Raw genomic sequence first — 72,089 nt, 5'->3', positions numbered from 1 at the left:
TTACATTGTTGGCATTTCTTCTGTACCACTCCTCTGCTAAACAAAGAAAGGAGCACTTGTTCCTTCAGGAGATGGCATCTGGTTTTAGTTTAAGCAAGTGGGGAGAATTGGTTTAAAGTTGGGGATGCAAAGGGAGCCCACAGTGAGGGAACTGGAAAACCCTGTATATGCAAACCAGTTCCAGTACTATTTTCTTTTAACCAGAAACAACTGTCACAGAGCCCCACACCTGGGTGCAAAGTATCTGATAGAATCAGGGATTATGGATAGCCAAATGCGGCCTATCTGCTCTTGGCAAAAGAATAGATTAAGTTTGCCCTCTGGTGGGGAATCAGTAATATAGCATGAAGAAGACTGGAAAAACACTGCATTGTATGAAATATATGTTAAATGAAGATACAGATTTGGAATGAAAAAAACACCTAAGAGATCTTCTAGTCCAATAACCTCATTTTTTGAAGTTGAGAAAACAGAGATCCATAGAAGTTTAATGTGATTTGGCCAAAGTCATGTGTATCCTGGAACATACATTATCCAATATCCCAGAATGATGCGTTTTATTTTTTAAATATTTCTGATCAGACAACCAGCTTCCCTAAACCCAAGTAAAAACTGCTGATAATGTGAGTCACCTCAAATTGTCCTTAATCACATCTCATTCGTATGAGATTTAAAATGTATTGATTTAAAATCAATCAAAACAATAAAAAGCAGTATATTAAATTGCTAACAGTTTGAAGTCAACTAAAGATAACATATTTTATAATTAATAATAATGTGTCATTTATATAGAATGTTATGGTTGGCATATATTCTTTATAGAAATAATAATTTCATTTTATCCCCTGGCATCTGAGACAAACAAAAATTAAGAGACTCATTAGGGCTCAAAGTAATAGGTGTCTAAGGCTGGATATTCAATTTATTGTTGCGGACCAAAAATATACCCAACAAAAATCCACAAATGTGATTGAAGATGAATTTTTTTAAACTCTTCCCACATATGCATATTTCGCTGCATATGAAGTTTAATGTATATTCCTGGGAAGGTTTAATTTTGTCATCTTGAAATATAACAATTGAAACATTTCAGCCCTCGATCTGACTTCCATGATCAAGCAAATGAACATACAGAGCCGATTTGGTTTGTGTACAGGAAGATTAACACAAACCACACAGGTTGAATTGTGTGGTTTCTTCCAAGCCTGGAACGCAGTCATCAATCAGCTTTGAACATCTGTTCTAATGTAAAGGTCCCCTCCCCACCCCCAACACCTTTCCCATACCTTCAGTAGAAGAAAACATGGAACATACTTCTGTAGAAAAATGAAAGTATTGTTAGGTCCTACTGAAAGACTGACTTTTACAAGATGGGGTATGATCCCACAGATCAAAAATATCTATTTAAACACTTGAAAACAGCCTTTGGAGAACTTGGTCTGTTCTGAAATGGTTATTTTCCAGGCAATAACTTAGTTCTCAGACTTTGGAAATAAGTAAGCAATAATTATGAAGAGAGAAATTCAGGGGGTGGGCAGTAGAGGGATACACTGAAATATGTCCCTTCTTCCCCCTCTCACTCCCTCCCCAATTAAGTCCTTTTTACCCTGTACTCTCAGAAAATCCCTTCTCTACATGTGGCCAGCCTGCTGTGAACCATTAGGGGGCTGCCATTCCAAATAATCAGGATAACACTTAGCCCTAATACCCCACCGACTATCAAGAAAGATGGACTTAAAAAGAGCAACACTAGCCCTCCTGGTCTTGACCTTAACTCTTACCTCCTGAAGGTCAATTCAATTCAACAACAATTTATAAAAAGTCTCATGTTCCAGTGACCATTCTAGGTACTGGAAATCCAAAAGCAAGCACAAAACATTCTTGCCCCTCTAAATGAGTTCAAGTTTTTTAGATCATTCTTGGGGAAGGGAGAGATACAACATGTACAGAGATGTGTTTATAAAAGATGTGTACACCATCAGTAGAGAGTAAGTTGCAAGATAGGCAGTAACAATTGCAAAATTCCAGAAAAGCCTTTTGGATGAGCTAAGTTTGGAAGGGAGTTAGGTGTCACATGAGAGTAGAGGTGAGAAGGAGGGCATGGTAAGCTTAAGATGGAACCTTTTAATATTCTAGGCTTGCAAACATAATTTACATTTAATCCAAGGTGATCCTCAGACATAACTTTAGAGAAAAGGGTTAGATTTGTGAGGTTAGAAAGGACCTTAGAAGACTGTCCTTCATCTTGTCTCAAATGAGGACTTGGTTTAAAATCAATAAAGCGTGGGGAAGTTAAGTGGTGCAGTGGATAGAGCACCATCCCTGGAATTAGAAGGACCTGACTATGTAGCTTACAAATGTAGTTTACAAGTTTCTTTCATAACAAAAATTTCATAGACTGGGTAGTGCCAATATAATAATAATATAACAATTTATTCTGTAGGGTCTAATTTTTGAATTCTTTAGTCTTTTTTTCCATAAAGTAAAATTTAATTCAGTTACACACATATTATTAATCATCTGCTAAATACAAGAATACTTAAAGTCAACAGGGTATATTAGATCAAGGACTGAACTTAGCAGACCTAAATTCATATCCTTCTTCTGATACTACCAAAAAATAGAGGAACTTTAGTGTTAGAATCAAAGATCCTTGTTGTATTGATATTTGTAAAAGAAACTGCGATAAACAGCTATGGGACTGAAAGGATGGTAAAATTAAAAGGCAGAATATAAAAGCTGGTTCACCTCATTATGCCCTGGATTTTCTCTTCCATTCCTACACTTCAACTTCCAAATACTGTAGGTGACTAGAGAGACTGCTAGGAACATAATTTGAGATTTGGTAAATACAATGTATTGTAAGGAGCCATATATAAGAATGGAAGGGTTGAGGCACTTCATATCTAGCTGCTCAGTAAATAGTGAGGAGATGAGCATAAAGCAAATCAAAAGAAATAATATCTGGACTTGCCTATTATTAATCACGACTATTTTAATAGATTCTTTAACACTGCAATTAAGTTCATATAATTTTATTTCCTAAAATTCCATATTGGACTTTGAAGCTAAATAAAAGAAGAGGTTAGGAATGAGTTACGTAGTATTTTAATATTATAAAAACTATATTTTATATATATATGAAACAATTGTCTTTATTTGAATAAAGATGCATTTTCTTTATGCCTTCATACCAAGTGCCTTTTGCCTTGACTTTAGCAAGAAAATCAGATTAAATGAACATATTCTGAAAAACTGCTATTGAGGAAATTTTACTAAATCCAGTTAGCGATGAAAAGTAGTACACATTTCCTACCCTAAAGAAGCTTACAATCAAGGTAAGCAAATATGTAATATTATATTCATGATTTTCCTATTATAACTATACATTGTATCTTTCTCATCTATTTTTTATTTCTTTATTGAATCCCTAAGTTGATTTCAAAAGAAGGTGATCTGATCATTGTGCTTAGAACTTGAAATGATTTTAGCAAAAATGTGTGACTTACTTCCCATTATACCCTGAAATCTATGGAAAATGGTTGAATTGTTTCTTTGTCTGAACTTGCAGTTTCATTGGTGTAAACTACTCCCATTTCAGAAAACTTTCTGCTGATGCAGATTGGTTACACATCTGTAATTTATAGTCTTAGAGAGTAGCCCAAGTCATAGAGAGATTTTATTACTTTCCTGTGGCCCCACAGATAATTTGAGTCAGAGACAAAACTTGAACCCAGGTCTTTCTTGATTCCAAAGCTGGCTTTCTATCTAATTTACCATGCTTTCTCTCAGGTGGAATTAAGCTCTCAACAAATAATTTCTAGCCAGACATCCCTACACATCCTCTAACACATGCTCTGTCTCCAGAGAAGATTATTACAGGCTGCTGCTATGAGGTACTGTGTGTTAGCAAAGAGAAAAACTAAAATAATTACTGTTTTTGTCATACTCTTTGGAAATTCAGAGGAGGGGAGAAAGGAGACTGTTGATTGACAAGCTCTCTTCTCTTCCCCTTGCTTTATCCTAAGCTCCTGTGGAGAGAAAATGAGAAATGATTGAATATGATGAGCCAACACACAACTACATGCTTCTATATCATTAGACCACAGACTCTTCTTTTGCAGGACATTTGTCTTTTCCCAAACTCAGCACCCTTTGCTCATGTTGGCACATTCAAGGCTACATCCATGCCAAAGAATTTAAAGTTGAATTGCAAAATACTAGAAGATTCAAAGAGAGCCAGCAAGTCTGTAAACCATTTGCAAGATGAAAAATGAAAATAATAATAATAATAACTCAAGTGGTGAAATTTGACTTTAAGTAGAATTTTAGTAAGACCAGGTGTGCAGCTATGGGTTCCACTAAGAGCAATGTTTTGTTTTGACCCATTGTGAGTTAGATTTTTGATTTCTATATAGGAACATCTGTATTCTCATCAAGCATAGTAGCAATATTAATCAGGTTTTTTTAACATTTGCAATGACTTTATAGTCAGTATATTTCTGATTCTTCCTTAAAGCAGCCATGTTAATGACATGCTGATTAGAGTTACTAAATCAATTTTGTAAGTAATAAAAGTTAAGAAGAGAAAATTTTCATGTGCAGTCTCAGAACGAGAATTTAAGACTAGTTTATATATTTAGATGAGGCTCTCTGACTCCCATCTTGAAATGATCTTGTGAACATTGTCTTTTCAGGATTGTCTTCAAATATTTTCAAAGTGGAATTTAAGAGCAAAAAGTCAATAATTAGAGAGATCACATGATGTAGAAGAAAAAACTCTGGGAGGGATCAGGTCACCTAGGTTCTAGCTGTGTCTTTGTGACAAAGTCCTAACTTCTCTTTGGGCTTCATTTCTTAATCTATAAACTGAGAAGAGGGTAGGCAAGATACTTCTTAGATACCTTCTTATCTCTAACATTCTATAATTTGAGATGGAAAATCCAATTACTAGACAAGGGAAAAGCCAAAGCAAGAATACTTGTCAAATTTGTAGAAGATATAAAGGTGTGTTAGATAGATGATATATTGCATGACAAAATAAGAATCCAATATTTTCACAGATTGGTTAAATATTAAAGGATAAGAATTAACAGTGATAAATACAAAATTCAATACTTGGGTTCAAATTATCAACTTCACAAATAAGATGAAGGAGAAGTGACTACAGGGATTTGATCCAAGTGACCTAGTTATAATTTAGAAGGAATTCTTGGATAGATATAGCTTGAATTTGAGAGCTTCTGGGGTTCCTTTAAAATAAATCTTTTCTATTTTCAAATGATTAAATCTGGTTTATAAATTTATATGATTATAAATTCTTTGAGAGCAAGAAATATCATCTGATTTATTTGCATTCCCCCAAAATCCTAACACAGTACTTTTCAAATAATACAGATTTTTAAAAATCATTTTTGCTCCTTTAAAGAGTCTCATTAGAATGTACATACCCTTTGATCCAGCAATACCACCACTGGGTCTATACTCTGAAGAGATTATGAAAAAGGGTAAAAACATCACTTGTATAAAAATATTCATAGCAGCCCTGTTTGTGGTGACAAAGAATTGGAAATCAAGTAAATGTCCTTCAATTGGGGAATGGCTTAGCAAATTGTGGTATATGTATGTCATGGAACACTATTGTTCTATTAGAAACCAGGAGGAATGGGATTTCAGGGAAGCCTGGAGGGATTTGCACAAACTGATGCTGAGTGAGATGAGCAGAAGCAGAAAAACACTGTATACACCCTATCAGTAATATCGAGGCAATGATCAACCTTGATGGACTCACTCATTCTATCAGTGCAACAATCAGGGATAATTTGGGGCTGTCTGCAATGGAGAATACCATCTGTATCCAGAGAAAGAATTGTAGAGCTTGAACAAAGACCAAGGACTATTAACTTTAATTTAGAAAAAAAAAACTGATATCTTATTGTCTGATCTTGCTATCTCTTATACTTTATGGATCTTCCTTAAGGATATGATTTCTGTCTCTCATCACATTCAATTTGGATCAGTGTATACCATGGAAACAATGTAAAGACTGGCAAATTGTCTTCTGTGGGATGTGGGGGGAGGGAAGTAAGATTGGGGGAAAAATAGTAAAACTCAAAATAAATAAAATCTTAAAAAACAGAGTCTCTTTAGCTATCTCTTCTAGGAATTCTTGTTGGGCTTCTATCCAATCCACATTTTTCTTTGAGGCTTTCCTTGAGGACATTTTTAAGTCTTTGTCTTCTGAGTTTGTATTTTGAGTCCCCCTGTCACCACAGTAGCTTTTTATAGTCATTTTCTTTTTTGTTATTTGCTCATTTTTCCAGCCTATTTCTTGACTTTGGATTTTACGTTAGAATGGATTCTACTCACATCTGGGGATTGGGAGGGAGTGTGATGTCTGGTTTGAGTTTCCAGTTTTGGTTTGGTTTTTGATAGCCTTTTCCTGCTTTCAAAGCTCAGTAGGGACTGTAAGTTTTTAGTGCTTCCAAAGCAATGTGATCCAAGGAGAAGTCTTGTTATTGCCCTTCTCATCAGCAATCTGATCTTTATCCATGTATGGTCTTTGCTTCCTCATGACTGAAACTGTTCTTTTCTACCCCAGAACTGTGGACTAGTACTGGGTAATGGTCAAAGAGGTGCCAAATAGGGGGCGGCTACATGGTGCAGTGGATAGAGCACCGGCCTTGGAGTCAGGAGTACCTGGATTCAAATCTGACCTCAGACACTTAATAATAATTACCTAGCTGTGTGGCCTTGGGCAAGCCACTTAACCCCATTGCCTTGAAAAATCTTAAAAAAAAAATAGGTGCCAAATAGCCCCTGATCTTCCTTCTAGTGCTAGTACAAGATCCTTTGGGATCTCTTTATATGAGGTGTTCAATCCCTTTACCATGCCTGGGCCTAAATTGTTCTCATTGCTGCCATCTCCACAGCCCACTGTCAATGCTGCTTCTTCCTAGCAGAACTTCCAGTCATTGTCCACCCCTGTGTCTGTAGACTTCTACTTTTGTTTTCCTATGCTTCCCTAGGCTAAAACCATAACTCACTGATTTTTCTTGATTTTCCCAGGTAGAATTCAGTTTAGCATCTTTTTAAAAAGAATTTTGTAGAGTGTGTAGGGAGAATTCTTAAAAAATGATGACGTCCCTTGATCATCTTAGTATTATTTTCCAAAGAAAATATATTTCAATAAATATATATTAAATGAATGAATGAATACTTTGAAAGGAAGAATGAGCCCTAGAACATAGTAATGGATATAGAATAGAAAAAGTCTGCTCACTTCTAATATCTAGCATAGGCTATTCAATAATTCTAGAATAGGAATATTGCCTGGCTAAATGAAGCTGTAAGTGATAGGAAGAGCAAAGTGCTAGACATTGCCTGGGGTAGATTTGAGAAAATAAAAGTAAAAGTTTATCCTTCTACAATTACTTATTTGGCTTTCTTCCTTATGTATATCTGCCTCTCATCTTTTTTGAAATTTGATTGTGACAGAGGAAAGGAAAAACATTGAGAGATGCCTCTTTCAGTGAATTTTGTCACTGATTGTGCATAACACTTAGTGAGTTACTTTTCTTTAGTAAAACTGGGTAAAAATCTCAGATAAATAAGATTGTTGAAGGTAGCAGCAGAGCAGAACCATATTCAAATAATGCTCAATTATTTCTGATTCCAGTGGTTTGCTCCAATCTTGTTTGCCTCCTCATAGGGAATACACTAGTTTGTTCTCCTATTCAAAAGTAATAGTTTAGAATTTACTATAAAGCTTAAAACTCTAAAAATACTAAAAACCATTATTCCTTCTCCAACTAGAATATATTCTAGAATTGTAATTCTGAAAGAGAGAGCAGTATGGAAGTTCCTAATTTGATTCATTCCCTGTCATTCTTCTCTAAATACTGATGATCTGGTGATCCTGGTGATGGAGTAGGGTGACATATATGTCTCTAGGTTCTAAGGAATAAGAAGAACCATTTCAAGGTAATTCATGAAAGACTTTGGCTCAATGAATATTTGTTAAGTACATTCCACATTTAAGGCACGATAGTAATTTTTGGCAGAAATAAAGAGAGATATGATACAAACTTTACTGTCAAAGAACATCCAAAACACATGTATACAAACAAATATAATACAAGGGAAATTTAGATAAATACAAAGAAGTCTAGGTAATGTGCTATGAAAATTTGAGCAAGGAAGGATTCCAATTTTTCTCTTTGGATGGTATACCCTGAGGATGGGAATCAGAAATCACGGCATATTCACAAAGAAAGAGGCTCCTATATTTAGCCATAAGTAAAGTAACAAACTTAGTAGAGAGCTATGGAAGCATCAAATTGGAAAATAGCAGTTTTAAAAGAATGTAAAAATACATTTATAGCATTACATCATTTTAGAAAGAAATTTTAGGGTCAAATTGAGGATGATCTTGAAGGCCATGATTGAAAGTTTTCACTTTATTCCTTAGTCAATGGGTAGTCACTGTAAACTTTAGATTGCAAAACCACAGTTTGGGGCATCATCCAAGTGATGCATTGGTAAGGCTTCTCAACTTCTTGGAAGTTGAATAGAAAGATTGCTCAGAAATCACTGCGAGGGATGTATTGGAGAGGGAATAGATGAGTCAGAAAGTCTAGTTAGAGAATTTTTGTAACAATCTAAATGAGAAGAAATGTGAGACTGACAGGAGTGGATGGATCCAAGAAATGTAGAAGTAAAAACAACAGTGTAGCTCTTAGACTGTGGGGGGGGGAGAATTAAAGATATTTTAAACCATTGGATAATTTAAGAACATTAAGGGGTGAATCTGACACTTCTTTCCTAGCATATTATGTTACTGAAAAGACAATATCATCATTCAAATATACCCCTTGACAAGCAAAAAGCCCTCTTTAACATAATATCTGAAGGAGAAGGAAAAGGTGAACTATACAGGCTTGCACTTCATATTGGGTTTTGAGTAGCAATCAAGAAATGTTGTAAGCTGAATTGGGTAGGAAATTTGAAGTCAAGATAGGAAAACGATATGCTATGAAGATCTATTGAAAAACATCTTCAGACAGTGAGGCAGAAATGGGAGTGATTTTCAAAGAAAGCAGTCTAAGGAGAAGTAGCACCAATAGATGATGAGGTTGACATATGCTTTGCCAAAGTTAGCTCGGTGTTTGAGAAGCTCTGAAGAAAAATGTGAGAAAGGAGAGGTATTACACTGACTACCACACTGAGTTTATAGAATTATTCTGTTAACCTCATTGTTGTATGCCTGAGAAAGTTGGACAGTCTACCAGCACCATGCCAAGAAAATGAATTGTTTCCATTTGTGTTGTCTTAGGAAGATTCTGAAGATCACCTGACAGGAGAAGATACCAGACACTGAGGTCCTTTCTCAAACTAAACTGCCAAGCATTCAAACTCTCCTAAAGAGGTACAATTTTAATGGGTTGGTCATGATGTTGTAATGCCAAACAAATTCCTGCCTACAAGACTATTTTATTGAGAATTCACACAGGGCAAGTGGAGGTCAGAAGTGGCAAAATGATACTTTCAAGGTCTTTCTGAAGAACTCTGTTACCAATTGTGAGACATGAAAGGTACTAACAGAAGACTTCCCTGCATGACATTCCTATATCAAAGAAAGAGCTATGCTCTATGAACAAAACAGAATTCAGTAACTGAAAAGAAATGTGAGATACACTAATTTAGAGACATCACCACTCCAAATATTCATAGAGACTACCTGTGACCAATCTGTGTTAGAACCTTCCAATCTCATAATGATCTGATCAAACACAATCATAAGAATTGTGTTAACATAATGATGCCATTTTAGTTCTCTTTGAGAACAAAGGATAACCATCAATCAGATTTATTAATTGTATATCTTGGATACCAAATAAACTCCTCCTCCCCATTTACCCACTTTGTTTCTCTTTCTAGTATATTAGTTTTGTTTGTTCAGTATCTCTGAATAAATATTAAAGATAATAAAAAAAAAGTTTTAAAATTGAGGTCAGGTGGGGTGGCTAGGTGGCATAGTGGATAAAGCACCAGCCTTGGAGTCAGGAGTACATGGGTTCAAATCCAGTCTCAGACACTTAATAATTACCTAGTTGTGTGGCCTTAGGCAAGCCACTTAACCCCATTTGCCTTGCAAAAATCTAAAAAAAAATTGAGGTCAGGGATCTAAAGTAAAGCATAGGGATGTTTTTCTCAGTAGAGATGAGATAATGGTAATGGTTGGTTAAGTTATTTGGCTCATATTTTGCTTCTGTTTTCTCTACCAAGAAAAATAAGAACCTGAAATGCAGGATACTTCCCCTTATGCCATGGTGCTTCCCTAGAAGTGCAACATGCTGAGTATCTGTCAAATTTTTTAGAGAGCAAAAGTAGTCTCTCATGATTTGATATGGACAAATTAACTATTTTTAAGAGTTGATTGAACAGACTAAAAACTGGTGAGTTTAACTTATTCAAATAAGAAATATACACTTATTTACATTCCTTAAAACATTTTGGAATATAATATTAAAAGGATGGTTTGTGATTTTTAAGAAAGGGAAGCAGTGTCACTGAGAAACACTTTATCAAGAGCAAGTCTTGTAATATTAATCACATTTCTTGACTGATGAATTAGAGGAATGTTATCAGTATAGAATTTTTGACTATGGTCAAATCATTTAACAAAGTCTTATGATAACTTGGTATACAAAATATAATACAACTATATAAATAATAGTTCAATAAGGCAGATTCATAATAGGTTGAATGACTAAAATCAAGCAATTCTGTTTAACTGGTTGATGTATAACTGAAGGTTTCTAGTGGAATACCATAAAGATCTGGTTTTGGCTCTGTACATTTTTTTTCAAATCAGTTAAATTCAACAAATATTAGTGATTCAAATGAAAATGTATGTTGCCTGTTAATTCATCTGTGATAACATAGATTTATGAATGATATTAGTAGGAATAATTAACATTTTGCATATCAGTCATTATTCAAAAAGGAATTAAAAGTTAAAAAGATATTTGTGCTGAATCTTATAAGAATATATGTAAACTTGGACTTAAAATTAAATTTTGCAAGAATAAGATAAAGAATGCAAAGTATGTTTTATGTAGCCAAAAAAAGCTAAGTTAAATTAGACTTCATTAATAATGTCCATAATTATGAAGATGATCATCTTGTCATATCAAAATATATTCATTTCTTATAACCTTATTCATTTCTTGACATCAAATTTTAAGAAAGATATTGACAAAGTAGAATTCCTAAAGAGAAAGGCAATAGAACAGTGAGAGTACTGGAGCCCAAGAAACAATTGAAGAAGATGAGCTTTTTAGTGGAGAGAAAAGGAAACTTAAAGAAGACTTAAGCTGGGGTGGCTAGGTGGTGTAGTGGATAAAGCACCAGCCCTAGAGTCAGGAGTACCTGGGTCCAAATCCGGTCAGAGACACTCAATAATTACCTAGCTGTGTGGCCTTGGACAAGCCACTTAACCCCATTTGCCTTGCAAAAAAAAACTTAAAAAAAAAGACTTAAGCTGTCAAGGTATTTGACTTGGGTAACTCAAAATAGCACTATACTGAAGTCAAAAACCTGGGTTTCAAATCATGCTTACTACCTGAGTGACTTTAAATAAATCACTCAACCTCATTGAGCCTTGGTTTCCTCATCTTTAAAAATGAAACAATTAGACTTGAAGGCTACTGGTACTCCTCCCAACATGAACATTCTTATAGGGAAGATAGATTAGATTTGGTCTCCAGACTGAACAAATAGGAATAATAAATGGACTTTATAAAAAGACATATTTAAGGTTGAGAGGGAAAACTTCCTATTAAGGAGTCCTGTCAAAAAGAAGGATGGAATGATCCAAAAGACAGTTTTCCTATCACTCAAGGTCTCAGTGAAGAAGCTAGATAACTACTTTTGGTAATATTTTAAAAGAATCTTCTTTTCTTTTTATCCCTCTGAACTTTGGATTCTTTTTCTTTTCTGTTCTTTTTCAGGTATTAGCACGGCAAATAGAGTTAAGTGGCTTGCCCAGGGCCACACAGCTAGGTAATTATTAAATGTCTGAGGTCGGATTTGCACTCAGGTACTCCTGACTCCAGGGCTGCTGCTCTATCCACTGCCCCCCTAGCCACCCTCCTTTTATTTTCTTTTAAATATTTTTATATTTATTTGTTTTTCCAATTACTCCAATCACTTAGTTTTTCACCAATCTTTTTTTTGCAAAATTTTGAGTTTTACATTTTTCTCCCCCCCCTCCTCCCTCCCCCCTCCCTGACAGAAAGCAATCTAATATAGGTGCTACATGTATAATTATCCTGAACATAGATCCATGTTAATCATATTGTGAGAGAAGAATCAAATCCAAATGGAAGAAAAAATACATTACAGAGAGAAAAAAGACATAATATATAAGATAGCTTTTAAAAATTGAAGATAATAAGCTTTGGTCTTCATTCAAATTCCACAATTCCTCCTCTGGATATGGATGGTATTTTCCTTGATTCCTTTTTAAATTATGACTGACACATAAAATATCATCTATTCTTACTCCTATCATCTTCCAAGTTACATCTTCACAGATCAAGTTAGCAGGCAGCATATGTTTTTATTCAAGTCTTTTATATTTGTTGAATGTAACTGATTTGATAAAAAAAAATATATGTATAGATCCAAGGACAGAGCTTCATGGTACTCCACTAGAAACCTCCAGGTTGACATCAATCAGTTAATCCCAATTGCTTGATTCCAAATCATTCAGCCAATTCTGAATTCAATTCTTTTAATTTTGAATCTCTAGATCTTAGATAATAATACATACTCAGTAAATGCTTGTTTGTTTACTTGCTTAATTATTTAGGTACAGGGTCAAGGAAAAGGCCACCAAGGTGCCTTCAAACACAATATTCTGTACTTTAAGGAATGACATAAGATCTTGTGTAATCATATACTGAAAACTATGTAGTTCAACTTATAAATGATGCAAGAAGTTATAAAAGAAAGAGAGTAATGTGAGGTAGACTTATCAAAGAAGATTTCTTGGAAAAGATGGTACCAAAATCTACCAGGCAATTTATTTCAGAGTAGTAATTTGAATATAAATGTTTCCTGAAATGTATTCCAAATGCAAAATGTAATAATGGAACTAATTGTTAAGGATTTTGAGTATTAGATCCCAGTGCTAACATCTCAATTTTTTTTATTCTCTCATCCTAATTTATTTTTAATATCTTCCAGAGAAAACAACCTCTGCAGTCACATTTGAGCATTTTCTTTATTCTTCTCTCATGGAATTTTTCCCCCTTTTCCAAGCAATCCCATTTCCTGGAACAATTTCTCCCTGTTCTGAGCTTCAGAACTGCTTCTTATGCTAGTCACCGGGAAAGCATTGTGTCTATTCCAGCTGTGTTCCTAATTAACTAACTCAACCTCTTTCTGGCTATGTGACTCAGCATGGCTTCAAATTTTACAACCTGATTTTTTTTTTAAGGAGATGGATTATTTTGCACCACAATCAAATGTATGTTAAACAAAGTTCAATATCATATTCCACAATTATAAGTTAAACAAACAAAGCATTTCTTCGCAGCATAAACAAAGAACATACACTAGAGTAAGTAATTCTTGTCACTCTGGACACCTGGATCCCATTTCCAGTATTTGCTCACATTTTGTACAACTAACTTTGCCTCAGAATGGAAGAATTTATATTCTCTTCTTTCCCAGTTCATGATCTTTCCCAGTGTGGTGCATGTTTCTAAATGTACTCAAGAAACAGGAGCTTTTAGATCTTAATGCTCCTGGACAGTATTTCAAGGCTCTCTATTCATCATTTTTTGCTCTATTTGCTTTCCTACACCAGATAATCCCTGTTTCTCTAATATACAGACAGACCAGTGACCTCATCAATGTGTGTTTTTCCTTCACCCGTATAGATCACAGCCTCTCCAAATCTTTTCATTCTGTGATTAATCCCACAAGTATACCACAGAGGATGCACACTTTATAGCCTGAGGGCTTTCCAATCTTTTTCTTAATAATGTGAAGATGCTAAAGAAATATGTGGGCTGTTACCCATTATCCCTTGCTCCCACCACATGCATCTCCATCTTCTTTTTTCAGCCAAACCTTGATTTAATGACAAGCTTTAGTCTTGTTTTTTTTCTTCCTAATTTGACTTTAAGCAAGTCATTCAACCTCTTTGGATGTCTATCATATATGTCCAATGTGAGAATCAGTGAGAAAGGTCATCACTTATAAGGCCATTAAAGAAGATAAGATAGGATAAAGCATTTAATTTGAATTTAAAAGTGTGAGTATGGCAATTAAGTGCTGCAGTGGGTAGAACACTAGACCTGGAGTCAGGAGAACTCATCTTCCTGAGGTCTAAACTGACTTCAGACAATTAATAGCTGTATGACTCAGAACAAACCACTTAACCTATTTACCTCAGTTTCCTTATCTGTAAAATTAATTGGAGAAAGAAACAGCAAACCACTTCAATATCTTTGTTAAGAAAACCCCAAATGGATTCACAAAAAGTTGAGCATGACTGAAAAGCAAACAAATATACAAAGTAAAATTTTGAGTAGGATCTCAACAGGTAGAGTGGGATTGTAGATATTAGGGACTGGATTATAGATATTAAGGACTGGATAAGAAAATGTCTAGAGGCATATGCTGTATCCAGAGGAAAGTGAATAGTTCATATTGGCTGTATGGCACAGTATTGATGGGGGTTAGCTTTCTATAAGTCTGGTACCGCAATCTGACACCAGATTGTGAGGCTCTATGAATGCTTTGCAAATAAGGTTGAACTTCAGGCTAGTGATATGAAGAAGAAAGTCTATTCTGGCAACTAAGGTAAGGAGAGATTAGAAAAGAAATAGATTGGAAGTAGGAAGAAGTTATTGTAGTAACCCAGTCAGATAGCAAAGAAATCTCATTGTAGAATGGTGGCTATGGAAACAGAAAAGATGGGGCAGGTAGGATAGCTGTTATAGAGGGAACAGCAATCATCAAAAATAAAGCCAAATGAGTAAAAAAAGTCTTTCTAATTTGTTACCTGGTATGTCCTTGCAAACACTAAAATGACTCAGTGGTTCCTTCTTTATTTCATTGTTTTAACTTCCCCCCCCCAACTTGTTACATTTTAACTCTTGAGTTGCCTCTACCATTTATTAGTTTTCATTTTTCCTATGATTCTTGATGCTTTCTTATTATATTATTCTTCATATATTCAGTCTATCATATAAAAATAAGGCAAAAAGTTTAAAATATTTTCATGACCTATAGTACTTTCTTTGACCCAAACTTAGGTATTTGACATCAGTCAATGGTAGGATCAAGAAAGCCCTGATAGCTGCTCCAGATTTGCCCAAAAACTCATAAAAACTGATCACCTTCTAGAAAACAATAGAGTTACATCATATGTGCATTTTAAAATTTTTTATTTAAATAATTTTTAATTTATGAAATAAAACAAGCATTTTCATAACAGTAGAATGTATAATTGCTATTCTTTTAAACTATATAATGTTATTATATAAATTTCTTTTTTTCTTTCCCTTTCCCCTTCCCCTCCCCTTGAACCTAGAGATGACTACCATTAGACACAAATATATGTATGTTTCATATATGTATATATATATATATGTAAAATCATTCTATACATATTTTTGTTTTATCATTTCTTTCTCTGAATGCAGATATTGTGTTCCTTCATAGATTCTTTGTAGTTAATTTGGATATTTATAATCTTCAAAATTATCTTTAAAACAATATTACTATTACAACAATACACATTTAAATAAATCATTCCAATTCAACATATACCTGGGCAAAAAAAGTAGAGGGGGAAATATAGCAATTTAAATAATGAAGATAATTTACTCCATGCTTCTGCTAACTAACTTTCTCACTCAATAAATGTAAATCTCATAGTAGAATGAACAAGAGATAAGATATATGACTCTTTTATTCTTTTAGTGAACACCAATTCCTTTATGAAACTCATAATCTCACATTTTATTCTAGAATTTCCTCTTCATCAAATCCACAGATATTTTATTCATTCTGCCAAAGCAAGTAGAACTGAGAGGGATAGCTTTAGTTGGCCTTCTTAGATTTTTTGGAAAGCTAGTAGAAGGCCCCTGCTGTGTTCCGTATTACATCATTGTGTCCTCTCTTGCCCCAAGGTGAAGCAAGGAGAAAGTTATGTAATAGTATGATCACTTCTTAATTTAATTATTCCATATATGTGAAACCTCTTCATGATATTTTTTCTCTTCAATTTCTTGACAGCTAAATCTTTAATGTTTTTGTTTTCTCCTTTTTGAATACAAATTCAAGTAACCATCTGATTCCTGAGCCACAATATTGTGAAAAAATAAAATTTATAAAATTTATGATCAATTTTCCTTAGAAACCATCTTACTTTTATCAATTCTTTGATATAGTCATCTTTTAAAGAAACCCCAGCCCCTTTTAGATGTAACTATTTAAAGAATGCTTTATTTTAAATATAATACTATACTTTATGAGCAATTTAAGGGATTTCCATGGTAATTTTGACTAGAGTAATCATTGTCTTATATGTAAATTTAGAACCTAACCTCACATAGTGTATTAAACATAAATTTGCAAAGAACAAACTGATAGGGAACACAAGGATGCTCAGCAAATGTTTGCTGAATCAGTTGAATGAATAAGATTTTTAGACATTTAAATCTGTCTTGAAGTTACAGAAATTCTAACAACTCCCTAAAATTTTATGGAGATCAATTGAGTAAAAGTATATCTAAAAAGGAGTTTTTATTCTTATTCAAACTTTCATTTTAGTTGAGTGAAATTATATTTTACAAGGTTAAAAAAAACTGTTTCTACATCTTGTACTGTTCCATCTAACCACATCCTCAGGCAGTACCAAGGTTGAGATGAAATACAAATGGGAAGTAAGGGAGAAATTTCTGGTGGGATAGTATAGTATAGAAGTATTACCAAGATTAAGACAAATAGGAAATCAATGTTCATGAATATAAGTCTTAAAAACTAAAAATCTAGAAGTCAATGTCACCTAATGTAGGAGTCATGATTGGGAATCAGATTGTCAATTACAGTCAAATACCATGGTGCTTGGCACATGGCAGGCAGGTAATAAATGTTTATTGATTGATTAATTTACCTAAATAGATTGGGAGCAATACTACCATCCAAAGTAGAGACACAGAAAAACCAGTAGCACATTCAAATCCAGGAAGGCTAGTGAGCAGTGAATCAAGGTTCAAGAACAGAGAAACATGAGTGGACCATGATAATATAATAAAAATGATAATTCTACCTGAATGAATATATTTATTCAATTCCATAATAAAATTCATCTAGAAGAATAAAAGGTGAAAAAATAACAAAGGAATCAATGAAAAAAAATGCGAAGGAAAAAGACCTGGGAGTACCAGATTTTAAACTATATTAAAAAGTGATTATCAAAACAATCTGGTACTAAATAAGAAACCGAGTGGTGGATCCATATGTTAAATTAGGTACACAATACACAGTAGAAAATGACCACCATAGTCTACTGTTTGAAAAACCCAAAGATCCAAACTTTTGGAACAAGAACTCATTATTTGACAAAAGTTGCTGATAGAAACTAGGTATAGACCAACATCTCACACCATACACCAAGATAAAGTCAAAATGTTTACATGATTTAGACATAAATGGTGATACTACAAAAAAGTTAGGGGTGCATGGAATATTTTACCTCCCAGATCTGCAGATGAGGAAGGAATTTAGAATTAAACAAAAGGTAAGTGTCTTACAGGATATAAAATGTATAACTTTGATTATATAAATTTTAATTTGATTATATTATATTATATATAATAGCATATATTTATATATAATTATATTAAATTTAAAAGTTTTTGCCCTCTGGAGGGATTAGGTAGTATAGTGGAAAGAGCACCAGCCCTGGAATCAGGAGGACTTGAGTTCAAATTCTGCATCAGACACTTAACACTTACTTAGATGTGTGACAGTCACAATTTCATTTCCTTAAAAAAAAAGTTTTTGCCCCCCCCACCAAATAGATGATCATAAGATTAGAAGGAAAGCAAAAAAGGGGGAAATTTTATAGCAAGTTTCTCTGATTAAGACCTCAATTCTCAATTATATAGAGAACTGATCCAAATTAACAAAATACAAGCTATTTCCCAATTGATAAATGGTCAAAGGATATGAAGAAGCAGTTTTCAGAAAAAGAAATCAAAGATATAGTCATATAGAAATGTTCCAAATCACTGTTGATTAAAGAAATGCACATTAAAACAAATTTTAAGTGGCATCTTGCACCTATCAGATTGGCTAATATGACAGAAAATGAAAATGACAAATGTTGGAGAGGATGTAGAAAAATTGGTGAAATTGTGACCTGATTCAGTCAGCTTAGAGAGCAATTTGGAACTATGCTCCCATTAGTTATAAATCTATATATACCTTTTCTTTACACATACAGACACATATACACATACATACATATATATAAAATTTGTTTGCCAATTATATACAATAGTAGTTTCTACTTATCATTTTTGTAAGGTTTTTTAATTTTAAAATTTTCCCCCACCCTTCCTTCCCTCCCCCACCCCTCCACAGAAGGAAGTCTAATAATCTTTACATTTTTTCCATGCTAGACATCGATAAAAATTGAATGTGTTGAGAGAAAAATCATATCCTTAAGGAAAAATAAAATATTAGAGATAGCAAAAGTATGTATTATACAAGACAATTTTTTTAAAAAATTGAAGGTAATAGTCTTTGACCTTTGTTTAACCTCCACAGTTCTTTCTTTTTTAAAAATTTGAGGCAATAAGGTAGTAACTTGCCCAAGGTCACACAGCTAGGTAATTATTAAGTGTCTGAGGTCGCATTTGAACTCAGGTCCTCCTGAGTACAGAGCCAGTGCTTTGCCCACCATGCCAACCTAGCTGCCCCACCACAGTTCTTTCTCTGGATACAGATGGTGTTCTCCATTTTCCCTGATTGTTACACTAATGGAATGAGCAAGTCCATTAAGGTTGATCATCACTCCCATGTTGTTGTTAGAGTATACTATATGCATACTTTTTCAGCCAACAAACATTAAATCACTAGATCTGTTTCCCAAAAAATATTTGTTTAAAAAAGGCAAAGGGCCTATATAATATATATATATATATATATATATATATATATATATATATATATATATATATATAAAGGACCTATATAAAAAACTATCTATAAAAGCTCTTTTTGTGGTGACAAAGAAATTGAGGGGATGCCCATCAATTGGGGAATTGTTGAAAAAGTTCTGGTATAAGATTGTGATGGAATACTCATGCCAAAAGAAATGATGAACTGGATTGGCCAATATAACCAGAAAGGAAAAGGATCAATATTGGAAGGGATGAGGGAAATTAGCAACACTAATGCATTGTTGGTAGAGCTGTGAACCTATCCAACCTTTCTGGAAAGCAATTTGGAATTATGCCTAAAAGACAATAAAAATGTACATTATCCTTTGATCCAGCAATACCACTATTAGGTCTGTATCCTGAAGAGATCGTGAAAAAGGGTAAAAACCCCACATGTACAAAAATATTCATAACAGCTTTGTCTGTAGTGGCAAAGAATTGGAAATCAAGGGGATATTCACCAATTGGGGAATGGTTGAGAAAATTGTGGTATATGTATAGGATGGAACACTATACTTCAATTAGAAATCAGGAAGCATGGGACTTCAGAGAAGTCTGGAAAGACTTTGCATGAATTGTGGCTGAGTGAGATGAACAGAACCAGAAGAACATTGTTAACACCTTAACAACAACATGGGGCAATGATCAACCTTGATTGACATGCTCACTCCATCAGTGCAATGATCAGGGACAATTTTAGGGAATCTGTGACAGAATACTATCTGTATCCAGAGAAGGAACAAAGTCTAAACAAACACCAAAGATTATTATATTCAATTTTTTAAAAGTTGTCTTATGTATTACATAATTTTGCTATCTCTAATATTTTCTTCCTTAAGGATTTTTTTTCTCAATGCATTCAATTTTGATCTATGCATATCATGGAAACAAATTTTAAGACTATATCAGATTGCTTTCTTTTGGGGGGAAGGGAGAGGGAAGGGAGAAAAGGGGAAATTTATAAAATTCAAAACCTTGCTAAAAAAATGATAGGTAGATGGGGCGGCTAGGTGGCACAGTGGATAAAGTACCAGCCCTGGAGTCAGGAGTACCTGGGTTCAAATCTGGTCTCAGACATTTAATAATTACCTAGCTGTGTGGCCTTGGGCAAGCCACTTAACCCCATTTGCCTTGCAAAAAAAAAAAACTAAAAAAAATGATAGGTAGAAACTACTATTGTATATAATTGGAAAACAAATAAAATATTTATATAATAAAAAAAGAAATGTTGAATGGGATGATTTCAGAAAAACCTTTGAAGACATATGAATTGATGCAAAGTGAAATGATTGGAACTAGGAGACCATTGTACACAGTAACAGCAATGTTATACAGTGTTTTCTTTCATGGCATGGCTAATATGGAGATAAAGTTTGCATGATTATGTATTTATAACCTATATCAAATTGCTTGCTCTCTCAAGAAGGGGGAAGAGCACAAGAGAGGAAGAGAATTTGGAGCTCAAAATCTTAAAAAAGAAAATGTTAACATTTGTTTTTATTTGGAATTGGAAAAATACATTTTAAAAAAGAACCAAGGAATGTATGTTGGATAACAATAATCCCTGGAACTCAAAAGAGAAATGTCTAATTGTCTAAATTCATTTTCTATTGGAAATGTGAATTTTTAAGCTTCATGCTCCAGGTTTTACTGTATTCCTTTCAATTAGATAACTCCCTTTGATGCCAATGCCCTTGTTGAAAATGTTTTATTCATTTAACATTTGACTCCAGTATATCTTTCTCCTAGAAGTTTAGGGCAGCAATACAGATCTGTTTGTTCTTTTGTAATCCACTGTAACCTCCCAATATAAAAATGAATGTGTGATTTAATCTATGACTATTCTCTCCAAAGTGGTAAATTCCAGGAAAGCAACAGTTACAGTAAGTAAGGTGTATACTTACAGTCTGTGTGATTTTAGGCAAGTCTTTTAAACTTTTTGGGATTCAGGTTTCTCTTCTGTGAAATAAAGAGCTTGGATTTAATTAACTCTAACATATCTCTTCCAATTTAAATTTATGATCATAACTCATGCACTCTTATTCATCCTGTATAGCACATTAAAATGCAGAATTCAACTGTCTTCTGTTATCAATATTTTTTAAATTAATCTTCTTCATGGATCTCTTGGCTCAAGCAAACACAAACAACTCTCTTGCAGGTAAATGTATGCACATATGTTTATATATAATATACGTATGTATAAACAAATAACTTTAATACACTGTTTCTGAAGTAAGTATATTACTGATGTGTAAAACAAAGAATATATGCTATTCAAAGTAGAAAACTATTGCTGACATCTGAGAAAATTTTACTGAAAAAGATGACTTTTGAATTGGACTTCAGAGAATGGATAGAAGTTCAATAGATAAAGACTAAGTCAGAGCTGACATTCAAGGTATTGGAAATGGCATGAGCAGAGTATAGAGCCAGGAAATTGAAAGATATATTTAGTAAACAGAGTAGTCCAGTTTAACTGAAACTCAGAGTGGGTAAAAGGGTATATAGAATAGGAAATTTTGTTGTTGTTGAGTCATTTTCAGTTTTGTCTGACTCTTTGTGAGTGAGATACTGGGATACCATATACTTCTCCAGATTATTTTATGGATGAGGAAACTAAGACAAACAGGGTTAAATGACTTCCAAAGGATTAAGAGCTTGTAAATGTCTGAGGCTAGATTTGAATTTAGGAAGATGAGTCTTCCTGATTCCAAGCTTGGTGTTCTATTGTACCACCTAATAATATGAAATATTGTTGAATATTTAGTCTAGCATGTGATTATAGAGGGTCTTTAATGATTTTATTCAATAGATAATAGCAAACCATTGAAGAATTTTGAGCAAAAGAGTGGCATGGCCATATTTCATTATAAAAATTATTTTCTGCTAACAATATATAGTGCAGATTTGAGAGGAGATAGTCAATATATGAAGAGAAGTCAGAAACCTATTGGAAAAGTATTAGCAGGTCTGTCCTATATTAGTGTGGTAGCAGTGGGAACTGAGAAAATGTCAGAAATGTCATTCAGGTGGAAATGACAAGTAATTAAATAGATATTTGAGGCAGGGAAATGGGAAGAGTCAAAGATATTCCCAAAACTGGGATTTTGGTTGACTGATAGAAATTGTGTAGTCAGAGGGAAAAACAGATTGGGGGGAAAGAGCATTGAATCTGTTTTGAACATCTTGAGTTTGATGTATTAGTGGAATGTTCAGACAAAGATTTGGCTGTAAGCATTTGGAAATGTGAATCTGGGATTTAGGAAAGAGTTAAGTACCCTCTTTAAAGGAAAGCTTTGTAACAAGAGCAAACATAGAGCCCACATGACTTCATCAAATACAGGTCATTCCAAATTATCTTTATTTCCTTTCTGTCAGGCTTACCAAACTGGAGGAAAAATAAAGCCTTCATAAAAATCATATCCCCAAAGTTGGAAAGAGTCTTAGAAGACATTAAGTCTAACCTCCTCCTTTTTATGGATGAGGAAACTGAGGCCAGGGGAGCAAAAGTGATTTGATGAAGGTATTATTATTAGTGACAGAGGAAATAGACTACAACAATAAGGATGATTTAAAGCACAAAAGCAAAGAACAAATTTAATATGAATTAGAAAGGAGATGGGGTGCTCTTAGGAGGAGCAATAAAAATGTTTGTTGAATGACTAACTACATGAAGGATTATCTGAATCATTCATTTCCACTAGTTTCAAAGTACAACTTTTCAAATGTTCATTGGATCTAAGCACTATTTTACACTAAGCACTATTTTAAGACAGCTAAGGGTTTATTTTCTTACCTCCCCAGACCCTAATGTTCTAATGTACTTTCTCCAGGTAATATTAGCAGCTTCTCATTTCCAAGCCCTGGATGACTCTTCTAAGATAAAGAAAGGTCCTTTCACACAAGGACACAAACACATATTGAGAATGTCCTTCTATTGCTGAAGTAGCCACAGGCAGAGCTCATAAAACAATAGAGACTGTATTTCATGAGAACTAAAACTCGTCCTCAGGGCAGCTGTGAAATTACACGTAATTAATTGAAAGACCTTCTTTTGAGCATAAAAGAACAAATATTTCGAATATGTAGGGCTCCAACACTGGCTGCCAAATGTTTAGTGGTATGAAGACTCTGAACCTTTAGGTCTGAACTGTTTCACTGAACCCCCCTCCCCACTCCACTACTTGGGGCCATCAATACACAAAGAAGAAAGGGTCCAATTCACCAACACTCAGTCCAGAGTGAAAACTTTTATTGATGTGAATTGGACCCAAATGAATAGCCAAAGGCTTTCAAATTGCAGAGGGAATTACTAGATTTGCTAGTTCCATCAGGTTTCCAAAGGAGACTCTTAAAAAACTGGGTCCAAAAATACTACAATACTAGACTGGTAACAACAACAACAAATAACAACTCCTGTTTGAGCAGTGCTTTGCAGTTTACAAAGCACAAAAACCATGAAAGTGTTATTAACCCTGTTACACAGGATTCTACTTCTGCCATTTAAAAACTACTGAGTATTATTATTTCAATATATATATATATACGTATGTATATATATATATATATATTATGAATTAATAGATTCTTAGGTCTAGAATTGGAAGAGACCCCAGAGATCAATTAGTCCAAAACATCTTAGCGATGAGGAAACTGATAGACAATGATGCCAAATTATTTATTTGCTCAAGGTTAAATCAGTAATAAGTATCAGAGTCAGGATTTTAAGTCATGCGTCCTTTAACTACAGAGTTAATGTTCTTTCCACTGTGTTGATGCCCACACCTTAACACTCACACACACATACACGCACATAAGATTTATACAAAGTAGGTTGTTGCTTTTGCTCCTACTGCTGTTGCTGTTGATCCCATTGTTGAATTCTGGCCAGACTATGTCTCACACAAAGTGAAGTACAGAAATAAATTTTTCCTAAGTAAATCTAATTAATGCAAATAACCAATATTTAAAACACAGACTCTTCTCAGTCATATGGTTTATTATTCTATTTATTATTTATTTTCAATCATAATTATTAGAATTCAATTATCCCCTCTGTTTTTTTCTGTGAAAACACAATCTTAAACGAATCAGTTCAAATTTAATTACTGTGTGTGACATCAGTTGCTCTCCTTGAAATTAAGAAACCTAAATTCAAACCATTAAACTCCTCTGAATTTTAGCTAGATCTTTAAGATTGTAATTTATAGACCCTTGCCTACAATTATAGGTCATTGTATATATTTCATTAGTGTAATCCCTCTCAAAAATATTTCAGTGAGATGTGGGAAAATGAAAGCCTGCATGTAGATGGGTCATCTGTGTTTTAAATGCTTTGGTTTTGCTGGTTTAGGTGAGAGTTTCCACACAAAAAAAAAAGTTGGCATGGCCATTCTAGGCTAAAACTAAATGGAGAATAGTTTAATGGCATGCTACTATTATAACAAACAACCATAAACAAAGACAAATGAGGAAAGATCAGAGGCAGTCACTAGACAGGAGTGAAAATAGGAGGTCTAAAACTGGCTAATAATTTCTGAGAACCAAGGTGGGATTTGAATTTGTATCTTCCTTATTCTAAGGTCAATCTCTCTTCACTAATAATGTTGTCTTTCAACTGGTCTAATGAAGATAAGAGAAAATTAACTGTTTTGTTGATAATGTGATACTAGTTAATGGTATAATTACATTTTAACTAGTAACTGACAAAATAATAATGTTAGAACTGATAGTATTAAGGTTTTGCCTATTCAGACAAATTAAAGTGAATAATAGTCAATAATTATGGCAACATTTCTATAAGAAGATTCTGAGATATGACTTATGTATACTGGTTATTTGCATTGATTAGATTTACTTAGGAAAGTCTTCAGTTTTGTACTCAATCCAAATAGGGAAACATAACCTGACTTTATGTGAGTTCAATGCATGTGCATGTGAGCAGTAGAGAGTGTACTTGAATCTGAAGTCAAAGGAAGAAGGTTCAAATTCTACTTGTACAAGTCATCTTTTAACTTGAGTTATTTGATCTTCCTAGACCTCAGTTTCCTTATTTAGAGGAGGAAAGGGTTGGCTTAGATGGCTTCTAAGGTCAATTAGCAGCTTTAATTCTATGAGTTTATTTATTAAAAAAAAATCTATTGAAGTAATGGTTACACTATCTAATTTTAGCATGGATATCAGGCATAAACATAAGATCCTGTTATTTAAGAAAATCAAGTAAACTTAGATGCTTCAGCAAAATGAATCATTTATAAAAGACATATTCTCAAACTGAAATGACTAGAGACAACTTGCTCAGTATGTTTCTGAATGATTCCCAAACTTTCTTACAAAACCACTAGTGTGGTGGAAGGGTATTATGGGTTACATTTGAAAAGAACACATTGGTAATGATCAGATCTTGGCAAAGACTGCCTTTGAGACTTTGGCAAGAAGTGCTCTGAACTCATTACAACGTCTAAAATAAAAAGTAATATTCATACAACGGTTTGTAGTTCCATGTTAAAAAAAATAGGAGAAATGATCCTAAAAACATTTAAGGTCAGAAGATTAGCTATCAACTCAAAAATGCAAGTACTGCTTTCATTAAGAATGTCATCTAACTATAAATAAGACAGGAAGACATGGTACAACTTACAAATGAAAGGCTAACTTTCAGTTTATTTTTTGGAATATATCCCTATTTTTTTTGAAGTTGGCATCATGGAAATAAAACATGAAATGTTCCATAAAGTGTCCCATGGGGCCAGTCATAAAGCAAATATTGGAATAGATTGAATTTGAGTCTTACCCAATATGTCAAATAATGTTTTTCTTACATACAGGGTCCCCTGTTCAGATAGCAAATTTAGGCTGTGAAATAATTCCCTTTTTTAAAGAATGTGATCCAATTGGCTTTTTTAAAGTGAAAGAAATAATTCAACTGGCAAAAAACAGTAGATTGTGTATTCTCTTCATGATTTTTTTTCATAATTGGTAGTGCCCAAATTGGTTAAAGATCATCAAATTCTGGTAAAGAAAAAATATATTTTGAAGGAAGCAGGTGAATACTTAAATTTTGTAAATGAATATAAATATAAATTTAACTTTTTTTGCTTTCTCAAATAGGTAATATTTTATTGGTATACATAAACATAAGAGATTATGTGTATATATATATATATTTATATATTGGTGAGGCAGCATAGTATGGTGGACAGAATTCTGGGGAATCAGAGGGTTCAAATCTTGACAGAATATGATGGGACTTCTCTGTATCTCAATCTCTTCTCTAAAATAGAAATACTAATACTTATAGGGTTACTGTGAGATCCCAAGGACATAATCTCTATAAAGTGCTTTGTGGATTGTAAAGGAAAGAGTAAAAACCATTTCTTGTGTTATGAGCCATTTTGGCAGTCTGGTAAGGCCTATGGACTCCTCAAAAGAATTTTAAATACATTAGGTAAAATATATAGGATTACAAAGTAAACTAATTATACTGAAATAAAAATGTAGTTTTTCCATCCCAGGTTCACAAATCCCCCTGAAATCTATGCACAGATCTAGATCCTGATTAAGAATCCCTGTTTTAAAGGATCATATAAATGTCAATTATTTTCAGAGTCAACCATCCAAAGTATATCAAAGCTTGTGCTTTCATTTTGTTTTCTGAGACTTATTTCAACCAGAGAACTTATATTGAATAGCTACTTGGGTTGGACTTTGTGAAATCATCCAATCACTCAAGAAGTGACTTTTCAGTGTCTACTATGGGCTAGCCATTGTTTTAGACCCTGTAAATACAAGTTTAAAAAAAAAGCTTGAGTTCCAATGAAGGAGACTGTATAAATAAAATATATAAATAAAAATATATACTGCAAAATATAAAATGACTCAAGTTTAAAAGTGAAAGAACACTTATTGTAATTCAAGGGAATTGACTTATATGGAAGCACCCTTCTAAGGGGAGGATAGAATTGTGCTCCAGTGTAAAGATAGGCACAATTGTGATGGCAGAGGATTTAGAAGACAAGAAGGCAATGTTGTCTGTCATTCAGAAAGAAGCTGAAAAAGGAAGAATTGAAGTCTCTCTGTGATTTCATCCTGTGTCCTAATTTTAAGTACAAGGAATCAGCAGGGTCTTGCAGCTGGCTCCCATCTATTCTTCAGGTCTTTAGGCTATCTTCATTTACACTCTTCATGTCATTACTTAAGTACCTCCCTAATACACTGCTCTGATCATATCTCTCCACATTATTCATATACCTTCAATAGCTCCTCAATTGTTGCCTAGGGATAGGGACTAGACTTATGATTTCATTGGTATTGAAAATTATTGCAGTTTCCTTATCTGTAAAATCAGGATAATAATAGTACCTTCCCCCAGGGTGGTTGTGAAGATGGAATGAGATAATGTTTATAAAATGCTTTGCAACCCTCAAAGCACTATATAAATGCTAATGAATATTACACTAGCTATCTAGATACCTAGTATCTTGTGCATACCTAATAGACCTATAGCATTAAAGGTCTTCTATTGTATAGCTACAGCCCAATCCTTTCTGCTGTCATTATTCTAAATATCCCTCACCTGCTATAGCTTTCAATCAAACCAGCAGATACTGCCCTCAGACTTTGATTACAATGTCCTCCGGGCAGAGGTTGAATTCATTACATCTCCAACTAATTGAGGTTTCTTCCCCCTTCAATCTAAAGTGATCTTTCCCTCCTCAAATTCTTCAGAGCAAATTCTCCTTTGCACTTAATTACATACTTCTGTGTACTTTAGTGTATTTGTGTCTTTCTCCCCAATTATTCCCCAACCCAAGCTCCATATTAAGATAAGAATCAGTGTATTATTTACATTTGTAATCTCCTTATCTAATATAGATAATAGAAGATTAACTAATGTTTATTGAACTAAACACAATATGAGGGGTAGAGGCTAGGATGCCAGTCTTGAGTAAGGATGGAACCTACTAGATTAGAACAAATTAAGGGAAAAAATGCATGTAGTGAATTTAGTGAAAAATACACTGTGAATTTTCACAGTGAAGCTCTTATTATAAAATGATAATAATTAAGTAAAAAAATTACTTTTGTTGATGAAAAGTATAGCAAACTTTTTGGACTTATCCTCAACTACCAGTGGACTATTAGGTCCCCCCAGAGGATAATGGTTACTACTCCACTCAAAATTCTAGGAATAATGCAGAAGTTAAAGCTTCCATCACTATTGCTCACAAGCCCCTGTATAGTAACTGTTTACTGGGAAGGTATAACAACATCATTATAAAACAATACCTCCAACTAATGAACACACTCTACTCTTACATACACAGGGAGAGTGAAATCTAACTTGCAATACAAAGGTAGTGAAGTATACATTTAAGACATACGTGAGATTTAGGAATATCTTTTGAAGTCTGATTCTGGAATCCTTTTCTCCCTTCAAAGAGTTTCTACCAAGGCCACTTTAGAGTGAAACAATAGTATTTGAAGGTTGCTCTTTTTGCTCAGTTGGGTTGACTCCTTGCAAGGGTAAAATTTCCCAGGTAACAAGTCACTCCATTTCTGGGCAGAGTTAATACGTTTGCTTAGCTCTCACCTGAGTTCCTGTTGTTGCTACCAGTTCCACATGCTTTGTTGTATCTCAGTCTCACCCAATCAGAATGCTCAGTTACATAAGTTAGGAAAGAGTAAGGAACAAAACACCAGGTATCCACAGATGGTTGATTCTAGGAAAGAACAAGGTTAACCATTGCCCTTCCTGTGCATCCTGTCTCCAATCTGACATCTCACAACGTTCTTGATTTGCTCACACCAGAAAATAAAAACATTGAAGAACGAGAAGTGAAATATTATTCTTCTATAAAGAAACACATTTCTGGCTCTTTCCCTCCACTGAGGATACCTTTAAATCATCATAGCCAAAATTAGTTTCTATAATTCTACTAATTGTATATATTATACATATATATATATATATATATATATATGTATATTTCAAAGTCTGTGCCCTTCTTGGCCAGTCCTTTCTCCCCAATATAAAACAAATTATGCTTCAACCTCATATTTATGCTTATAGGTTATTTATATATATGTATACACACACGCACATATATGCTCTAGATTATAAAGTGAAAATGAAACAGTATAAATCTTATTTCATTTTTTAACTGAGAATGATATATCAGGATATTGAGGTAATTTTTTAAAATTACAAAATAGTTCTTAGCCATTTGTCAATAGAATAAAAGAATGAATAGATAAATTAATGAGTGAAGGAAAAAAAACCCATGTTTTAATTGTATACTATGTGCCAAACACTGTTCTAAGTGCTGAGGGGTAAGGGTGTAGGAAGGAGACTCTTTCTGTCCTCAAGGATCTTACATTCAAATAAAAGAAGATAAAACATTTTCAAGAGAGGGAATTTTGGCATACAGAATCACAGAGTTGGCAAATTGATTTAAGGAACAAGCAATTGATATACCCTTTCCAGATGTAATAATACTTTTTAATTTTATTACTGTGTCTAAAAGAAAAGGTAGAAAGGGGTACAAAGTCTGTCAAAATGGTTATTCTGAATTTTGGCAAGTGGCAAGATGGTTGGAAAAGATGTGAAGATGAAGCACAGTTTTGTACTTTGGATATGAGTTCACATTCTACTTAAGATACTTAACAACTTTGTGATCCTAGACAAGTTATTGAAGCTCTCTGAGTTTCAGTTTCCTCATTTATAAAAATGGATGGTTGGACTTAAGAATTTCCCTCACTTTTCCTAAGAACCAATGCAGATTAAGCTCATTTATTCCTTAAAAGGTTGTTTACTATCTATTTTTATGTAATATTTCTTCCCTTCTTTGAAGAAGAGGACATTTTTATCTTTATATCCCTCAGAATCTAGCATTGTGCTTTGTGTATTAGACACTTAATAAATGTTTATTTAACTTAATCCACTGAATTTTCTAGGCAATGTTATCAGGATAAGGAAAATACTTGGACAAGGTAAGGCATCATTGAGAAGATGTGGAGCCAATATATGATTAACCACGAAAAGGGTTATTATAGTGACTTTCAACTTTTTTGAATGTAAGGACTCATTTTTTACTTCAAAAATATCCCATAATAGTCATACTATTAAGATGCAATAAGGGGCAGCTATGTGGTATAGTGGATAGAGCAAACCCGGGAGTCAGCAGGACTTGAGTTCAAATCCAACCTCAGACATTTAATAATTACCTAGCTCTGTGACATTGAGCTAGTCACTGAACCCTATTGCCTTGCCAAAAAAAAAAAAAGCAAAAACCAAGATGCATTAAGAAAATGGCAAAAAGCTATGTGAATTCCTCAACTTTTAAATGATTTTGTATTAACCACAACATCAATAAATCAAGACATTTTAAAAGCACTTACGTGTCAGTTACCACACTAAATATTGAAAATACAAATATGAACAGAAAGATCATCATTACCCTTAAAGAGCTTAAAGTCTAATGGGAGAAAAATAAGACATAAAAGGAAAGTGAAAGGGGTTGGGGCTAGGATAAAGTCCAGAAGGAAGTTTGATGGGAGTAGATATCCAATCAAAGGAAAGAGATAAGAGGAGGCTACTTCTGAGTTGGGAATTCCAGGGCTGAATTGAGCTTCTAAGATAAGAGATGGTAGAGAAGTCTAGAGTACAACCTAGGGAGAAATGTAACTCTATGTACATTTGAAAACCTGCTATGCAAATAGATAAAACATATACTCTTGAGGAATAGCCAGTGAAAATGCCTAGAGTTGGGAGATGGAGCATCTTGTACACGAAACAACAAAGAACCCAAAGTCATATAAAAGGAGTAATATAGAAGAGGACAGAGAAAAGGGAGTCGGGTTATAAAGATTTTGAATCCCAAAAAGATTTTCTTTGATTCTGGATGTGTTAGGGAGCCAGGATTTAATAGGGAGATTATGTAGCTAGACCCATACTTAGAAAGATCAAATCACTCAATAAATGTTGTTTGTTCTTCAATCTCAAAGATCATGACATCAGGGAGGTGATGCCATGACTTGCAAATGAATTGGACTTGAGTGAGGGAGGACTGTGCTAAGTCACCAGGCTTTCTCCTCCACAGTCATCTGGGTCCAGTGGCCAGAGATGAATCAGGACTATTGGAAATGGCCCTGGATATGAGGCAATCAGGGTTAATGACTTATCCAAAGTCACACAACTAGTAGATATCCAGAATCTGAGGTCAAATGTGAACTCAGATCTTCCTGACTTGAGGGCAGATACTCTATCCATTGCAAAGTTAAATGAATAATTTATCAATTCATCAATATGGCATGGATAATATACAATTAAAATAATGAAGGCTATCTTATTTTCAATTCATCAAGCATTCATTAAGCATTTATATTGTGCAAAGCACTAGGTCAAGCACTGGAGGTAGAGGTAGGAGTGGTGGCCAGCAAGAGGGATAAAAGAAGTGAATATTCTGATTTCATAGACTTTACAATCTAAGAGGTTTCTCCTTACATTCAGAATATTCTTTGTGGTATAAATTTTCTAATGTTGAGTAAGGGATAGGTTCCAGTTGATAGGTCTAGTTTTCCTATAGTTCTTACACTTTAATATATTTTCTCCATCACAAATTTCATACATGACCCTGGAGAAATTAATTTACCTCTATGAGCCATAGTAGCCTCATCAATAAATTGGCAGTATGGACTAGATAGGGTTTCTTTTCTTTTCTTTTCTTTAGCTTTTTTGCAAGGCATTGGGGTTAAGTGACTTGCCCAAGGTCTCACAGCTAGGTTATTTTTAAGTTTCTGAGATCAGATTTGAACTCAGGTCCTCTTGACTCCAGGACTGCTCTTCCATCCACTGTGCCACCTAGCTGGCCACTAGATCAGGTTTCTTAACCTGGGGTCCACAGAACTGGAGAGATTTTAGGGGGTTGCCAATTAAGATGGAAAAATACATCTTTATTTTTGCTAACTTTTGGTTTTCTTTATGATCCCATGTATTTTGTCATCTCCCTTTATAATCCTACATATTTTATTTTATGGATTTAAAAACATTATTCTGTAAAGAGGTCCATGGGCTTCAGCAGTCTGAGAAAGGGATTTATGACACAAAAGCAGCAAAGATCACCTGGTATATATCATCTTTGTCATCCCTTCAAGCTATAAATCTAAGATCCTATGATCTTATGATCTAATGAGATATATTTTGTGAGAAAGTAGTATTGGAGATTTCTGTTTTAAGTTCTTTTAAGATTATATATAGAAACATAATATAATGTATAGATATAACATAAATATAATATTCAGTTATCCCTTCTATGCCAGGGGGACTAGGGAGACAGCATCCTCTCCTCCATCTGGAAAATCCCAATAAAATGTTTTGAGTCTCCAATGTACCAAAGAAGAAGTCTGAATATTTTTCTTTTTGGGTGGGACCTTTTTTTTGTCAAGGCAATAGGGTTAAATGACTTACCCAAGGTCACATAATTTGTGGAATCTTTATGGACTTTATTGTAAAATTTGTAAAATTTATCTATATGTAGGTCTATTTGCTAGCCTTCATATATTGTCTGAAACTTCCACAAAACTCACTCAAAAAAATCCCATTAAATTTATTATGCTGACCTGTGATAAATTAAAACCAATGATGGCAAAGTCACTATGACAAAGGGATAAATTGGATATCTATTTACCTATACTTGAGTACTATATAATATAAATACATACATAAGGCATATTACATACATAGAGAAAAATGGAAATCCTAATGGATAATATACATACACATATAGATATAGCTATGGATGTGTTTGTATGTTTGGATTACTGTAGGGGAAGAGTGCTAGAAACAGCTTCAACAAGTTCTTAAGACAATTCTTAGAAATCAAAATACTACAAATGAAGGCTTGATTTCTTACTTTATTGTCTAAACTTGGGAAAATGACAGAGAAAATGCTATTAAAGCAGATTAAACTTAATAATGCACCATAAGTCCTTTATCTTAAAAGAAATAAATCCTCAAAAATTCTTTTACAATCATTGTTGCCATTTTCTAATGGTGACACTAGGTGTCGCTCTTATCATTGAAAACATGATTTTATTTCTAATGCAGAACACTAAGACAATAGCTAAATAGAGTTGATAGGTCACAATACCAATTTAAATCAAACCTTAATCCCCCATTGATTTCAAACCACTATTGGGAACATTACAGATTTCTACTTGTTCTGGTTTGGATCACAAAACCTCTTTCTAATGGCTATTTCCCTTTTATGTCTATTGCCATGTGGCATCTATTAATTCCAACCAATTTCAGAAACCATAGGAGGTGGGGGAACTTTGTAATCTAATCAATTTGATTTCTTTAATGCAGATCACTTGGTGTCTCAGCGAGATAGAAATGGATTAATTACCCCATCTGTTCAAAATAAAACTCAGGGGAGGATTAGCTGGACCTTTAAAAGGTTATTGGCATGTTCTATTGGAAGCCACACCACTGTTGGACTGAGGACTAGTGCATTTCTTTCCACTTCTTCAGGGATGATTTTCCATCATTAGAGAGGCAGTGGCATCTCCTTGAAGGAATACTGAGTACTTTTGTTCTCCATTTACTAGCTATGTCACCTTGGATAAATCACAACCTCTCTAAAGCCTAAATTTTATCAAGTAAAATGAGGCAATATCTCACAGAATCATTATGAGAAAAGTATTTTGTAAATTGTAATATGCTAAATAATGTATTTTATTTTAAAGCTTAGAAGTTATTGGGTTTGTTTTGGGGTTTTTTTTTAATTGGAAAGGGATTAACAAAGAGATCCCTTTACAAAAACCTCAACTCCACCCTGCAACCTAAAGGGATAAAGGTAATATTACAACAGGTCTGCTGTTTTATGAGAGTCCAAATTCTATTAAATCCTTACTTTTATAGACTTTTCTCAACTCCAGAGAAAAAGAGTCCTTGCTGGAAAATATATGAACAAATCAAAATCATATATAATAATTTAATATAAGGTAGCCAGAGTTTTAAATATAGTCCTTTAGTGGGTTTGTTCAGCTGTAATAATTTCTCTTTAACTGTTTGGAACATTAAATCTTTATAAATTACTGTTAGCATATCCAACTTTAAAAAAATTTAATGTAGTTCTGAGAATCAGATTTGGAGCTAGATGGAAACTCAGAAATCAAGTTGAATCTCCCTATTTTACAGTGGAGAGAGAAAACTGACTCCCCATGAGATAAAGGGATTTCTGCAAGTTCTTATAGGTTTTAAATAGCAGAACCAAGATTTGTCCTCTCTTCTTCTATCTATAAATATTATTATACTGAAGTTTGTGACCTTGAAAAAGGATGACTTCAAATTGTTCTTTTTTTTACTATTATGTTTTTGTTATATTGAATCCTTTTTGTTGAATCAGGGTCATTTTTGGGATAAAGAGTCATCTACCCCAGGAACAGTTTGAACTCTAACTTGTAACAAAGAAAAATAAGTTATCAGAGATACCCAAAACAATGACCACATTTGACAGTGTATATAATATTCTACCCTTACTGAGACTCAACTTACTGTTGTGAGGAGGAAGGCATGTTTTTTCTCTGTTTTCTGGACCATTATCTTTATCCGTTTACTCAGAGTTCGATTTCCTTTCAGTGATATTTTATATGGTTGTAGTCATTGTATACTTAATACTTTTCTTTTTATTTTATTCAGAATCAATACAAGCAAATCTCATATTTCTCAGAATTCCTCATTTATCATTTATTACTGCATGATAATATTTTATTAAATTCAACACTTTGGGTTTTTCTCCCCAACTATTCCTTAATTGATGGAAACTCATTTTATTTCTTACTCTTTGCTACAATACAAAGTGCTTTTTTATATACATAAAATTATTGCTCCTTAAGAAAGCTAAGTATTTGGGGCAGCTAGGTGGTGCAGTGGATAGAGCACCAGCCCAGGAGTCAGGAGTACCTGAGTTCAAATCTGAACTCAGACACTTAATAATTACCTAGCTGTGTGGCCTTGGGCAAGCCACTTTTAACCCCATTTGCCTTGCAAAAACATAAAAAAAAGCTAAGTATGACTCATTTAAAAAGAAAACTAATGAATAAAGATAAATAGAAGGAATATGTTGCTTTCATTATATTGATTGTGGCAAATGGGGAAAATACATAGATGGTCTATTCTTGATACTCTTAAAATATGATAGTGATAGAAAGCAATGTAAGACAAGAAGAGAGCTGCATTTGGAGTCAGCTGTCTTGGGACCTAATCTCAGTTCTGTTACAGCCTTGAGGATTGCAAGTCAGTTTCATTAATCAATCAATCAACAAACAATGTTTATTGAAAGCATGGTCTTTCCATGTTTCTCAGAATTCTTCATTTTCATCATTTCTTGTAGTACAGTAATAGTAAAGGTCTTTCTTTTAAAACCATTAACCTCAATGATAAAAGTTATCTCATATAAATAGTGTTTTCTCTCTTTATTTTGCAAGGCAATGAGGTCAAATGACTTGTCCAAGGCCACACAGCTACGTAATTATTAAGTGTCTGAGGCTGCATTTGAACTCAGGTCCTCCTGATTCCAGGGCCGGTAATCTATCCACTATGCCACCTAGCTTCCTCTATAAATAGTGTTTTCAACAAAATTTCAAAAAAAATTATTAAACAGGTATTGGGTACACAAATTGAAAAAAAGAAACTTTTACTCCTCTCAAAAAGATGATGCCCATATACACAAATATAAACAAATATCTATAGATATATATTTATATCTATACATGAAAATATTTATTATATGTATAAGCACATATAGAAAAATACAAGGGAGAGAGGGCATTAGCTCCTGGATAAGCATTTATTTAACTCATCAAGAGCTTAGTTTAATTCTATCATCTCACCCCTTTATTCAGGACATTCTTACAAGTATGAGATCAATCAGCTCTTTGCTCTAAAAAGGATAATTCATTTAATTATAGAAGCATATACTTTTAGAGAAAAGGAAGAGAATAAATGCCTACTTAGTGCAAGGCCCTTTAAGAAAGGCTTTTTACAAATATCACCTGATTTTAACTTCATAACAACTCTGTGAGGTAAGGTTTATTCTGACCCCTAGCTTATACTTGTAGAAACTGAGGCAACCAGAGATTATCAACTTGCCCAGGGTCATATGGCTAATTAAGTCTCGAAGGTCTAATTTGAACTCAGTATAGAACTGATGGGGTCTTGGAAATAATCTATTCAAACTCAAACTAGATTATGGAGTGATCAAAAATCTCAATTTTTCACTTTTTAGCTTTGTGCATTATCAGCTCAAAGCCATGGAGAAGCAAAGAGGGAAACACAGGCAGGAAATCTGGATCATATGGTTTAGAGGATAGAGTATTGGATGGGACAGAAGGTCATCCAAGCTTATGGGCTATGTATGTATATACACAAACATTTATATACAATTATACTCACATACATACAATACCTAGACAGACATATACACACATATGTCCATGCACAATTTTATGTGCATATACATGTGTGCATGTATAATTTCATCGACTGTAAAATACTATATACATAAGATAGCTTTTATCACTGAGATTATGAGTTTTAAAACTTTTCCTACTACTGTACCATAAGAAATGATGAACATGAAGAATTCTTAGAAACATGGAAAAACCATATATGAACTGATGCAAAATAAATAAGGAAAATCAGAATAATCCATATGCTCATTTCAGCATATAAATGCAAAGAGAAAACTGCTCAACTGAATGGTTAATAGGTGATTGTAATAGCTAACCTGTTCAGTTTAATTCCATCATTTCACCCCTCTATTCAGGACATTCTAACCTGGGCTCTGGAGAAGAGTTGAGAATGCATTACTTTTTTCTTTGTTTAGAGAGATGGGAGACCCTAGGTTATGTGTTGGTTATGTTTGATAAATCAGTTTTTCTTCCTTTTTCCTTATTATTTACTAAAAAACATGTTATTGAGTAGGAGAGAGGAAAGGATATGCTTTAGTCATAAAGATGATATAAAAAAACAAAATATTGATGAATTTCATCTCCAGACAACTGATGGACTTAGTACAGATTGAAAATTGAAGCATATTTTTTCAATTACTTTCTTTTTCTTCTTTTTTTGTATTTTTGTGAGACAACTATTAGGAAATATGATTTTCATGATTAGTTATGTATAATGGGTATCATATTTTTGCCTTCTCAAATGAGTTAAGGGAGAAATGAAGGGAGGGAGAAAATTTGGAAGTAAAAATTAAAATTAAAAAAGAAAGATTCCCAAATTTTAAAGGAACTTTCAAAGTAAAGCTGTGGTGATACCTTTGCATCTTCTATTAGGTGAGAAATATAAGCATTCAAACTCTCTCATTTCACTAATGAGGAAATTGAAACTTAATGAACTTATAAATGAGCTTATCTGTCTCCCAAATATCATCAGATCACCTGAAGATTCTCATTCCTCACAAGAGATAAAAGATGTCCTTCTCCATTCCTTTGATGAGGTAGTGATCCACAGGTGTGGAAGTCTACATATAGTCAGACTTTTTAAAATTTATTGTTTTTTTTTATTTTTGTCTTCTTCCTCTTTTTTATCTTTTTTTGTCAAAAATTTCTGGGAGAGTAACAGGAGAGGATATAAGAAGAAATGTAGGAGAGATATAAAGCCAAAATATAGCAATAAAAAAGATTTTAAAGACATCCTCTAGAGCAGGTGGTGGCACAGTGGATAGAGCATTGGCCCTAGAGTCAGGAGGACCTGAGTTCAAATTTGGCCTCAGACACTTAAAAATTACCTAGCTAGCTGTGTGATCTTGGGCAAGTCACTTAACCCCATTGCCTTAAATAAATAATTTAAAAAGACCTGTCCTCTTTATATTTAACTCACCATAGCTCACAATGAAATTGGACTAATGTTGCTTCTTTTCATTTCTTTGGATTTTTTTTAGGTTTTTGCAAGGCAATGGGGTTAAGTGGCTTGCCCAAGGCCACACAACTAAGTAATTATTAGGTGTCTGAGGCCAGATTTGAACTCAGGTACTCCTGACTCCAGGGTCGGTGCTCTTTCCACTGCACCACCTAGCTGCCCCAATTTCTTTGGATTTAAAAAAACAACTTGAAAATCCAGAAACAAGGATAGGAGCTTTAGAACTGAAAGCAGACTTCAGCTTATCTGATCTAATCCTGCTAGTTTTACAGAGAAGGAAACAAAGATACAGAGAAATAAAATACTAGCCAAACTTACCTTCTTGCTGCTTCTCACACAAAGTATAACATCTTTATCCCCACCCTGTGCATTGATCTTCCACATATCTACTTCTGTCTCTATACCTTTAAATCTCTTGTTCTGTTCTAAGCTTTGATCAAGTTCCACTTGGTACACCAAACCTTTCCTGATGCCCCAGTCACCAGAGCCACCTCATACCTGCACCTGGTATTGATTCTGTATATTCTATACTTAGTTATGCATATATTGGCTCCCTTATTAGAACAGGCATGCTCCTTGAGGGTCAGAATTATTTCATTTTTGACTTTGGTTTTCAGTACTAATAGGTGCTAAACCAATGTTTGGTGATTAATTGACTAGTTAGTCAAGGTCACATGCATAATAAATAAGGGAGGTGGGGTTTGAATCCATCTCCCCACCTCCCTTCTAGGACACAGCATCCTTCCACTATATCAAGCTGCTTCCTAAAGCTGACTCAGACTGAAAAGAAAGGTCAGGTTAGAACTTAAGATACAGTGAAGGTCACTGGGAAGGAAGGAAAGCAAAATCATAGTGATTTTTTGTTTTATGAGTGAGTAGATTTGATTTTTTTTAATTAGCTATTTATATGTAGTCTTTTCTAGAGATTTGCTTGTGAAGGAGGGGACTAGATGCCCTTCCTGAGGCCTTTGGTCTTCTTCCTCTGACTTTATCATTCTGTGATTTGAGGATGATGGTAAATCAGCTTTCTTTTAAAACCTTGGCTTTCTGTAGTTCCAAAACCATCAGAATATGACATTTTACATGTACCTGTTGACAGATTGTGTCGGTCACAGTGGTTCAGCAGCAGAGAAAATTACAACCCTGAATTGCTGCTCTTATCTGTTATTCCATAAATAGGAGTTTGGGATTGAAATTCTTCACTCTGGAAGCCCTGAAAATATGCCTGCTCAATTAATGCATGCTGAAAACATATATGTGGTGGCCTGTGGATAGCATAGCAGCCCAGGTCTTGGGGGAGGAGAGCACCCCTCCCTGCTCCCACTTATGATTCCTAACTCAGGAGTGCCTCACAGAAATCGAATTCTGAGTTTCCTTCAAGAATCCTCTTAATGGGATTGTTCATAAAGATTTACTTGTAAATCAGCTAAGTATAATAAATGTGCAATATTCTGTGCTGGATTTCTTCTATTTCCCCCAGTTTTCTTCAAGAACACCAAGCGTTTACCTAGAGGCAGCTTCTTATCTTTCTGATGTGGGGTAGGTCAACCTGGGCCTTAGTTTCCTCATCAGTAAAATAAATGTTGAAATCATCCATCTAATAATAGTCCATCTTCAACTCTAAAATTCTATGGTTATATGACTGTTCTTTTTAAGCCTTCTTTCAGTTAACAAATGAGATGTTTTTCCTCCTTCCTCAGCCAGTTAAAAACCATGTACATCCATTTTATATTTCTGTTGGCAAGGAAAAAACAGACAATGGAGATTTAAATGCATGGATTTCAGGGAAAAAACACAATACCTTACATGCATCTTTCCTCCATTCTAATACCTTTCTATCCTTTGAAAGTCCAGTTCAAGTCTATCTCCTTCAAGAGAAGAGGACTTTTTTGACCACTCTAACCCACACTGATAGCTCCTCTCTTCAAATTGCTATTGCATATATCAGTTATCTCATCTATTGACTATGAACTCCTTGAGAGCAGGAGACCTTGCCTAATACTTTTAAAATATTATTTCTATAACTGTACTAAGCGGGCATGTGAGAAGTTTGATACACCCAGATACTTTTCTCTATGCACCTTCAGAATTTTCTCCCAAAGCACCTAAATGTGCTGATCACAGAACATATATTCCACAAAGAATTGTTGATTGATTGAATTATAGATTGAAAGGACCATCGCCTTGAGCTCTAAATAAAGATGAGAGAAGGCTTTGGAAGAGTTTGAGACAATCTAACTCTAACTCTTGGGATTTTAGAGTGAAAAGCTCCTTCTGACCTAAATATCTCTGCCTCTAGCATTTCCTCAGATTTTGCTAAGCCTCTTTAGTCTGAAGAATTCATATGGTGAATTTGTCACGTTAGGACAAACAGTAGATCTAGGTGGGTACCTGTAAAACCTAAGGAAAAGGAAGTGGGATTGAATGAAATAGTAAAGACATAGAATATGAGAGGTATTCCAGAAAAGGGTTGGTGTCAAACCTTAAAAGAAGAGAGCAGATGACAGATGATTGATTGGTGTAGGCATTTTTTTAATAGGGAGCATTTGGTAACTAGTAAGGAAACTTCAACTGGAAATTGTCCAAACATGTTTCCCAAATACCAAATACCAAGAAATGTTTTAATTTCATCCCTTCCCAAACCCCATTACCAACAAATAGGTCAATGGACAGACATACAGGTAAATAAATAGGTGAGTGGATAGGTAGATCTGGATATTTTCAAAAGCCATTTTAGTCTGCTGATTTTTTTTATGACAAAACCACTGACAAGTTGACAGTAGTCTACCTACCAAAAACCACTTTGCTCATCATTAATTTTTCCATTATTATATATAATACATACATCAGCATGGGTGGAGTTCACTTTAGCTCAATTCACTGGGTGTGTGGAATTCCAGAAGATATGAAATCTTCCACTGAATATGTGGGTTCCTCCTGTTAGGACATTTGACAGATTGGGAGCCCCTGTCAAGCTTTTGCCCTTTCTTGAAACAGTATCTTATCCTACCTGGCTGGGGATTCCTTTCAGAGAAAGAAAACATTGAGTGACAAATCCTTCCTGTTGGAAGAACAGAAGGATCTAGATAGATTTTTGCCTCCTAGCAAAGAAAATGAAGAAATTTCATGAGGATATTACAACACAAGGAAAGGGAGAGGCAGGATGAAGACCAGCCTTATCTTATGACCAGTCTATATGAAAAGACATGGGTTAAGGTAGATAAACCAGCACTCCAGTCGTTGACTAGAGTTGTCTAATTGTTTCCGCTCACTCAAACAAACCACCCATTATAAAAAGGAATATTTTCTTATCTCTTTCTTGCCTTTGTATTTATTTATTTTTCATGAGCAAAAAATGCTTGCAACTTTGTGATGAGCATGGGCAAATAACTTCAGTAAAAGAAGTCAGATTAAAACTATTCAAACTCATGTTCTCCCCCCCCATTTTAAAATTTATTAGAACTGAGACAGTTCTTTGCTGACCTGATAACAACAGAGAAACTTGTTGTTGCATTGGTGCTTTCTACACTGGACATCCCTTTATCACTGAAGCAACTAATGGGTAGAATACTAGACTTTACCTGACCAAGATGCTTAACTCCTGTATGACTCAGTTGCCTTATCTGTAAAATGAGAATTTGAACCCAATGACCTCTGCAACACCTTCAGCTCTAAATCTGTGAACTAGTGACCCTCAACTCCCTTGGATCATTCTTGTAATTCCTTTTCTTTCTTTGCATAAAAGAAGACTAAGAAAGGCCCTTCTTTATGTTCTTTGTCCTCGGTGAAATTCATTGTTCTTCTGGGCCTAGAGTGGAGAAAAGAGTACATTAAATAAAGGTAGAGTATTTCACAGACTTTTACAACCCAAGATTCCATTGGAGTTATCTCATTTCTCTTGTTTGGAACACTACCCAAAAATTTGAGAAATAACCTTGGATGAAAATTATCTGATACCTTCTGACCACAAGAAGCCAAAATGAACTTTTAGGAACAACAAATTGGAAATGCTCTTTGATGTCAACAATGACAATAGACACAAGATCAAAGGTTCAGAACTGAACATCCAGCCTAATTCCTCAGGTCACTTACCGTTCAGAAAAAAGTTCAAAGTTTTCAATTTAAAGAGACTTTAGAGATTACTTTACAGATATAAAAACTGAGGCAGACTGAGTGGTTAAATTACTGGCACAAATGAATTAGATAATAAATAGAATCACAGGAAAATCACAGGTCTGGAAATCAGGTCTGGAAGGAAGTTCAGCCATGCTAGACCAAATAATACTTCTGCAACATCTCCCAAAAGTGATTAAATAGCCACTGCCTGAAAATGCTCAGTGAGGTGGAGTCTATTACTTCCTGAGGCAATTGATTCCATTTTGGGGATAGCCCTAATAAATTTTTTTCCTACTTTGGGTTGAAAATCTAATTTTTCCAACATATTCTTTGTTTATAATTTTGCTTCTGGGGGTCAATCTGAAAAAGTCTCTTTTTTCTCAATTACCTGAAGAAAACTCTTAAATCCTTAATCCTCATCAACCCTACAGAGTCTTATCTTCTCCAAGTTAACTATTCTGAACTCCCAAGGTCCCTCAATCAATTCTTTTGTGGCATTATTTCAAGGTCCTTCAATATCCTGGACACTCTGATTTACCAATGTCCTGCCTAAAAGATTGTGAAGCTTAGAAATGAAGTCAGTATACCATATGTGGTCCTATCAGGACAGAGCATCATGAGCCTGTCTCCTCCCTCATTCTGGACTCTATTCTAGTCTTAATAAAGGTTGATATCACATTATTTTTTGTGGTTGTCATAAAACACTGCTAATTTATATTGAACTTGCTATTAAAACTAATCCATCATATAATTTTCATTTGAACTGTTATCTAGATCTTTTGTTAAGTTGATTTTTTACCTGAGTAATTCTTTACATATATTATCTATTATCCTTTATCAATCCTCTACATAAATTCGTCTATTTTGAACCAACTTGAGATCTTTTTACATCCTGATTCTTTCATAGCTATCCATTTTAGATTTATGTCACCCAAAAATATGGTAAGTATGCCATATCTTACTTTCTTATTTCCTCCTTTATTTTTTCCTTCCTTTTCTACTTTCTTCCCCCCCCCTTTTTTTTTTCTTTCCATGGCTAAAAGAATAGCATTCATCCAAAGGCTCAACTCCACTAATGATCAGCACAGAAGCTTTGACCTGATTCATTTCTACCTTGGGTTTGTATCCCCTCCTTAAGCAATGTAGTGCCTCCTCCCAAACTCCTGGTGGCTCACCCCACCAGTACTGGCTGACCTTAGAAAGGACAGTTAGTCATTTTTTTTTTTTTTGCCATAAATGAGGAACTAAGGAAAACAAGGTTAAGTGACTTGCTTCGGGTCATATAGCCAGTCTGAGGTTGGATTTGAACTTAAGAAGATGAGTCTTCCTGATTCAAAGCCTATTATTACTCTCTCAACTGCACCACCTAACTGCCCCATGTACACACACACACACACACACACACACACACACACACATATACACACAGTCCCAAACTTCTTTTGCAGTCTTATGTTTTCATATTTTAAAATTGCACTAAGATTTTTAGGAACTCCTGGGAAGGATGGAAGGAAAAGGGAAGGAGAGAAATGAGTCAGAAACGTAGAAAAAGAGAGTTATAGATACTTTAAAAGGAAAAGGAAGATGAGTATGCCCATCTAGTTGTTAAGAGATAATGAAAGGTAATAAGGTGAGTAAAATGGAATCAAAGAGAATAAAAGGAGATAAAGATGTGAAGGTGTAAAGACATGATAAAAGTATATAAACTACCAAGTGTAAAGTTCAGGGGATATTTTACAATGACATGCATTGAGTATTTAGTTCTTATATTTCTGCCTTGGCCAAATGGTGGCTACTCATGTATTGGGTATGAAATTATCTCCCTCCTAAAAGAATAAAATGCCTCTCTACACTCTAAATATTCAAGAAGATGAAATATTCTTTTAAAAACCAGAAGCCTTCAGTATCAAAAATAAGAGAAAAAGATAACCTGAATGATTATAAGGAAATTATGATTGCGGTTAGTTGATTGGAGAATGTCATATAAAAGATGGAATGAAAAATTATCACAAATAAATGGAGCTAAGGACTGAATTTGAGATTCTTTTTAAAGAAGGGAGAGCTGAATGCTAGAAAGAAAAACAAGCTACTTGTCCTTGGCTCTCCGATATGAGATCATCCAATAGCTATCAGAGGAAGAAGCAAAGGGTAATTTCTGGTCACCAGTGACTTCTTGCTAAAGGGAACTGAGACAGTTCTTTGCTGACCTGATAACAACAACAGAGAAACCTGTTGTTTTCCTGGGGCGTGGATCCAAGACATTACAGAGAAACTCCCAAGACTTGTCAAAACGAATGACTACTACCCACTTCTAGTGATTCACAGGGGCACAAATGATACTGCCAAAAGAAATCTTAAAAGCATTGCCAAAGATTACATGGTATTGGGCAAGAAACTAAAGACCATAAGGACATTAGTGGGGTTTTCATCATAATTTTTTTTACAATTTATTTAGTGGCAAAAGAAGAGAGTCCAAGAAATTTTAGGCTTAGGTTAGTTGGGATGATGACAACTGATAGAGAAAAAGAAGAAAAGAAGAAGTCTTCTTTAATTTCTTTTTTTATTTGAGAAAGAAAATGACCTTTGGAACAGAAAAAAACAGAATAAAAATAGCTAAAAAGGAATTGATGTCCAAAATAAGTCAGGAAATAAAGAATACTTAGCTGTTATAAATGTATTTTGCTATAATGATCTAGATGAATGTCATCTTTGGATATGAATGAATGAATGGAAATGCATTTATTCAGTGCTTATTGTATACCATGGATACAAAAAACAAAAAGTGAAGATAGTCTCTGTTCTCAATGAGTTTCCATTTTAATAAAGGTAGACAGCACAAATAAGGGAGTTGTGACCAGAGCAGGGTCTACTGATTTAGAAAATTATAAAGTTAGTGAGTAAAGCAATAGGGGATTAGATAGATATGCTTTTTGGGAGAGGTTAGTAAAAGTAGAATTACTTCCAAATCTGGGAAAGAATGGTTGAGGAAAGAGTAAATAGAGAGGCAAGAAGATGAGTAGAAAATAAAATGAAGCACAGACTCATTTTAAGTAGCCAGAAGCTGTTACCCCTCTAGGCAGCCTATCAATTGTCCATGTGAAGTACTCAATAATCAGAAGTTTCCAAGGTGCAAGTGCCAGACTTGAAATGGTTGAGAAATGTAAAAGAACTGATTGTGATAATGTCAAAACTGTGGAGAACAGAAAGGGACCAAAGAAGGCCAAATATAAGAGAGTTTTCAAAATAAGGTACATAACCTACAAGTTATAGGCTAAAGAGCTTGACTTTGATCCTAGGTGAAATTCTACAGCATGCTATGAATGAATTGGTTTTTGAAAATGTAGAAAGGGAAATTATGATCAGAAAAGGCTAGCATGACTTTAGTAAGTACAGGTCATGCTGGACTAACCTTGTTTCCTTTTTGTGGGGTCAGATTATTAAATTGGTAGATGGGGGGAATGCTACAGGTATAATTGATCTGGATTTTTGGCAAATTTAATAAATTATTTTGTGTCATTCTTGTAAAAAGATGGCAAGATGAAGCCTAGGCAACAGTACAATGTAGATTCATGTAATTCTGTAGATTCAAAGTGGATTGACCACCCAGACTCAAAGAGTAGTATTTAATGATTTCATATTACTTGGATCCTGGAAGGAGATCTCCAATGGAATCCCCCCCAATCTTTCATATTTAACATATTTACCAATAATTTGGATAAAGACATAGATATCATCCTTATCAAATTTGCAAATGGCACAAAACTAGCATAGGTAACATGGAGAATGGTAAGTCAGTAGCCAAAAAAAGTGAAAAAAATCACCTAAAAATTGAGGTGACTCTAATTCAAGGGTTTTAAAATTTGTTCTATCATGGACCCCTTTGACTGTCTCATGAAATTTACAAAGCATTATATGAAAATATTCATAAAGTCTACAGGACTACAAGGAAAACCAATTACATTGAAGTATAATTATGAACAATATATATTTTTAAAGTTTATAGGCTACATGTTAAGAACTCCCACTCTACTTAGGTGAATTGTAATTTACTTAGGTGACATTTAATAGAGATAAAATTTAAATCTTATACTTGAGATTCAGGAAATCTATTTCCCAAATACAAGATGGTAAAAATCATGGTATGACATTTATCAGAAGAAAGCTTATTGAAGGCTTAACATTAGTCAATATCATGATATCTTGGCAAAACAAGGAAAAAAGGCAATGCAACCTTGAACTGAATTAAATGAGGCATGACTTCTAGGAATCAGGAAGTGATAGCCACACTTTAATCTTCCTTGGTCAGACAAAAACTGGAGAATTGTATTCCAGTCTGGATACCACATTCTAAAAAGGATATTAAAAAAATCAGAGAATGTCCAGAGAAGAACAACCAGAATGTTGAATTTCATCCTATATGAGGATTTCTTTTATTTAAGTTTTTTTCCATTTAAGGCAATGGAGTCAAGTGACTTACCTAAGGTCACACAGCTAAGCAATTATTAAATGTCTGAGGCTGGATTTGAGCCCAGGTCCCCCTGATTCCAGGGCTGGTACTCTATCTACTGAACCACCTAACTTCCCCTATGTGAGGATTTCTTAAAGAAACTGAGGATGTTTATCATGGGAAAGAGAAAATTCAAGAGGTACCTTATGGTTTCCTTCAAGTATTTGAAAGACTATCATATAGAGTTGGAATTAAACTTTTCTGTTTAGCCCGGAAGAAAGGATTAAGGGTAATAGGTAAAAGTCACAACAAGACAAATTTGAGCTTGATATGGGAGGGGGTTAGGGGTGCAGAATCCTTACAATTAGAAATATCCAATTGTAGGATAGGCTGCCTAGAGGGGCAGCAATCCCCTTTCACTGGAATTATTGAAACAAAGGTTGGATGACCACTTTGGGGTAAGTTATAGTGGGAATTTGTTTTGAATATCTAATGGACTCAGTGACTCCTGATTTCTCCTTCAACTTTAAAACTCCATGATTCTAAGATCATTTTTGTTCACTCACTATCCTCATTCAGACCAATTTACATAGTTATTGGGCTGGCTAATCAGTTTTATAAAGGAAAGTTCTATTTTGAAATCAAGTGATTTTTCAGAGGGAATTTTTTTTTTCCATCAAAAAAGTATTGTGTGGGGTGGCTAAGTGATGCAGTGGATAGAGCACTGGCCCTGGAGTAAGGAGTGCCTGAGTTCAAATCCGGCCTCAGACACTTAATAATTACCTAGCTGTATGACCTTGGAAAGCCACTTAACCCCATTTGCCTGGCAAAAAAACCTAAAAATAAAACAAAAAAGTATTGTGTAGTAAAAGTAACAAGACTAGAATCGATTCAACTCTCAAGCTCTAACAATTACTAGTTTTGTGATAATTCATGTAATGTGAATTTTTGTTACAATTCATGTAACATTTTGACCTTCAATTTCCACATTTGGAAATTTGAAATAGTAATGCAGAGCTCTGGGGAGGGGAAATGGAAGATGCTATTTAAGATGCAAGCAAAAGGATATTTTTTTAAATGTTTCCAAATAATATTGTGTGAATTAGTTAATTCTGAGAGTCTACAAAGGCTCCTCATTACAATATAGTATATGGAAGGAGAGGGATGAATTGTGCAACATTCTCATAAAATAAGCAAAGCTGGGCAGCTAGGTGGCCCAGTGGATAGAACATGGGCCCTGGAATCAGGAATACCTGAGTTCAAATCCTGTCTCAGACACTTAATAATTACCTAGCTGTATGGCCTTGGGCAAGCCACTTAACCCCATTGCCTTGCAAAAACAAAATTGATGAAAAACATATACTGCCAAAATTATGGCAGACTGCTGAATATGTAATCAGCCAAATTAGTCTATCAATATCTTAGACAAGTGTTAAAAATAATGAGCTGGCCTGGAATTAAATTAGAAAAATAAAGTGGGTTGAATTTCTTTGGAGAAACTGGACAGGGATTTATTGACTCTAAGTTGATAACTGCTCCAAAGATTCATTTCCTTAACATTAGCTTTCTCTTGGTGATGCTATACAACTATGAATGATAAAATACGAAAATTTCAGGACAATTGAAATAGTAAATAACCCAAAGGGCAATAGAGAGATGAATACTAAATATAGTTAGTCTTAATCTTGTTACCAACCCCAACTTGTACATGACAAGCAATGTAAAAGACAATCATGAGAATACACAGCAGATAGATACTTGGTTTGAACAGAGCTTTCAGGCACTGTGCTAAGAAGTTCAGATACAAATACAAACAAATAAGATGGTCCTTGCCTTCAAAGAGATGAAAAGACTACATGTAAAGGAGTATTTTGGAAAGGGATTCTGGGAGAGAGTAGTACTATAGACATGGTGACTTGATGAAAGAATAGCTAAAAAATGCATAGAGTTTTAGGCTCTGAAGATAAGATAAGAACCCACCTAACAGAGATAAGGACCCTTTGGTGGAGGCCAAGGATTCAGTGGGAGGGAGATAAGAATGATGGCTAAAGAGCATGTGGCATGGTATAGAACCTCCTGGAAATAGCAGGGAGGTCTAAGCCATAGCAAGATAATTCACAAACTTATCTATCAGCTAACTTAGACAGGATTTTGGAGAAAATCAGATAATTTGACAGGAAGAGAAGACACTGTAGAGTTGTCATCTGAATCAGTAGAAGGAGTAATATAATCACAGACCATCAAAGTGTAAAGGTCAGGTTGAAGGTCATCCATGCTTACTCAAGGGGCATAACAGGTAAGAAATAGTTTCTTAATTTTCCTTCAAAATGTTATGCATTCCTTTCTTCTAGGATTTGATCCTGCCCTGAACTTGAATAGAGGGAGTTACTACTGCTGACTTTGTTTTCCCTTAGGGTGACCTAATCTCAGATCATCCTTTATATCCTTTAAATCCTCCTTAGAAGTATGTTCTAGGTTCTAAGGGCTGCCTTCCTATCCTAGCTTTCTCACACCTGTACATGGTGGGAGTGGTGGGGAGTGGGGGGGAAGAAACTGGATTAAATTACTGCAAAATATTGCAACTTTGGAAGATGGATAGGAGGGGAGAGGCTGTGTTTTTACCCATTTCAGTCTATATGAGAAGTATAATTTATCAAACTATTATACTTGTTTCTTAATTTATTCCAATTAGACATTTGGATTTGTTATTTAAATTAAGAACACATAATCATTCATTTGATCATTCAACAAGCATCTATTATAATTCACTGAAGACAAAGATCATAGAATCATAGATTTGGATATGGAAGGTATATTAGATGTTATCTAGTTTGATCTCATTTTCCAGAAAAGAAATATGAGAGCTAGGGGATTTAAGAGATTTACCCAAGGTCATATTGGTAAGGTATATACCTTACCTAATCCTGTGTTATACCTAATATTGTGCTATTATCAGAGCCTAAAACTGACAGTGACAATAGGAAAGATAAATGCAAAGGACAGATGCAACCAAAAGTCTATGAGAAAGAGGATGGAGAGATTACTTACACATGGGCTTGGTGGTAAGAAAAGAGAGGTAGCTATCAAGGAAGACTTCATGGAGAAAGTAGAATCTCCAGACTGGGTCTTTAAGAAAGGAAAAGTCTGTAACAAAAAGCAACAATCACAGAAAACTATTCTGTCTAGGAATGAAAGCTGAGTCTGGATAGGGAAAGCTGTAGAAATAGGCAAGGACAATCATCAATCCTCCTGAATGATAAGTAGATAGCTATGCACAACTTCCCCCAATGACCTGCTAAAAAAATTTTCTGAGTAGTATTACCCTAATGCCATGTGTTGTCATAAAATCTTTTGCAGTGGGGGTACCCACTTATTCACCTTTATTAAGCAACTATTAAGTGTCAATCACTGTGCTAGGTTCTGGGGAAACAACACCTAGTTCCTGCCTTGAATGAGTTTTTATTCTAAAGGCAAATTCTCTCTTCATAAGAAGAAAAGGTTAGAGTTAAGGAGCTATGAAATATAATTTAGCCAAATCATTCAGGCAAGAACTCCATTTAAGTTGTGCTAGAAAAATGAGTAAAATATCAACACTGTCCCCATGACAGCAAGCAACAAAAAAAGTGCTTACTACATGCTATGATCTATTCTAAGTGCTGGAATCTAAATACAAGCAAAAACAAAGTCTAGACCCGCCTTCAAGGAACTTAGATTCATAACATAAGGGAAGACAATAGACAAAAAAGGAACTGAATAAGAAGAGTTTGAGATAAGTTTAGAGGCATGGTAATTAAGTTCTGAGAGTCAAAAACCAAGCTGGAAAGAAAAAAAAAGCTTAATTGGTCTAGGCGCCTCCCTAAAACAGCAGCCCCAGAAGGAACTTACCAATAGAAGAAGAAAGTCACAGAATGGAAGATTTGGAAGAGCCCTTAAGCTGAGGGAATAGATAGTATGAGAAGCAGGTGAGTCATGATGTTGGAGTATGAAACTTATGTTTCTGACTTTCAAAACAGAAAAAGATAATATTAAATACATTTTATTTTTCTAAATCTTTTTATATGCTTTGTCTCATTTCACCCCAATGGAACTAGTAACACCTCCAAGATCAGGAATAATCTGTGAAAAACTCCTTCTCCTCAAAGATCTCCACTCCCCAAGATCAAGGCACATTACTCATTTCTATTCTCAGTGAAATTCCCAGGGAAAGCATTTTCCATTCTTAAGATAGCAAAGTAATGGGTATTTTTGCTGGATTCCAGACCAGAGGAAGCAGATAGATGAACTGGGTGGTAATATTGGCCAGACCCCAAAAGCAAGCAATACTTTAGGCAAAATAATCCAGGTCTGCATAGAGAAAATATGACAGTAAATCAAGTGAAAAGAGATAAATGTCCATTTCTCAAACTACTATCAGGAAATGAGAAAGATACTATGGAGAAACTGAGTCATAAGGTAGCTAAACAAGCTTGTCCAGTATGACAGAAAGAGTTAGAAGCAGAGCCAGAACTGTGTATCAGGTCTCCTGACTTTAATTCAATCTAAAAAAAAATATTAAGCACCTACTATATATACAGACAGGGCACCCTATACAGTGCAAATGCAAAGACACAATGAAAAGTAGAAAAGTAGGAAGCCAAAAAATATAATCAGAGAAGAGGATTTAAAAATCTTGAATGTGAAAATTGTATATGGCAACCATATGTACGATATGTGAGTGATGGCAAGATTAAGGATATGACCATTTCTGTGCAAGGTTGAAGTGGGTAGAAGAGTAATAAGAAATGAGTAGTTAGGATGTAGTACTTAGGGTAGCAGTTTGAGCTGAGGAACTGAGTGATTAGGGTGCTGGAGGGAGAGTCAAAATTCTAGAATGTCCCCTAGAATAAGGGAAGGAGTTGTGAGTCATATAACAAGATCATTGAGGAAGGAATAACTGTAAAGTCAGGAGAGAATAGCTGCCAGAATTTTGATTTTGTGGTAAAGCAGAATTTCAGAAACTTCAAAAAAGGAGAAGTTAATAAAAGATGGAGGTAGAGAGAAAGTCTGGAAATGACTTGGGGAGAGAGGAGTATTCTAACTTCCCTACCCAAATCAATGAGCCTAGAGGAATGAGTATAGGTATAGCCAGTCCTGGAAAAGTTAGCCAGGAGAAGTATGCTATCAGGGACCTTCTGAATTCTATCCATAGTCCCCCAGGGATCTGAGCACTTCAAGTTAAGAACCTGTAGTTTCTGGGATAACACAAGTTCCTGCTACCTCATAGTAAGTAATGTGTATTAAATTGCAAATATTGAAAGAAGTTTGTAACAGCAGTAATACACATGAAAAAAGGGAAAGAGGTAGCAAGAGTCACTTATCCTTCCAAATTAGACCTTCCTTCTCCATGAATTTTATAAATCTGGTGAAACCAGTTTTTAGAGGGAATATATAGGCTAATTTTAAAATTCCATCATCATCAAATCTATGTAACTTAGAAGATATTTATGCTTTTTTAAAAGAATATTTACATAAAAGGTAAGAAAATTTTCATATAAAGTAGAATACTAACCTATCCAGTCTTAAGGAATCTTAAGTACTAATGAATTACATGGTATTTCCATTTGTCTGAGTACAGTGTTGCTGCATTACTATGGCAACCTGTGCATCACTGATCTACTCCCACAACACCTGTGTGGTTGAAGCATGACAAACATCATTCCAATGTCACATTATAAAAAAGAAATTAAATTAAATAAATTATTCCTTATGTTTTTCTCTGTAGAACTAATTGAACTGGTTCAAATCCTTTCATCTAAAAAAAGGAGAAAGGCAATTACCTCATACAATTATCCCTCTCTTTAATGCCCTGAACCCTCACATATGTGTCAAGAAAACTCAATGTCTTTCAACTTGGAAAAGATGATGATATTTTAGGAGGGTGCTTAAAAGGTGATTGAATAATGAGAATACATTGTGAGGCTAGTCTTTGAGCAGTCCTCTGAGAATTCAATCAATAGCACTTATTAAGTGACTTCTATGTGCCAAAAAACAAGGCAATAATATAACAGTTCTTCTCTCAAGGCACTAACATTCTAATGGGAGAAAATAATAGGTACTTATTTAAACATATACGTGTGTGCATGTATGTGTACATATATACAAATAAATACATAGATGATAGAGATACAGACATGATAGCTTAGTTAAAGAAGACACAAGCAGTTGGGGAAGGGTCAAAGATTAGGAAAGGTTCCAGATAGAAGGTGGTGTTTGAGGGAATAAGATATTCTCTGGGTTGTGTATAAAAGAGTACATATGACCAGAAACCTGAGGGTCTATCCCTCCCCCCAATTTTTTTGGACTAGGCAAAAGAGATCATTCATTGTCTCATTTTTTACCTAGCCTTAATCATTGAATAGGTGTTAACCTCAGACAAACTGAGACTGGGAGGACCTTAGCTTAAAAAGGCCAAGGTCTGTTACTTCATGCAGGGCCATTCCTTACTCATCCTAATTCATATCTTGTCACTGGACCCAGATGGCTCCAGAAGAGAAAGTGAGACTGGTAACTTAGAATAGCCCTCCCTCACTTAAATCCAATTCACAAGTAATGACTTACAAGTCATTCTATCACCTTCCTGATGTCATGTTCCTCTTTGAGAATGAAGGAAAAAGGATAACAACAAAAAAATTTCAAGCATGGGAATAATCAATGCAGGGTACAGAAATGGGAGATATAATGCTCTATGTGAGAAAGGACAAAAAAGCCAGTTTGACTAGACTATAGAGTACAGAAAGAAGAATGTTACATAATGAGACTGTGAAGGTAGGTTAAGGCCAGGTTGTAAAGGGTTTTAAAAAGCAAATGAAAGAGTTTATAGTTTATCCTAGAGGCAATGGGTAGTCACTAGAGTTTATTGACATGGAAATGACATGGTTAGACATGCAGTTAAGGAAAATCACTTTGATAGCTATGTGGAGGCTGGGTTGTAGTGGAGAGAAACTTGAGACAAGAGACCGAGACCTCTGTAATACCAGGTGAAAGATGATAAGGACTTGAACTAAAGGCGTAGCCATGTGAGTAGAGAGAAGAAGATGTATGTAAAAGGTCTTATTGGGGTAGAAATGTCAAGATTTGGCTTCTGACTGTAGATATTGAATGAGAGAGTATGAGGAGTCAAAGATAACACCAAGATTGACAACCTAGGAGAGGACAGTAGCATGCTTGACAGAGACAGAAGAGCTTAGAAGTTTGAGTTTGGATGATGAGCTCTACTTTGATGAGATTGAGGTGTCCTTTGTTTGAGTAGCTAATAGGTTGTTAGTGATGTAGTACCAGCAGTCCAGAGAGAAACTAAAACTTTATCAATCTATGATTCAGATCAAATACCTGGATAGAGATGATAATTAAGGTCAACATGTGAGTAAGTATAGAAAGAAGGGAAGAGAACCTTACAAAATACTCAGTTGGGATATGATATAGATAATAATCAATAAAGGAGACTGAAAAAGAGTAGGAAGAGAGCGAGGAGAGAAAACTATCTAGAAAAACCAAACAAGAGAGTGTATTTTACTGTTACATGAGTTCTTAACCTTTTTTGAGTTATCACATCACACTAAAGTAATAGCCATCTGACTGGTCTCCTTGCATCATCTCTCTCTACACTACAGTCCACCCTCCACTCAGCTGTTAAATTTTGATCTTCCTAAAGTATGTTCCTAAATAAGTTTAATATCACCCTTCCTTACCCCCAGTCAATAAATTCCAATGACTATTATGTCAAGGAGCAAATATAAAATTTTCTATTTGATTTTTAAAATCCTTCTTAAACTGGCCCTACCCAACATTTCCAGTCTTCTTACATCTTCCTGCCTTCCACAGACTCTTTGATACAGTATCATTGAGATCTTTGCTATTGTTGCACAAGGCAGTCCATATTTCAACTAATTCATCCCCCTTGGTTCTAAGTGACACTTTTATCTCTTCCTGGCCTTCCTTAATTCTTTCCAGTTTCACCTATAACCCCACCTTCAACAAGAAACTTTTCTCAATTCTCCTTAATACTAATATCCTCCCTCTATTGAGTATTTACAGTTTATTCTTCACTTGTATTATTTTGTACATAAGTGTTTACCTGTTGTATACACCATTAGAATGCAATGAGAGCAGGATTGACTTTTTGCCTTTTTTGATTCCCCAGGACTTAACATAGTACCTAATATATAGTAGGAGCTTAATAAATGCTTGTCAACTTGACAACTTGATGCAATCCTTTGGCAGACTGATAAAACCTATCAATTCCTCCTAAGAATAAGATTTTATTTTAACTTTTTTTTGAATCCTCAAACATATTGGTAATTTTTCCCTTCTACCACCAATTCAACTCAAGAAAAAAAGTAAAGAGAAATGCTCACAACAAATATGTATAGTCAAGAAAAATAAATTCCCATATTAACTGAATGTTCCAGATGTTAGTCTTTTTCTTCAAATTTTATTGCATTCTTTGTCATAAAATAGCTAGCATGCTCTGTTACCAGTCTTCTGGAATCATGGTTGACCATTATGCTGATCAGTTACCTATCAAAATTATTTGTTTTAATGATATCATTATAGGATAAATTGTTCCCCAGATTCTGTTCACTTGACCCTTCATCAGTTCATTCAAGTATCTCCAAGTTTCTCTGAAACTAATTCATTATTTCATGTAACACAATAGTAATTTATCTTAATCTACCGTAATATTTTAGTCATTCTCAACATTATAGGCATCCCCTTAACTTTCAGCTCTTTGCCAGTATCAAAAGTTCTACTTGTGTGTGTGTGTACATATACATATATATATATGACCATTTCCTCTTTATCATTTTGAAATATAGACCTAGTAGTCAAAGTGTATGCACAATTTAGTAACATTTGGGCATAGTTATTAGTTGTCTTCCAGAAAGGTTGTGCCAGTTCACAGTTTCACCAACAATCAGTTTCCCTGTAATCCCACCAACATTTCTAATTTTCTCTTTTATTCAACTTTGCCAGTATGAAGTAGAACTTTTGAGTTGCTTGAATTTGCATCTCTCTATTACAGATTTTGAGTATTTTTAATAAGAATATAATGGAATTTTTTCCTTTAAGAATGGACTACCATTTTACCATCCATCAGTTGAGGAATGAATCTTATTCTTATAAACTTGAATCATTTCCTAATATACCTTGGAAATGAGGTCTTTATATGAAAAACTTGGTACAAATATTTTTCCTAGTTAGCTGTTCACCTTCAGAATAATGTTTTAAATGCAAAATATTTATATAATATTCAAAGGTAAAAAAATTATATTGAAATATAGTTATCAAAAAGGAAACCAGGTTAAGAATCCATGATCCAAGAAAGGAAAATGATCCATGGTGTTGAAAAATGATAACAAAATTCATCCAGAGCAATAAAAGGTCAAGAATATCAAGGGAATTGGTGAAAAGAAATAAAACTATATTATAAAGCAGCAGTCATCAAAACTGCCTGGTTAAGTGGTGCAATGGATAGAGCACCAGCCCTGGAGTCAGGAGGACCTGAGTTCAAATTTGATCTCAGACATTTAATAATTACCTAGCTGTGTGACCTTGGACAAATCACTTAATCCCACTGCCCTGAAAAAAAATTTTAAAAAAAGAAGAAAAATAGAGTAATGGACCAGGTTATTAGGGTAAGATTGAAAGAAATGTACTAAGTGACTATAATAATCTATTGTTTGACAAACCCAAAGACATTAGCTTCTGGAATAAGAAGTCACTATTTGGTAAAAACTGCTGGGAAATCTGTGAAATAGTAAGGCAAAAACCAAGGCGTAGACCCACTTTTCACACCCTCTACTAAGATAGGGTTGAAATGGGTACAGCAATTAGACACAAAGGGTAATGCCATAGACCAACTGTTGGATCTATGGAGAAGAGAGAAATTTATGACCAAACAAGAAATAGAGAACAGTATAAATTGCAAAATGGATGATTTTGACTATATTAAATTAAAAGGTTTTGCACTGATAAAAACCAATTCAGCCAAGCTTAGAAGGAAGGCAGAAAGCTGGGAAACAGTTTTCAAAGCTAGTGTTTCTGATAAAGCGCTCATTTCTAAAATATATAGAGAATTGAATTAAATTTATAAGATTACAAGTCATTTCTCAATTGATAAATGGTCAAAGAATATGAACAGGAAGTTTTCAGATGAAAAAAATTTAACTATAAATAGTCATATGAAAATATGCTCCAAATCAGCATTAATTAGAGAAATGCAAATTAAAACAACTATGAGGTACCACCTCACATCTATCAGATTGGCTAAGATCACCAAAAAAGGAAAATGATCAATGCTGGAAAAGATATGGGAAAATTGGGACATTAATGCACTGTTGGATTATGAAGTGATCTAGCCAATCTGTAGAACAATCTGAAACTATGGCTCTTTGACCCAGCAATACCAATAATAGGTCTATATCCCAAAGAAATCATAAAAAATGAGGAAAATCTCACATGTTCAAAAAATATTAGAACAGTTTTTTTTGTAGTGACAAAAAATTGGAAATTGAGGGAATGCTAAACAATTGGGGAAGGAATGACTGAACAAATTACAGTAAATGAATACTATTGTTCTATAAGAAATCATGAGTGGTTGGGCTTTAAAGTAGCATGGAAAGAATTACCTGGAAAAAAACCAAGAAAACATTGTACTCATTAACAATAATATCATGAGATGACCAACTATGATGGATGCAGCTCCTCTCAACAGTTCTGAGATTAAGGACAACCCTGAGAGACCTGGTATGAACAATGTCATCCACGTTCAGAGAGAAAAAAACTATGAAATTTAAATGCATTCTATATTCATTTTTTTAGGTTTTTGCAAGGCAAATGGGGTTAAGCAGCTTGCCCAAAGCCACACAACTACTTAATTATTAAGCTTCTGAGACCGGATTTGAACCCAGGTACTCCTAACTCCAAGGCGGGTGCTTTATCCACTATGCCACCTAGCCACCCCTATATTCATTTTTTTAAAAAAAACTTCTTTTATGTTTTTCTTCTTTTCTCATGGTTTTTTTCTCTTTTCTTAGTTCTAATTCCTCTTTCACATTATGTTAAACACAAATGTATATGTATAACTTTTATCAGATTGTTTGCTGCCATGCAGAGAGGGATGGGAGAATGGTAGAAAAATGTGGAATTCATAAATTTGCAAATGGATGAATATTTTAAAATTACCCTTGCATTTAACTGGAAAAAATGAAATAAAATTTCAATAAAAAAGAACCCTAATCTAAATAAGAGATAATGATCCATGATGTTGAATACTATATAAAATGGGCAGGATTGAGAAAAGATCTTAAGATTTGTTTATTTGTTTTTTAAATCATTGGAAACTTTGAGAGAGCAGTTTAATTTGAGATATGAAGTTAGAAGTCAGACTATAAGGGGCTGAATACTGCTAGGAAGGAAAATGCAGTCAACAACTGAGAAAGATAGAAATAGTTAAGGGAAATAACTAAAGGAGAAGGTAGAGTTGAATTAAAGAGTATCTTTGCAGGTAGCAAGGAAGATCCTAATAAATAGGGAAGATTGAATACTACATGGGAATAGAATATGATTAGAAGGACAGTCTGCTAGAAAAACTAGGAAAGGATGAAATTAAGGATACATATAGAGGGGTTGACCTTATTGAGAAGGGCTTCTTAATTAGTAGAAAGGAGAAGAAAATGGAAAGTAATAGCAAGATATCGTGAGTTAGAAAGAAAGAAGTGGAAATTTACTTCAATGACCTCTATTTCCTCAGCTAAGTAGATGAAGATGGATGAGGTATAAAAAATTAGAAAAAAAGGTGTGGGATAACCTCTGTGGGAAATGGGATAGAAAATGCATTAGGGAGGAATTAAAGGATTAAGATGAGAACCAATTAAAAATTAGATCACATTAATATTTAGTAGGTTGAGCCAGCTTATTTTATTGAGTATGAATTAAACATGTAATTTTAACTCTCCAGAGGCAATATCGTAGTGGACCCAGAGTCAAGGATGACCTAGATTCAAATCTAACCCTGGAAACTTATTATCTTTCACTATGGTCAAGTCATTTAATTTGACTGATTCTTGATTTCCTCAAGAGTAAATAAAATGGGAATAATAATGATATTTTCACTATCTACTTCACAGGATTGCTTTGAAGAAAGGATTTTGTCTGCCATAAAGTGATAGATCAATGTGAGTCAAGATAATAGTTTGTTTCATGATATTAGGTTTGCCTCCTCCTGAGGTAGACAATATGCTCTTTGAAGGCATGAATAACTAGACTGCTTCTGTATCTCTTTCAGTGTCTAACAGCTCTGAGAACATCCATGGAACTCATGAAATACTTATTAGTTGGTTAGAGTTAATAAACTAGATTGAACAATATACCACTGTGCTCCCTTTGATGACTGACTGTTGAATTCCAGGATTTGAGGGGGGGAAAATATGTTCTCCTTCCACTTTTGGCCCAAAGGGAGTTACCAGCTAGCTGTCCAACTTTCCAGTATTCTCGAGGGTGACTTCAATTTCTTTTTTCTTCCGACTTCTCTGTATTGGCTGTTCTCCTCCAAGGCTCATTTTCAACAAGTTGGCACCTGTGGACTGTTCAGTTCAAACACATTTCTTTGAGCAGCTGCGCCCGTGTTCAAGCTTACCCACAGAAGAAGCTGCAGAGAAATCTTTTCTTTGTCGGTAATTATGAATACTTTAAAGACTAATTTTCTGTTGGGCACCTGTCCAGAAAAGGTGGTAGAAAGTGACAGGTTGATGTCGGCTCCACATGAGCCTTGGCAATTGGTGAGTTTGGCTTCGTTTTTCTGCAGGGCTCCTTCTATGTCCTTTATTTTCTTTAGAGGAAAAAAAAGGTTTTTTTGGATGGAACAATGGGTCTGATTCACAATTCTATGTAACTGTTAAAATTAACCATGGCATCTATAGGGAAATACATAGGATATTTTGAACTTCATTGTATCCTGCTGTCTCAGCAGTTTTAAATATTATGTTATGAATTTAAATATTATGAAAAATTGATATAATATTACATTGTTTGCCATTTAAAATTCTTCATTACGTGGCCATTCTGATCTTTCATTGGAAGCTAGGTGACACAGTGGTTAGAGCACTGGGCCTGGAGTCAGCAAGACCTGAATTTGAATTCAACCTTAGATACCTAGACTAGTTACTTAACCAGTGTGCCTAAATTTCCTCATTTATATATATTTCTCATGTGTGTGTATATATATATATATATATATATATACATATGTATTTTAAGTATCTATTTTATAGCTACCTTCTTGCCCCATTAAAACTCCTTCAAAGAAGGGTCTGATTTTCTTTCTTTGGAAGTACAATGCCTAGCACATGATGAATAATTAACTAAATATGTGTTAATGATTTATGGATTGATCACATCTTAGAAAGGATAAGAACTGTTGCTAATTAAAAGACCATCTCTATCTCTTTTCAAATAAACCCAATTGGTGAGATAAAATATGAACTTTTGGGGGTGTGAGGGGAGTAGGAGGTAAGAGAGATTTCCTCTCTTTGAGGAAAACTAGAGAGATAAGATATATTTGAGAGTTGTAAAGGATTTCTGATTTCATTGGTTTAAGAAACTTGCTGTGAATTAAAAATTACAAAGTAAATCATATACTTTGCAGCTGATATTGAATGATAATAACTTTCACTATTTGTCTCATAGAGTTGCTCTGAGGGATATATTTTGTTAGCCACAGAGTGATATATATCATTATGGGCTAAGGTTATAGCATATTTGTTTCATGGACATTAGATTTATTTCCAAAGCTAGACTGTTGAGGGAAAGGGGCAGGGAGGGGGGGGAGGTTGGATAAGATGATCGCTCAGATTCTTCCCAGTCTTGAAATTAAAGAAAATTAAAGAAATTATGCAATGAAACTTCATAATTCCTGTCTAAAAGAAAGATCAGGGGCAGTTAAGTTGTACAGTGGATAGAGCACTGACTCTGCAGTCAGGAGGACTTCAATTCAAATCCAGCCTCAGATACTTAATAATTATGTAACTGTGTGATCTTAGGCAAGTCACTTAACCCTATTGACTTAAATAAAAATTTTAAAATAGAAATTTCAAAATGTTCATTCTGTTTTGACTTGAATATGGGGTTAGAAATAGAGTTTTCCTCTATTTTGTGGCCTTACCTAAGTCAGTGTCTCTGTGTCAAATCCCATCCTTTATTCTCAATAAAATTTAGTGGTTCCCTATTATCTTCAGGGTCAAATAAAAAATGTTATGTTATCTTTGTTACAAAAAATGGTAAATATCATTGACAACTAGCCAAAAATTTGGTACTGAACTTGCCTTCTTAGACAGACTTGTCTGATGCATAATTATAATTCTACTGTTATTTATTATTTGGGGGTTTAAAAGCATTATGCAAGCACCAAAAGAATTTCTAACCAGGATAGCATTGTTTTATTAATGATTTTAAAAATTGAAATATGGACTGCTATTCTTGAAAGGTTGACTTATAGTTAAGTATCATGATGAAGATGACTGAAATTCATGGAAAGTCCTCTCACCTAAATAATGACATTATGGAGATTAATTTGCACATCATTAACTAATAGAATCCATGATATACCTTAGGCAAGGTACATGGAAGTTCTGGGAACCTTTGAATTCCTAAGTAAATATGAATAATTGCATTATGTGGACCTAAATTCATAGGAGATAACTATCAGAATACTTTGATGGATTTATGACTTCATTCGTATAAGTAGTCCTTCCATGAATGAAAATAATAACATTTATATGATGCTTTATGATTTACATGCTGTCACATTTTAACATCATTCCAGTCCAGTGACTTAGATGCCATGTGTATTGTTATTCTCATTTTGCTGATGAGAAAACTAGGAATTAGTGATTAAATGACAGGACAAGATTCCAGCCTAGGCTTTCACACTATAAATCCAATTCTCTTTCTGTTACACTATGCTATCTCGCTTTGAAGTCATGAAATTCTATAGTCATTATATAAAGAGTTTCAAGTTTCCTAAAGGTTATCACTACTGAATTCAAATCAGCTTTCTTCAAATACCTTAGGAATAAAAGGAAAAATTAGTCTAAGTACCAGCATTAGGAACATAGTATTTACTAAGAATAAGCTAAATTCTAGAACTGTATAATCTTTTTTTTGAGGATGACACTGCCCTTGAGGAGCTTACAATCTGTAGCTAAGAGAACAGAAAGATAAATGTAAATAAGCAAGAATACAAGTAAGGGAATATATAAGCAGAATGTATGATGTTCACCAGAAGTGGTAAGGTTCTTCTGGAGTGATTCAAATAACAAGAGTCAAAAAGAAGTTTTCTTTTAGGGGAAAAAAATTTATTCAATTCTATTAAGTTCATTTTCAGGTAATTTTAAGTGAATAAGCATTTACTTGAATTTGTTTCTATAATAGATGAAATTTTTTCAACACTTCAACATTTCTCAAAGTATTTTCCCACAACAAAATACTGAGGATGGAATTCCCTTTTTTAAAAAAATGACATTCAGTGATCTAAGACAAAGTTAAAGGACTTATATTGAAAAATGGTATCTATCTCCAGAGAAAACTGATGGAGTGTGAGTACAAATATGAGCCTACTTTTTAATTTTATTTTTCTTGGGTTTTTTTGGAGGGGCCTGTGTTTTCTTTCACAACATGACAAATATGGAATTGTTTTATATTACTGTACATGTGAGTGAGGAAGGTCTTCAACACTGTGGACTTTGCTGAATTTTCAGTAAGAGTCACATAGAAGAAGTAGTTATCATGAATGAATGTTTTTACTATGTGCAAAGCACTGTGCTTAAGAAATGGGGGTACATTGAATCCCATGGTCTTTAGATTAATCTCTTCTTTAATGTTATTGAAAGAAGTACTGATTTTCTTTCTCAAGTCTGTTCTATTGATGGAGCATCAAATGTTTTCATCTGTTGTTTTTTTATCCAGTATCAAATAGATTTGATGACAGCTGCTGGCCTTATATCTTGAATCCTTATATAATGTTTTTCCCTTTCTTATCCTAGATGCATTAATTTTGATCATGCAGAAGCTTTAAAATGGCCTATTTTATCTTTTGTGATCACCTTTATCCCCTAAGATAATACTTCATTTACCCATATCTATGAAAGATATATGATTTGATTCTCTTCTTTTTAATGGTATGATATTCAATATCAAGATTATATTTTTTTGAATTTATTTTGGAAAATGGTATAAGATATTGTTCTAAGTCTAATTTTGTCTTGGCTGCTTTCCAGCTTTTCTAGTAGTTCTTATCAAGTAGAGAATTCTTTCCTATGTGATTTACATTTTCAGGTGAATTGATTTTTGATTTATTAAATTCCCTTCTGTTCTATTGGTGAAATCTCAAAAATTTAATCAACGTTTTTATCCAATATGGTTGTCATGATTGCTGCTTCATAATTTAATTTGAGGTCTGGAAGTGCTATTCCCCCTACAGTCCTACTTTTTTCATTATTTTACTTAAAATTTTAGATCTTTTATTTCTCAAAATGATTTTTAAATGTATATTGAGTTCTGTAAAGTATTCTTTGAATTTTTTTTTGGATTAGCATTAAAACTGTAAATTAACTTTGTTAATATTTTCATTTCTAAAGTATTGACACAGTCCAGTCATGATAGTTCAATGACAACTCTAGCTATTTAAGTTGTTCCTTATTTCTTTAAGGAATATTTTATAATACTTCTACAGAAGTATTTTGTATCTTAGTTGAATTATCTTCAGGTATTATATGCATCTTGTAATTCTCTATAATAGGAATTTTCTTTTCTCATGTTACCTCTCAGATTTTGTTAGGCAAAAGCATGGAATGAAAGTTGAAATATCATGTAAAGAAAGCATAAATAGAATATTTCTTCTGGTCTCAAGGGTATGGGAGAGACAGAAATGTGAATTCAATCCATAAATATCTACAGGGCCTTAAATGTTCACATGTTGAGGGCCTGAAGTAGGATTATGAGGGGACAAATACTAGAGCTATTGCAGATATAGAATTAGAAGATTAAGTCACTGTTTAAATATGGGGTAAGCAGAATGAGAGTGAAAAATTGAGAATAACTCCCAGATTACAAACCTGGGTAACTAGAAAGATAGCAGGATATACAACTAAAACATGAAAATTAGAAAGGGATTGTTTAAAGAGAAAAAAAAGAATTTACTTTGGACATTTAATTTTGTATGTCTACATTTTCATCTATGTCTATGTTTGTCATTACAAGGCAAGTTGATCATGTTGATCTGTAAATCAGATGAGGACTGGAGCTAGAGGTAGATAGACACACAGATATTTGCATGTACATACATAAATATCAGAAGGATGAGATTTGGAGATTATATGATATATGTGTGAGCATGCACAATCCCTCTGATTTCTAGTTACACATGATCAATTTGCCTTATAACATCTCTACATGAATGCAACATAGACATATAAACTCAACATATCCAAAGTAAAAATTGCATATATATATATATATATATGTACATTTATGTGTCACCTGCATACATATGATTATTAAACCCAAGATCAAAAAAGAAGATTAATCTTAAAAGAAAGTATATCTCTTTTTTTCCTACTGGACTTTCTTTTTACAATTTTCTTAGATTACTTTTGTTCTTTTCCCTAATTTTTGCACTAGGAAATGACTCAACAAGTTGTGATATATGATTGTGATGGAACACTACTATGCCATAAGAAATGATGAGCTCAATGATCTTAAAAATGTATGGAAAGAACAATGTTCACAGTAATAGCAATATTGTTTTAAGAGTGACTTTGTGGAACAGTTAGGTGGTATAATGAATAGAGAGCTGGCCTGGAGTCAAGAGGACCTGAGTTCAAATTTGGCCTCAGATACTTGATACTTGCTTCATTGTGTGACCTTGGGTAAGTCACTTAACCCCATTGCCTTGCAAATATCTCCCAAAAAAACCCCAAAACAAAGGATGACTTATTTTTTATTATAAATATGCAAATTATAAACAAAGGATATATGAAAAATACTATCTACATCCAGAGAAAATTGATGAATCACAGTATGTATAGAATAATTTTACATATATGTGTGTATCTAATGGTAGCTATCTCTAGGGCAATGTATGGAGGAAGGAAGAAAATTAAGGGGAAAAAATAAATTTGAAGAAAATTTAAGAAAAAAGAAATTTACATAATAATTATATTATGTATTTAAAAGAAATAGCTAATTTTACATAATAAAGTTATAGTTTCATATGCAATCATCTTTTTATAACATTGAAATGCTAGTTTTATTCCATAGATTAAAAATAAAATAAATTTTTAAAAACTTAAAAAGAAAGAGGGATATGATGTTACAAAGAAGAGGATGAGGAGGAAAACGAATTGCATAAAAACAAGTTATTGGTGTTTTTTTTTTTACTTAGTAGGCAGTAGGGTATGAAAGCCAAATGTTAGAGGTCAACGTAGAAACTTGATCAGGAAACTGAGACATCAGCTATAGAGAGGAATGGATTGAAAGTGTATATTTACTCATACCTGATACCAAGATAAGATCAAAATGGGTACAGTATTGAAACATAAAAGACAATATTATAAGCAAACCAGGAGATCAAGTAATAGTTTACCTGTCAGATCTATGGAAAGAGAAGCAGTTTATGACCAAGGAAGAGGTGGAGAACATTATTAAAAACAAATTAGATCATTTTGATTACATTAAATTAAAAAGCTTTTGCACAAACAAAACCACTGTAACCAAGATCGAAAGAAATGTAGTAAACTGGGAAACAATTTTTACAACTAGTATTTCTGACAAAGGACTCATTTCTAAAATGTATAGAGAACTGAGTCAAATTTATAAAAAATAAACAAACCATTCCCCAATTGACAAATGGTCAAAGGATATGCAGAGGCAATTTACAGATGAGGAAATCAAAGTGATCCATAGTTAGATGAAATACTGCTCTAAAAAAATCTTTACTGATTAGGGAAATGTAAATTAAAGCATCTCTGAGGTACCACCTCATACTTCTTGGACTGGCCAATATGACTAGAAAGGACAATAATCAATGTTGGAAGGAATTCGGGAAATCTGGGACACTAAAACATTGTTGGTGGAGCTATGAACTCATCCAGCCTTTCTGGAGAGCAATCTGGAATTATTCCCAAAGGGCAATAAAAATGTGCATACCCTTTGATCCAGCAATACCATTACTGTGTCTCTCTCTACCCTGAAGAGATCATGAAAAAAGGGTAAAAACATCATTTGTACAAAAATATTCATAGCAGCTCTGTTTGTGGTGGCAAAGAATTGGAAATTGAATGAATGTCCATCAATTGGGGAATGGCTGAACAAGTTGTGGTATATGTATGTTATGGAACACTATTGTTCTATTAGAAACCAGGAGAGATGGGAATTCAGAGAAGCCTGGAGGGATTTGCATGAACTGATGCTGAGTGAGAGGAGCAGAACCAGAAAAACACTGTACACCCTAACAGCAACATGGGGGTGATGATCAACCTTGATGGACTTGCTCATTTTATCAATGCAACAATCAGGAATAATTTTGGAGTATCTGTGATGGAGATTATCATCTGTATCCAGAGAAAGAATTGTGGAGTTTAAACAAAGACCAAAGCTATTACCTTTAATTTTTAAAAAAGCTATCTTGTTATGTAATTTTGCTATCTCCTATACTTTATTTTTTTAAGGATACGATTTCTCTCTCAACACATTCAGTTTTGATCAATGTATAGCATAGAAACAATGTAAAGACTATCAAACTGCCTTCTGTGGGAGGGTGGGGGGAGTGAAGTGAGACTGGGGGGAAATTGTAAAATTCAAAATTAAATAAATTAAACAAACAAGAAAAGAATGTATATTTTTAAAAAATGGGATAAATTTCCCACAGAAGATAGTGGAAATTACTTTCTTGAGGTATCTTTAAAAGTGGACTACATTATCATTTATCACATATCTATGTGGAGAGGTTCCAGAAGGTGGAGGAGTAGATTAAATGAATTTTTAAAGCCCCTTCTGTCTTAGGAAGCTATGAAAAGAGTGATGATAACAATGCACAATGGAAACATTCAATCCGGGAATATTCCTTACTTAATATTTTGAAATGATTTAAATATGACAGCAGTGTGCTTTAGGGTTATTAGATTAGTCTTCTGTTTTTAGGATGTAAGTAGCTTAGAACCTACCTACACATAGTACTGAAAGAGCTGGACATGGCCCAGTAACCAAAGGGAACAAGAGTGATGGAATAGATAAGAGATGGAGGCTCTCAACAATCATTCATTACACATAGTTAAATGGAAGGATTTTACTGACTAGGGTATCTCGAAGCATTGAAAGGAGTACTCAGTGGGACAATCACTTCCCTATTATTTCTAAAGAATGGAACTACAGTAATTGTTAAGTCATTTTAGAAAATTACAAAGGAAAAGAAGAATAATTGAGACAAATATTCCATCCTTTTATCTTGAACACCTGTTTCAAACCTTTTTTTAAATTCCAGGTTTATCCTTAATGCTAGTGGTACCAGAGCAGTCAACTTGATTAATCACAGCCTTTGAAGGCATTTCTCAAATTTATACTCCTGAAAGAAAACTTAAATTGAAAATGATTTCAAAGCCCTTAAAGTCATCAGGCAAATAAGAAAAGTTAGTTTGGTGAAGAAGTTTGTGAGCTAAATTTCTCTCCTTAACTTTTTCACTACCTGAGTCCCAGAAGAGGATATTGCCTTGAGAAAAGTTAGTTATATCCACATACTTGCTGAAAAAATTACTGGGCATCATCACTGCCCAGAAAGTTATATAAAACCCTTTCACACATTCATTGAAATCCTCATAAAGTTTTGTTCCAATGTATATCATCCAATTCTACCCGAAGTTATGTTACATTAAGGATCTATGATTTCCTCAGTGAGCTAACTATACAGGTCTACATGCTTTGGAACTCTCTGAAGTTCAATTGTGGTGAATTCAGACCTGCCCACAGTCACAAAACTAGCAAACACATATGTGTATAATTTAGGAGAGGGTGGTGGGGGCTAATTTGAATGGAGGTCTTTGAGATTTTTATAATCCCAAGATCTTTGAGAAATCTATACAAAAATGGGTGTATGAATGGATATATGTATGAATGAATGAATGAAAAGACTTTTGTTAAATGGTATTTACAAATACCATTTTGTGCTAAGCACCAAATGTACAAATAGAAAAGCAAGACAATCCCTGTTCTCAAGGAACTCACACTCTAATAGGATTAAGACCAAACATATAGGAAGTTCAGCTGCAAGTCTTTTGTAACTAATCCTGTGAATTGGAATAATCGTGTGTAGAAATGGTTTAATATGCATTTTATTTTATACTATACTTAACTAAAATACTGATTTTTTAAAAATTGAGTGGGGTTGTGGGGTTGTGGGGTTGTGGGGTTATGGGATTGTGGACTAAGCAAGTACAGCATAGCAAAAGCCTTCCTGGCTTGGGGAAAAGGCAATCATGGGATTTTACATAACTAGCATATTTATAGCATTGAAGAAGCAATTTTCTCAGACAGATAGAAGCTTGGTGTGACAGAAAAAAATTCTTGGATAGAAGAGTGATGTAAGCCAATGGGCACTGGAGTAAGGAAAACCAATGTCTAACCCCAAACCTTCCACAAGACTCATGATTCTTAAATAAATCATGTAATCTCAAAACCTCAGTTTTCTCATCTCTACAATGAGGGAGTTAAAATGAATCATCACAAGCACCAACTTGAGGGCTCTGATTCTAAGGTGATTCTGTCTTTCCTTTCTCCCTTGGAAATTTCTTCCTTATACTTTCCCCACACATAGAGAAAGCAAGATCTAAAAAAGAGGATTAATAGTAATAGCTAACACACTTAAGTCTATGTTTACAGTATCTCATTTGATCCTCACAACCACTCTTTGAGGATTGGTGCTATTATTATCTTCACTTTGCAGACTAGGAAACTGAGGCTGAGAGAGGTCAAATGATTCACACAGCTAGTGTCTGATTCCAGAATTAAATTTGAACCACAAAATTCTATATTTTATGCCATCTAACTCCTTCCCTTACATAGACTATAAGCAAGGATAACATGACTTTTTCTCTGCAAGAACTATGGAAATGGAATTTCATAAAAATTGACCTGAATCCTAGAATCACTGGAATATGAGAATATAAGGACTTTTAATTTGAAACCTATAATGATTCAAAGTACAGGGAAAAACATTCTACTCAAGCCTCAGGATGAAATTAAGCAATGATTGATTCCAGTTAAAGATTAATGAGAAAGTTATCAAATTGTACTTAGGTGTTTACTTTTCTTTAAATGCCTTCTGTCAAAGCTCTGCCAGTTGTGGCAGAGATGAGTTAATGACCAGCAGCTGCAGCTGCCACCAGGGCTGGGTGGAGGTTATTTTATTAACTTGTTGCAAAAGGCCAGTACACTGAATTTCATATAGGCACCCGGAAGAAACTTTTTGAGGGAGGCTAATGCATTTCACTTAATGGAAGAAAGAGGGAGTTTGAAATGAGCCAAAAATTACAAATCCAAAAAAGTGGAATGGATAGGAGTCCAAATGCATCATCACATCCAATATGGCTTAATGCCAACCAGAAATTTCATGCAAACAAAACTGGACAGGTAAACAAGAAAAACAAACATAAAAAAGAAGAAAGAAAATCAAGTTACGAATACAAATACAAATAAAATAATCAGGATTCAAAACTCAGTCACTAATAGACAAAAGTTGTCACATGAAAAGGAATGACAGTAGATGACCTTTCTGATAGACCCCTGAGATGAAGTAGACACCCAAATCACATGGCTTAGAGCAACCATGAGGGCAGTTGGATGGTGAAGTGGATAGAGCACTGCCCCTAAAGTCAATAAGACTTGAGTTCAAATGCAAACTTAGACTTTACTAGCTGGGTGACCTGTGCAAGTTACTTTAACCCCACTGGTTTCCCCTACCCCCCCCAAAAAAATCAACCATGATGTGGGAAGCATGAATTCTAACACTTTGCTCTTTCCCCTTTCCCTAGTGCTCTTTACATTGCTTAAGTGATGAAATAAATAGAAAAAGAAAATAAACATTTTTATTTTTAACTGAGTTGAAAAATACATTAATCTCTCTCAACTAAATATATATAAAGGAAATCTGACCATTTGACCCAAGCATAACTGAAACACCACTATTCTCCTGGTGCCAGTGTACTTTAATTTCAGGCAATATGTTAGCAGGAAATAAATAGCCTCTTGAGTGCTGACTTTGTGAGGGCCAGCATATAAAGTGACAACAAATGTCACAAGATATATTAAAAACATTCTCTATTTCCATGATTGATTCTTTTGGCTCCTGGCCATCTATAATTTCTGCTTCACATGTTACTCAACTAAGTGTGCTTTGTAATTTGTAGGACTTTTTTTTCCTGTTCCTTCTTTCTCTGTTGGGAATTCAGTTGTTTTTCTTCTATGCCCAAGATATTTGTTTGAATCTACAAAGCCGACAATTCTTATTCCATCTTGAAAATTAACTCTAAATCCTATGACTCTTTTTTGGCATTTATCTTCATGAATATATTATTGTTGGTTCCTTGCTAACTCTACATTGCACTTTGGAATAGAATTTGGCCACCACATCACGGAGGAAAAAATGCTTTGTAATAAATCTTTAAAATGATGATCGTCTACCAGGTTGTACCCCTCAGCTCTTTGTGTTTGCATGTATTCTGTGGCTGTTTCTTGCATGTTTATCACATGACAAAGTCTTTTAATTGGAGGCACAGTTAGAACTAAGAGCACATAAAAAGACTCAATTGGAGAAACTTTATCTTTTTCTCCTGATGGTCAAGAGATGTAAGAATAAGTCTTGGCTCCAGAAGTCAAATGAGAAGGTGACTTTTCATATACCAGGACAGTCAATAAATAAATAATCTCATAGGAAAGCCTGTGTCTGGGATAGAGATGCTCCTATTTGTGTCTTGGTACAAGGCTTTGTGAGATTTTGAAAGGTAGAGAGAGCTATGAGAGATCTAATAGAATTCACATTGATCTAGGGCTGTGAACTGATTGACACAGTCCAGTAGTGAATTTCCCTGGCAGCTGAGAAGATAAGGTCTATAAACAAAAGAGCATAAAAATAGTGGTAGAAATGTTTGCAGCAATTATTTTAAATTTGAATCCATTTAATTTGAGGATGAGGCAGTAGAGGAAAAAGTATGCCCCAATTTAGGAGGACATTCTTCTCAAATTGTAATTCTTCTCAATATATAGCCCTTTGTAAATACTAATTGATGTGAATGAATTAATAGATATTGAGGGCAACAATAGAACGGAAGCTCAGACTGATAGCCTGGAAGACCTCCATTGCTGTTCAGTGTACCACTTAGGACCCTAAGCAGAGGTAGACTCTGATGACCCTGAAGATCCATCCTGCAGTGAAACTAAGGTTAGAAGAATAAGACTAATGGACTACAATACAGTTTTTGTATTCCAAAATCTCTTAAATTTTTTAATGTTATAGATTGGCATTTAAAAATATATAAGCAGTTGAATTCATCTTCTGATTTTGACTCTTTAGCTTTCTTTTTTTCATCTCCCTTGTCTCATTTCTCTCAGCCTTTTCTACTTCTATGCAACTTTATGCTTGAGTTCCCCAATCATCATCTCTGTTCCCTTTGATCCTCAAGTATGGTGGCAGAACACAAACACTGTGTGTGTGTGTGTGTGTGTGTGTGTGTGTGTGTGTGTGTGTGTGTGTAGGTATAATACTAGATATGTTCTTTCTATAAAATTTCACCAAAGAAGGCTGGAATTCAAGCCCTGAATGGACATTGTTCAGTGTGCTGTCACAGTACACATCTATAATTTATTTTTATTTCTTCCTAAATCAACTTGATTTCTTCTCAATCTTCTCCAAGTTATCATCAATGGTGGGGAGGGGAGTAAAAGAGGAAAGAGTGGGGAGGAGGGCTTGTTGTCACTGGACCCAGATGATTCTAGAGAAAAAAGTAAGCTTTATAACTTTGTATAGCCCTCCTTCACTTAAATCTAATTCAAATGCAACATCACCTTCATGTCTTGGTCTTCTTTGGGAACAAAGAACAAACAACAAACAACCAGAGCAATCATCAGTGCCTTTGCCAATTATACCTAAACTGTTTTCAGATTTATCTCACCAGAATTTTTCTTTTGTTGGCATTTTAACATTTTAGAATCTTTCTTAAAAACACCTTCTTTGGTACAGCTAGGTGGCACA

Source organism: Macrotis lagotis, chromosome 5 (assembly GCF_037893015.1).
Source record: "Macrotis lagotis isolate mMagLag1 chromosome 5, bilby.v1.9.chrom.fasta, whole genome shotgun sequence".
In the NCBI taxonomy this organism is placed as follows: Eukaryota; Metazoa; Chordata; class Mammalia; order Peramelemorphia; family Peramelidae; genus Macrotis; species Macrotis lagotis.
The sequence above is the reverse complement of the archived record's forward strand: the minus strand, read 5'-3'. Positions refer to the sequence as shown.